This window comes from Silene latifolia, chromosome Y (assembly GCF_048544455.1).
Source record: "Silene latifolia isolate original U9 population chromosome Y, ASM4854445v1, whole genome shotgun sequence".
In the NCBI taxonomy this organism is placed as follows: Eukaryota; Viridiplantae; Streptophyta; class Magnoliopsida; order Caryophyllales; family Caryophyllaceae; genus Silene; species Silene latifolia.
Genome location: NC_133538.1, coordinates 197,384,482 through 197,456,570, shown reverse-complemented (window position 1 = coordinate 197,456,570; position 72,089 = coordinate 197,384,482). Strand labels below are relative to the sequence as shown.

The 72,089-nt window shown below is 38.8% G+C and overlaps 1 protein-coding gene, 4 non-coding genes and 1 pseudogene across 5 annotated transcripts; 3 read left to right on the top strand and 3 right to left on the bottom strand.

Annotated features, from left to right (window-relative positions):
• Positions 1–1,864: 1,864 nt before the first annotated feature.
• On the top strand, positions 1,865–1,971 carry LOC141635606 (small nucleolar RNA R71). The gene has a single exon (XR_012540282.1). It is a non-coding gene; the product is annotated as a small nucleolar RNA R71 (small nucleolar RNA).
• Positions 1,972–13,956: 11,985 nt separating this feature from the next.
• Positions 13,957–14,063, top strand: LOC141637062 (small nucleolar RNA R71). Its single transcript, XR_012541625.1, has one exon. It is a non-coding gene; the product is annotated as a small nucleolar RNA R71 (small nucleolar RNA).
• Positions 14,064–26,927: 12,864 nt separating this feature from the next.
• LOC141629776 (uncharacterized) lies at positions 26,928–30,434 on the top strand (annotated as a pseudogene).
• Positions 30,435–42,738: 12,304 nt separating this feature from the next.
• LOC141629775 (uncharacterized) lies at positions 42,739–47,953 on the bottom strand. Its single transcript, XM_074442726.1, has 3 exons — positions 46,648–47,953; positions 43,305–46,510; positions 42,739–43,080 (listed from the first exon to the last, which is right to left on the bottom strand). Exons 1-3 carry the CDS (start codon positions 47,951–47,953, stop codon positions 42,739–42,741), a joined length of 4,854 nt encoding a protein of 1,617 aa, XP_074298827.1.
• A 161-nt stretch (positions 47,954–48,114) lies between these two features.
• Positions 48,115–48,202, bottom strand: LOC141636861 (small nucleolar RNA snoR114). The gene has a single exon (XR_012541440.1). It is a non-coding gene; the product is annotated as a small nucleolar RNA snoR114 (small nucleolar RNA).
• A 6-nt stretch (positions 48,203–48,208) lies between these two features.
• Positions 48,209–48,279, bottom strand: TRNAG-GCC (transfer RNA glycine (anticodon GCC)). The gene has a single exon. It is a non-coding gene; the product is annotated as a tRNA-Gly (tRNA).
• Between the last annotated feature and the right edge of the window lie 23,810 nt (positions 48,280–72,089).

Here is a 72,089-nt window from a genome sequence, read left to right as displayed (position 1 = left end):
TATTGGAATCTTTCTCCATGTCAACAATAACAAAGTCCACCGGTATGAAAAACTTTCCGACTCTCACGGGTACATCTTCCCATACCCCTAGTGGTTTCTTTGTTGTCCGGTCTGCCATTTGTAAGGTCATGTTAGTGCACTTGAGTTCTCCCACCTCTAGTCTTTCACATACTAAATATGGCATGAGACTCACACTTGCACCCATAGGCGTTTTTGGCGTGGGTGCAGGGGGTTCATCTGCACCCCCTTCCCCGAACAATAACTACAATATTATTTAGTAAAGGAGCACATTAGTTATGTGGGTGTAGTGGTTTTTAAGACTATTTCTTAGTTAGAGGTCATGAGTTCTATCCTTGTATTGAACAATTTTTGTTTAATGTTATATATCATACATTTTATCCAACTAAACAGTATTTTTTTTCCATATAACTCGATATTTTCATTGTTAAAAAAATTTACGCACCCCCTTCCATCTAATCCTAGAACCGCCACTGCTTGCACCTAGATCACATAGTGCCTTGTTGATTGTGGTATCACCAATGGTACATGGAATGGAGAAGCTTTCTGGATCTTTGAGCTTAGGTGGGGAATTCCCTTGAAGAATTGCACTACTTACCTTTGTAAAGGCAATGGTTTCCAACTTCCTTATGGACTTCTTATTGGTAAGGATATCTTTCATGTATTTTGCATAGGCCGAAACATGGTTGATTAGCTCCGTGAATGGTATAGAAACCTCTAAGTTCTTCACAATCTCCATAAACTTTCCAAGCTGCTCATCAAGCTTGGGCTTGGCTTGGCGACTTGGGAATGGAAGTCTAATCACAATAGGCTCTTTTTTAACTTCTTTGGCCTTCTATTCACTTTTCTTCTGTGATGAGTCATTGGTAGTTGGCTCTACCACCTTAGGATTTCTCCTCAATGGTTCAATCACATCACTTTGCTTGACATTCTCCTCAACAATATTCTTTTCAATTAGCATCTTGGGTCCTTCATATCTTGCACCACTCCTCAAGTGGATGGCATTAATGGTCTTATGTGTTGTAGGAGGATTACCTTGAAGAGGTAATTGTCCTTTTTTCTTTGGGAACTTGAAGAGGACAATTGAGACAATTAAGTCTCCAACATCTTGGTGTGAGCAAGGATATTGTTGATGGTAGTGTCTTTGGCTTGGCTATCTCTTTGCATTTGAGCAAATAAATCTTGTTGGCACTTTTGCATTTGGAGGACCTCTTTTTTAACATCAAAAGCTTGGTCATTGGATTGATTATAAGAGGGTTGGTTTTGGTTGAAGTATTGTCTTTGAGTAAGGTTTCTCATTGGAGGTGGGGTGAATGTGGGTTGAGGGTTTTGGACATTTTGGCTTTTGTATGAGAGGTTTGGGTGGAATTTGGTGTTTTCATTGTAATAGTTGGAGTAAGGGGTGTCATTCTTGTATGTTTGGAAAGCATTCACTTGCTCATTTTTTCCCCTACATTCTTGTTGATCATGTCCCAAGATTCCACAACTCTCACACACTCCATTTGGGATTGAATATGTTGCCACCATAGCATTCACATGTTGTTTGGGTGATTGAGAAGCTTTATCAAGCTTGGCCATGGCTTTCTCAAATTTTAAGTTTATGGTGTCAATATGAGCACTTAATTGGGCATTTAATTGTATGATAGAGTCAAGTTCATGTCTCCCTCCCCTAGTAGCTTTTCTTGGCCTACTATATTGAGAGTTGTGAACCGCCATCTCTTCGATCTTAGCCCAAGTTTGGTTGTCATCAACCTCGGTGAATATTCCATTAGAACCCATGTTGAGCATATTCCTTGAGTCTTCATATAAGCTATTCCAAAATTGTTGGACAAGGAACCATTCGCTTAGTCCATGATGAGGACAAGAGTGACATGTATCTTTCAATCTCTCCCAAGCCTCATATAGAGACTCTCCATCTCTTTGCTTGAACCCGGTGATTTGGGCTCTCAACATGTTAGTATTCTCCGGAGGATAGAACTTCTTGTAGAAGGCAAGTGCTAACTTCCTCCATAAATCAATACCAAGAGTAGCCTTGTCTAGGCTCTTTAACCATTGCTTTGTGGCTCATATCAAGGAAAAAGGAAACAATACCCATCGAATTTGGTCTTGAGTCACCCTCGTTTGAGAGATTGCATCACAATAGTCACAAAAAGTTTCCATGTGTAGATGAGGATCTTCACTAGGCATCCCTCCAAATTGACTTCTCTCAACTAATTGTATGAATGCGGATTTGGCAATGAATTTACCGGTTAAGTGAGGTGGTGTTGGAGTACCATTTGGTAGTTTCTCCTCGGTTGGTATGGAATGAGATGAAAATTTAGGCATTATGGGTTGGTTTTGTGGTTGGTTTTCAATTGGGTTCTCCTCTCCTTCTCTTGCAAAAGGGTTGGTAAACTCAACACTATCCGATTGGACAATACCAATGTCCACAAGTTCTCCAATACCCAAACTTGTTGAAGGTCCTCTAACAGTTCTTCTAATGTTGGTCAAGGTTCTTTCAATCTCGGGATCAATAGGCAAAAGTATACCTTGTGATCTCCTAGACATGCAAAAATCAAACAACTAGAAAAAAATTAAAATTACCTTTAGTAGTTTGACTTCCCCAAGGTTATGAAAGACACAACTAAAAACAAGAATAACAATTCAATTGAACACCGTCCCCGGCAACGCCGCCATTTTTATTCCGGTTTAAAACTTTGTCGTCTAAGCTAACCAATCAAAAAAAAATTTATAAACTTAACTAACTACTCTTAGTAGAGTGGCAAGTAAAACTCGGATTCCAAAGGACGGGTATTGAATCAAGTTATCGGTTGTAGAGAGCTATGTCTTAGGGTGTCACAAATTGGGTTGAGTTTGAGGTTTGCAATCTAAACTACTTAACAATGAAATGTAAAGAAATGAAAGCAAAACAAAGCAAGTAAACAAATAGGGATTGTAAATGATTGATTAAGGCACTAGGGTGTCATGGGTATATAGGGGATTCATGGTGAAGATCATACAAACATGTTTTCATAGATGCAAGCAAATTATTGTTGTAGTGGAATCGAGTTAGTTCATGTCTTACAATTCCTAGGAAGATTTGGGTCTTGGGGCCGAGTCGGTCAAGACTGTACAACACCTACAAGTCGACTTAGTTTCTTCCTATTCAACTATATGCATGGTCTAACAAGCCTTGAGTTAGTTTATATCTTACAAGTCTTTTTGAATAGATAAGAGATTCATGCAAGGTTGTCAATTAAGCGATTCATCAAACATAACATGTGCATAAGTTGAAACTACAATAAGCAAGCAATCTTATGAAAGCCTATTAGATTAAGTATGGATCTACCCCCATGATTAATTCCCCTAATCCCCCATTAACCCTAGCTAGGAGACTACTCACTCATGGGCATGGTAAACATGTTAATAAGGGTGTCAATCATACTAACAAGGTTAAACATGGTGAATGAATAAAACAATAATTAATTAGGCAAAGGGTAAAAGAGATTATACCAACTTAAGGATGATCCAAATAATAAGCAAAGAATAGAAGAAAACTTGATGAATGATGAAGAGTTGTCAATTCTTCAATAAACCCCAAATAGTCTTCAAATTACCCAACTAAATCTAAGAACACTTGAATGATTAAAGATAGATTAAGATTTGATTAATATTGAATTGTGTAATTACAACTAATAAGCTATACTAAACTAGATTAGGAATTGGTAAATTAACTTGATTAAAACTTGATTCATACTTGGTTATTATTCCCCTAACACAAAGGGGTATTTATACTAAGTACAAGTATTAGGGTAACTAAGGGCTTAAATGACGATTAAGTCCCTAAGAAGAAGATTAACGCCTTGCAAGTCCCCAAGGAGCCTCACGACCTCCCTTCACTAGATGTTCATACTGCATAGGGAGCAACCCGGTTTGGGTGTGAGATGCTCGACCTGAGCTTCGAGACGCCCGGGTTGTTCTTGGGACGCCCGGTCTGAGTCTCGGGCTGCTTCTAGGACGCCCGAATTATTGATCAGCAAAGTTTCCTCTTCTTTGACTGCCTCAAGATCCGCGGGGATCATTGAGGGATCGTCGGGGTCCTCATCATTACCTATTCTTCTTGTTCTATCTACTTAGGCCTTTAGTATCGGTCCCCTCGTTGATGCTTGGTCGTTAGATGCCATCCATTTGGCTCCAAATTGCTCCATAAATACAAGGCTTGCATTCCTCTCCTACCAAGGTCACAAAACCTCAAAGAATATGCAAAGTGGGAGGCTAATGATTAGAAATGACCTTAATACATGCAAGAAAGCAAAGGAACGAGGCTAGTTCGGGGACTAAAAGTGTGCAAATATGAGTCACATCAGTCCTCCCGCCGCCGCTACATCCAACATCGCTACATCCACAGGCGTCACTACTTCCTCTATTACCCGAAGTATGTTTACTTAGTTTAATTATTAATCAAATCGTTTTAGGCCTATTTCGGAACTTCACTTTGGAATTGAATTACAGAATCGGCCCAATTACAATGTTTGGCGGCCCAAAAAATTTGGAATTGGAACCATCCAAATCCAACTTAATTCCACACAAGAGTAAATAATGGCCCATTGAAATCCCTACCCTAACCTAGTCATTTCATTTCCTACCTCACATCTCTCTCTACACAACCCATCGCCTCTCCTCTCTAAACCCGACACCCACAAATTTTTTCAAAACCCTATAATAGGCCGACTTAGGCCCATATTGATTAGGGTTTCGTTAGGGTTGTATCCCGAACAATTTGTATTTAACTATCGTCTTATGAATGCAAATGATAACACAAATTTACCAATTCAATATACTTCACTATTCTTAACATGGTATCAGGTTCACGGTTTCGATCCTAACCCTAATTTCCGCCCTCCATCCCTTCATCGTGCTCCTCTGCCTTCTTTCGCCATTTTCCTTTATCATGTCGAAAGATGGCTCGGACACCTCCGTCACTCCTCCACCAAAAATCGATGTCATGTCTCCCTATTATCTCAGCACCCATCTCTCAGCTCACCGGCTATAATCCTCGTCCTCGATGAAGGGTCCTGAATATGGCAATAGTTAGCATCAAAACTTACGACATAATTGGTAGCCTCGACTAACTGAGAAACGGAGAGCAAATTACAGGTGAGACTCGGTACATATAAAACATGAGATAAAAATAGCGAGTCAGATAACCAAACCGTCCCGGCTATTGTGACTGAGACACTCTGCCCATTAGGGAGGCGAATAGGACAATTCGGAATGGAATGAGAACTCGTGAGCCATGTGATATCACCGGTGACATGATGGGAAGCGCCGGTGTCAATAATCCAATCCAAATACATACCAGAAAGTCGATCATCAGACGAGGAGGAATGGTCAGAGAGCACGTCATTCACACGTGATCGGTCCGTTTCGTGTTCACAATTAAAGGTGTGGTCGTTGGGTCACGTCCGAATCAAAACACAATTTATAGCTTCACAAACAACTCTACAATTAGTAAAGAGGCAAGTAAAGGTCGGATCCCAAGGGACGGGTATTGAAATGAGATTTCTATTGAAACTAGTGGTGTCTTGGGGGTGTCACAAATTGGGTTGATGTAGAAGGTCACTAACTAAAATAGCAATGAAAATAAACTAGCAAGATGAATTAAAAGGGGTGTAAACAATTGATTAAAAAGCACTAGGGTGTCATGGGATCATAGGGGAATCATGGGAATTGATCATACAAAAATGTTCTCAAATTATAAGCAAGCGATTATTGTTGTGATGGATTGAGTTGGGTTATATCTTACAATCCTAGGAAAGTTTGGGTCCCGGAGCCGAATCGATTAGATTGTACAACACCTACAAGTCGACTTAATCTTCCCTACTCAACAACATGCATGGTCTAATGAGACTTGAGTTGGGTTATGTCTTACAAGTCTCATTGAAAAGATAGAAGATGGTAGTAAATGCAAGGATTCATAGGCTTAGCATTTCATCAAATATAACATGTGCATGAGTTGAGATCAAAACAAGCAAGCAAATAAAACATGAAAGCATATTAATTTAAGCATGAATCATTCCCCATGTTGGTTTCCCCTAATCACCCATTAACCCTAGCTAATAGACTACTCACTCATTATCATGTTGATCATGCTAGCAAGGTTGTCAATCATACCAACAAAATGAAACATGATGAGTAAATGAAAGTAATTAACAATAATTAAAAGGGATTAAGAGAATTATACCTACTAATGATTCCAATAATAAAGCAAAGATAAAAGAAGTACTTGAATGCTTGATTAAGAGGTTGTCAATCTCCCAATAATAACCCAAATAATCTTCAATTACCCAAAATAAAGGATGAACAAAAGAGAGATTAAGGAAATAAAACTTGTATTAGGACTTGATTAATTGTTGATTACAAAACTAAAGAGAGATTTGATTGGTATTAACTACTCTAATTGTTGATAAGAAGAACATGCTCCTCTAATTAGACTAATGGGGTATTTATAGTGGAAATTAGGGAGGATGCATTAGAGTTAACTAAGGGCTAAACTAGTAATTACACTTTTTAGATTGAGCGGGGAGGAGCCGGTATTTTCCGAAGGAAGGGCTTCTTTCTTCGTAGCTTGGAGAAGAGGAAATCGCGCTGTAGAGGAATCCGGCGGATTAAGGTCGGGACGGGCGGATTCTGGCGATGGAATCCGAGCGGATTCAAGAGAATCCGGGCGGATTGTGGAGGTGGGATCCGAGCGTCTTGCTGGAAAGCCGCACGGATTCTCGCAGTGGAGGACGGCTGCCGGATTGGGGACAATCCGCACGGATTGTGCCTCAAAGAAGGCTTCTTCTTCTTTTCTTCCCTTTTCTTCATAAATTCCTTGGGGATTTCCTTGGGGGCTCAAGGATCCTTTCTCAACATTGCTCATCTACTATCATATGTACAAAGGCCTTCTAATCTTGTCTCTCCTTGATGCTTGGTCATTAAATTCGATCAATTTAGTCTTGTTTTGCCATGAAAATGCAAGATTCTTACTCCTTTCCTACCAAGGGATCAAAATCTCAAAGAATATGCAAAACAAAGAACTAAAGATAAGAAATGACCCAAATATGCACTAAAAAGCTTGGGAACAAGGCTAATTCGGAGGCTAAATATGCGCTAATTATGGTCACATCAAATATCCCCAAACCGAACCTTTGCTCGTCCCAAGTAAAGAGGTGACAAAGACTAGGACCATTATTTAAACTAACCTAATAACATAGCCGATATGAGACAATTAGCGGGTCTCACTCCGCCCCTTCAACTCACAACAAGACAACCATGAGGTAGGATGCCTTCTTGCAAGGCAAGGTGGGTCTTGCCAAAATGGCGACACATCCAAACATTAAGCACACAAAATCACATAATGGATGCATCTACAAAAGGAATAGCCACTTCCTCATCAAGTGGCGGAGGCACTAAAGAGGAACAAATTTAAGAGCATGTAATCCTTCACAAATACTAGTTCAACAAATTATTAAGGCTAAGAGGATGGCACTAAATCACCTCCAAATGGTGTTAAACTAGACTACTTTCGTCCTCAATTTCCAAATGCTTTCGTCAAAAGCGATCGGATGGTGGTGGAATGATGATCCCTATGATGCTAGTAGCATATGACATGACAAGTCTCGAATTCTGTACAAAAGTAAAGGTCATGGATCGTCCCAAGCTCGACCAAGTGGCTTGACAAAAGGCTTTTTGGGAATGAAATGCTCAAATCTTTATTCACAACGGGTGGATATGACTAGTATTCAAAATTGTCCTCATTTCACTTTCACATTTCAAAAATTTAAGATGGGATTTGTCCCTTCCGGGCTAGTGTCCTTTGCTTTCGCCAATCGCTTATTAGGCAACCGGTTAACCTCTAGACAATAGCTTTTCGGGGTGATAGTCACTCTGTCTGTGGGCGGCCGAATTCACAACCGTGTGGTGGCCCAATTCAATGGATCCCGCACCAAAGCACATCGAAGTGGTACGCCTCCATCAAAACAACTTAAATCTCTCAACATTCAACAATTCATAACATTTGAGGTTTCCTTGGCATTAAATTACTTCCACGTGAAAAAATTCTTTGAAATGAGCACTTCAAGCTTATTGATAGAAAATATTTTTGGGTTGCCTTACCACAAGGTCAATCAAGGTCACCTAGACAAGTTAACCAAGTCCACATCGCATCACGGGGTTGGATAGGTGACTCACATGCAAACCCTTGACTAGGCCTTGGGTCATGGGTCAAAAGACACTAGTATGACACTATCTAGGGTGTTTTACAACCATTCTAGTAGGCAAAGTCTTAAGTTGAACAAGTATTTGTAATGGCTTAGTTGCTCTTGTCAAAGTTCCTAATTAGGCATTTTTCAAAACATTTCTAACATGCAACTACATGCCATGATGCAACTAATATAAACATCCTAATGCAAGTGATTCTATCAACTAATATGACATATAAACTAAATGTAAGTCCTAAATTTCCATTGTTATACCACATCAATCAAAATAAAGCCACGTAGTCATTAACATAAAGAGGAAAAAGGAGATTGGAAAGATCATACCATGCGGTCTTCATTATTCTCATGTCTCGGATGTGGCGTAGTCAATCAATGTGAACAAGGATAGAACAAACACAATATATACAAAACAATATATACACAAGACTACAAAGGGAAATAAACATGTTTTTGGGTTTTTCAATTTTCAAATTTTTATGATTTTCGAAATTTTTCAATTTTTTTGGATTTTTTGAATAAGAGTTAAATGTTAGAATTCCCATCCCCACACTAATATGGGCATTGTCCTCAATGGCCAAAGTGATGGAAATTATGCAAAGATGATGCATGATTTCTATACTAAATGCAATCTATACTAAGCTACACTACATGATGCATGGTTTTTGTTATGACGGAGAGGATAATTTAGATTACCTCCCGTTGTGTATGCATTAACTTCCCCAAACCAAGTTAGACACTATTGCTAATGTCCAAGGATGGGTGTAGTTCATGCACACACTATGCAATGCATGAAACTAATTTGTCATTTTGGATTTTGAAAATGGGAACAATAAAATGAGAACACCTCAATGGTACCAAGGTGTGAGTCCTCTATGGTGCTAGGACTACTCCAACAATGATCAAAATTATAATTAAAACAAAGAGAGAAATAGACAAACCATGAGAGGGTAGGAGCCTCCAAGGCTTGCTAATCTTCCATCATATCATCACCATTATCACTTTCCTCATTAGAAGTGGTCTCAATGCCACTTCCCTCTTCATTTGCCTCTTCATCTTTCTCATCATCCTTTTCTCCTTCTTCACTTGCTTCCTCATCAATGTTATCATCAACTTCTTCATTACCAACAACCTCATTGTCACCCGAAACGACCCTAGGTGTACCCGGAAATAGGACTTCTCTATCCGCCCAACTAGGCAAAGGACATGATGGGTCAAGTAGTCCTTGCCTAGCTAAGTGTAGGAGGGGTGGATATTGAGCCAAGTAAGCATTTTTCCGGTCCTCAAAAGCTTGCTTGTGCATTGCTTGCATGAGGAGAGTCAAATAATCATTTCTAGCTTCAACTCCTTACGGCTTGAACTCTTGATACTCAAAGGGGTAGGGTGGTATGACAATGGAAGAGGAGGGCATTTCAAGTTCACCCTTTTGTTGTTGAATAATATACTCGGCCTCTTTAGAAAGGGGAAGTAGATAATTGGTCCGGTGGACGCTTAGACGACAAATCTTTGAAGGCAAGGTGAACGATCTAGCTTCACTAGTGAGCCATCCATACTTGGTATCAAGAGGGTTATGAGCAACCCACTTGTACTTGTGTATCATAGTATGCAAATCAACAAGATGACCACCCTCCTTTGCTTTATACTTGTTATCCTTATTGAAGTTAGGATCAAAGTACTTAGCTAGGATAGTGACTAGGCCGCCATTGACAATAACGGTAGTGCCCTTCTTCCCACAATCAATGTTGAGCCATATATCTACCAAAAGCCTCAAAGAGTTGAAAGGCTTGGTGTGCACTCTTCCAATGTTCAAAGCCGATTCAAGAAGAATAAAATCAAGTTTGGTGAAATGGTTGGTATCTTTCCTTGCAATAATGGTGTTGCCTATGACCTTGTGCCATACTCTTATGCCCGGATGGTGGACTAAAAGAGCACGACTCGCATGAAAGTCCTCAAATTTCCTCCCGGAAATTGCCTCCCAAAGAGGGTCGGGGTCATACTTTCCATAGTTCTTAAAATAACTCGGTTCATCACTAAGACCCAAAATTTCACTCAATTCCCTAAAGGGAATGCGTCTACTAACATTAGCTAGACGAAACTCGAGATTCTCCCTACTCTCAACTTTGGTGACTTTCAAAGAACTCAAAAACTCCAAGGTAAGGGAGGGGTATGTCAATTCTTTTGATTCAAACAATTTCTCTAACCCCATGGCTTTGAAAAAGGCTCTAGTTTGCTCAAGGACACCCAACTTTCCCAAGGTGTCCTCACAAATAAATTTGGTGGATTGAATTGATTTCCTAGCAAACTTGGCAAAAGTATCTCTATGGGTTTTGGAAATAAAAGTTACCTCCGGATATTGCAAAAGTTGATCGATTTCCGGAGTAGAAGATGTTGTTGCTCCCATAGAAGGTTGTTGTTGTTGTTGCACTTCCAAGTTTGGTGTTGCTACCACCATAGCCAATGCTTTCTTTGCTTGAAGAGCCTTTTGCCTTTGCGAAAGTGTCTTTGGTGCCTTTGTTGCTCCCTTAGTCCTTGCCATTGATGAACTAACCAAGAAAATAATGAAAAATCTTCAATTTGTAGTGCACCCAAATCGATTTAAAGGTGAAAGGCTTTGCCTTTAGGAATTCAAAAATCGACTCACAGGTTGAAGATTTTGCTCTTGGTTTTGATTTTTATTGAAAAAGGAGTGATTGATTTGTTGTTAGAAGGATGATTGATTTGATTTTGGTGAATGTTGTTGAGGGATTTTGTTTTTATGATGGAGAGGATGAGGGTTTTGATGTTTTGAAGTAGTGTTATGAATGAATGAATGAATGAATGAAGGTGGGAGGGATTTTATAAAGACCGAAAAATTCGAATCATAGGGGCAATCCGTGCGGATTCTCGCCCAATACGGGCGGATTCTCGCACTTTCGGGTTTGATAAAACTCGCCTAAAGACGGGCGGATTCGAAGAAGACGCTCGGATTTGCTTGATACGGGACGGGCGGATTTGCCTGAAGACGGACGGATTTGAGTCCAGGAAATTTTCCTTGTTTTCCTCAGCAGAGAAGACGGGCGTCTTCTGTCCAAGACGGACGGATTATCAGAGACGGGCGTATTACAGTTCAGGACGCCCGGATTCTCATACAGTAAAAAAATCTTTCAAAATTTCAGCTTATAGGGACGTGCGTCTTCATCCCAGTACGCTCGGATTGCATGAAGACGGGCGTCTTCTCCTCAATCCGTTCGGATTCTTCCCCTTGTACCCGGATTCAGTTCCATCCGTGTACAGTGCATATCCCTTATCAACCTCCTATTCTTCTTCAAATCTTGTTTTCTTCATTGTGGGGGCACTACTAAGGCATGGATAGCCTAGGCAATTGCCATCCCCACACTAAGCGAAAGCACTACACATCAATTTGAGATTGTTAGTCCCTCCCTCACTTCTCTCAAACATGACAAATATCTTGATCAAAGCAAATAAAAATCCAAAGATGACAAAAATGCAATACAAGAATTGAAATGCGAGTTAGGGAGTTAGAAATATTTACAAATGGTGGTTTAGGGAGGACTCCACCAAACTCTCATTCTTGATGAGATATCAAGGGGGCATGTCCAAGGTGTTGTTGATGTTGCTTAACACCTTGAAAAAGTAATCGAAAGCTTGTTCATAATTATAGTAGAGGTCTTCAATAGACTTGGCCCTTGTTGTCGGTCTTGATCGATGGCATTACCAATGTAGGGATTAAAAATCCCTTCAAATTCGTCGTCCCAAAGACCACAAACTTCATTAAGTTGATCATTGAAAATCTATTGATTTGATGGAGACAACTCTCCCAAATTCTTCTCTTGGCCAATGAGGCCATCCTCTTCTTCTTTGGTTGATTTTGACGAGCTTTGCAAGCTCTCCTTGTCACAATTCACTTGCTCTTTGAATGGAGCATCTTCAATTTTTTCCTTCCATTGGAGTTCCGATTTCTTCCTTTCATCCTTTCGGCTATAATGATCAATCATAAAACATGGTTCATGCAAATGAGGAGCTCTCATAGTCTTGTCAAGATTAAAGGTTATGCATTCATCTCCCACTTCTAGAGTGAGCTCGCCATGTTTCACATCAATCACCGCACCATGTGTGTAGGAAAGGTCTTCCTAGAATGATTGGAATGTTGGAATCTTCCTCCATATCAACAATGACAAAGTCCACCGGGATGAAAAACTTCCCAATTCGTACGGGGACATCTTCCCATATCCCTAATGGTGTCTTTGTCGATCTATCGGCCATTTGGAGTGTGATGTTGGTGCATTTAAGCTCTCCCATCCCCAACCTTTTACTCACCGAGTACGGCATGACACTCACACTAGCCCCTAGATCACATAAGGCTTTGTTGATCGTTGTGTCGCCAATGGTACACGGTATTGAGAAGCTTCACGGATCCTTTAGCTTTGGAGGTGAACTCCCTTGAAGTATTGCACTACTCACCTTAGTGAAGGCGATAGTCTCAAGCTTCCGGATCGACTTCTTCTTTGTGAGGATATCTTTCATGTACTTCGCATAGGCCGGTACATGATTGATTAATTCCGTGAAAGGAATTGAGACTTCCAAATTCTTCACAATTTCCATGAACTTTCCAAGTTGATCATCAAATTTGGGCTTGGCTTGACGACTTGAAAAAGGAAGTCTAATCACAATGGGCTCCTTCTCCTTGACCTTGTCTTCATTTTTCTTTGAACTTTCTTCTTTTGATGATTCTCCATCTTTGGAGCTTTGCACAATTTCTTCCTTTTCACTAGCTTCCACAACTTCATCCTTAAATTGCTTCCTTGGTGCTTCATACCTTGTACCACTTCTCAAGTGAATGGCACTAACCGTTTCATGTCTAGGGGGATTACTTTGAGGTGGTAATTGCCCCTTTTGTCTTTGTGAGCTTGAAGATGCTAGTTGAGTCAATTGTGTTTCCAACATCTTGGTGTGAGCTAGGATGTTGTTGATGGTTGTTTCCTTTGCTTGGCTATCTTTTTGCATTTGAGTGAAAAATTCTTGTTGATTCTTTTGCATTTGGAGGACCGCTTTTTGGACATCAAAACCTTGGTCATTTTGGTGATTGTATGGATTTTGATTTTGGTAACCTTGGTTTTGATTGTGGAAGGGTCTTTGATTTTGGTTTCTCATGGGTGGTGGAGTGTATGTTGTTTGAGGGTTTTGAACATTTTGACTTTTGTATGAGAGATTTGGATGGAATTTGGTGTTTTCATTGTAATAGTTGGAATAAGGGATACCACTCTTGTATGCTTGGAAAGCATTCACTTGTTCATTTGTTCCCCTACATTCACCTTGGTCATGTCACAAAGTTCCACAATTCTCACATATCCCACTTGGGATTGATGAGGATGTCGTAATGGCATTAACATGATGCTTTGGTGATTTTGAGACTTCTTCAAGTCTAGCCATAGCTTTTTCAAACTTCAAATTGATTGTGTCGATATGAGCACTAAGTTGAGCACCCAATTGAGTAACGGAGTCCACTTCATGCTTTCCTCCTCTAGTGGCCTTGCGAGGTCTACTATATTGTGAGTTATGGACCGCCATTTCCTCAATATTGTTCCATGTTTGATTGTCATCAACTTCGGTGAACATTCCATTTGATCCCATGTTGAGAATGTTCCTTGAATCCTCATATAGAACATTCCAAAATTGTTGTACCAAAAACCATTCGCTAAGTCCATGATGAGGACATGAGCGACAAATTCTCTTGAACCGCTCCCAAGCTTCATACAAAGATTCTTCATCCCTTTGCTTAAAACCCGTAATTTGAGCTCTTAGCATGTTAGTCTTCTCCAGTGGATAGAATTTTTTGTAGAAAGCTAGAGCCAACTTCTTCCAAGAATCTATTCCGAGGGTGGCCTTGTCAAGGCCCTTCAACCATTGCTTCGCGGTGCCGATTAGAGAAAAAGGAAATAAGACCCATCTAATTTGGTCTTGAGTCACACCCGTTTGACAGATTGCATCACAATAATCGCAAAAGGTTTCCATATGAGAATGAGGGTCTTCACTAGGCATCCCCCCAAATTGGCCCCTTTCAACTAATTGGATGAAGGCGGATTTGGCAATAAAATTTCCGGTTAGATGTTGCGGTGTAGGAGTACCATTTGGTAGGTTCTCCTCGGTGGGTACGGAGTGTGACGAGAATTTAGGCATTGTAGGTTGATTTTGTGGGGTATTGTGTAATGGGTTCTCCTCTCCTTCTATTGCGAAAGGGTTGACGAACTCCATAGTTGGTTGAACAACTTCACTAATACCTCTTAAATTCCTCCTAACAAGTCTCCTATTGTTCGTCAAGGTTCTTTCGATTTCACGGTCGAAAGGTAACAAATCACCTTGTGACCTTCTAGACATGCAAAATATCAAACAACTTGAAAACAATTAAAACCTTGAGGAGTTTTACTTCCCCAAGGTGAAGAAAGACACAACTAATAACAATAAAAAGGAAATCTAAATCAAACTGTTGGGGCTGGTGTCCTTTACAGTTAGTGCAAGGACTTATAAATCTCTAAAAGGATCAAAGGGTATACTTTTGTATCATAATCAGTTATTCCACGTTTATCAATAACAGTTGGCTTGCTAGATAAGTTTGACGTTATTGTCATACAGATGGCGGTGATCAACTGGTCCCTAAAAGTCACACCTATAGGATACGTTTGAGAGATGTGACGGTATGAAAATACAGTCATGTAGATGCCAAATTTGACTAACCAGTTAGTCTGAGTTATTTGACTAATAATTAGTCAAAATGTGATGTTGAGATATTTTATTTAATACGGATTAAATAATAATGGCTAAGGCGGATTAAGCAGTTAATTCGTAAATTAAATATAAAGCGATTTATATTTGATTAATGTATATTGAATATAATTATACAATATCGTCTTTGTCGGACATGTATTAATATTTCAACTAATCCGTATTATTAGTTGATGCTTTAATAACCGATAACCGATGACGATTTATGATAAAACCGTGTCATATACATTTAGCGCATTTCGGGTCGTACCATGAGTTAAAAATAAGAGAAAGTGGAAAGCCCACTCTCCCCATCTAAAGCTCACGGCCGAACCAAGCTCAAAAGGAGTGCTTCCTCTCCTATTTGCCCTAATCATTCATTTTGAGGAAAGAATTAGGGTTTTGAGAAATATTATCTCTCAAAACTTTAGATCTCACATCTAAACAAAACTCACAAAATAATCCTCTCGATATTGCAAGGCAATTAGGGGATTCATTCTAGCACAAGGGCATTTCTCGGACGATCTTGGGTGCATCATTTAGGAAGAGATCTACTTTGATCTCTCATTGCCAATTTGCACTAGGACCGAAGGTTAATTCTTATCTTTATCGTTTCATTGTTGTTTTCGTTTATGACTATAAATCACGTATTAAATTTGCGTTATAATCCTTCAAATTATGGGTTTTATACGGATATTACCCCTCAAGTGGTATCAGAGCGAGGCCACGTAAATTTTTTTATGTGATTTTCATCAAACGAAATGGATCGATAATTTTTTTGTTACTTAAATCCACACGGCTGAAAATTTTTCACGGCTAAAAATTTTTTTTTGCACGGCTGATCTTTCTTGGAAACCGTGTCTAATTTTTTACACGGCTGTTTTCTTGTATTCCGTGCCTTTTGTTTTCGATTTTGATCTATGCATATTATTTTGTAATCGATATTCATTGTAATATGTTAAAGATCTATCAATTGCTATTTCATTTCTATACGGATTAAGTGATATAACAATTGGTTTTTATCAAACCGTGTGGCTTTTTGTGTCTCGGCCTGTTTTGCTTTGGGAACCGTGTCCAGTTTACACGGTTGCATTGTCGATCTTTTGTTTTGTTTTGTTTTCGATTTGTTCTTTGCGAATTGTTGTTTTAAACGATAATTACAACAATATGTGAAGATCATGTCAATTGTAATTTTGTTTTAATCCGGATTATGTTCAAATTGCAATTGAGTTTTGTCAAATCGATTCGGTATTGGATGTTTTTTTCTCTCGGTTAGAGCGGCTGAATTTTTTTTTTTCCTTTTTTTGCTCACGGCAATGAGCAATCTTAAAAAAAAAAAAAAAAAAAAAAAAAAAAAAAAAAAAAAAAAAAAAAAATTCTGGTACTGTTCACGTACAGCATTGAAAAAAAAAAATTTTGTTTTGTTTTTTTTTTCGGCCATTATTGCATAATACTGATTTATGCACTCGCTTGATAGTGAAACGGTTCACCCACGAACAATTTAGTTACTTTAAAACGATTTAAAGTAACGGATTATCATGAATTAAAATTAAGTTGATGAAGCGGTCTTGTCACATAATTTTAATTGTTAAAAGGTGGTTTGGATAATTTAACATAATTACGGAATTATGTCACGAATAAATTTAATTTAGTTGATGCATTTTATTTATCGTTCTTGTTTATTTTGAATGCTTTTAATTACGTATTTATTTATTTTTGCAAACGGTTGTAACTTTGTGTGGCCTTAGTAGAACGTGTTACCGTAATGATGGAACACGGTCTTGGTTGTATTTTGAGATCTCGTATCTCCCTTTATTTCTTTTAATTACGCTTTTTTATTTAGAATGTAAATAGGTTTATATTTTGTAAATTTTAATTGTAATTTTAAGAAGACCGAAGAAGGAGACCGGATGCTCACTCCCGCTACATGGACAAAGATGGAACATCAAGACAAGCTTTTCGGGTCCAACGGTGGATTCCAAAGTTGTATTATGTTCTTTTTACTAGGATAGGCCACACTAGGAATTTTATTTACGTATTGCATTCATTTATTTATTTTATCGTAACGATAGTATGCATCATATTCCGCCTAAAACCAAACCACCTAATAATTGCATGAAAACTGACTCATATAGAGGTCACGCGTTAGTTTTCTATGACATTCGTATGTCACACGTTTTAAGCCATCATCTAAATTAATTCATTCACGCAGTTGCTAGTTATTCGTTCACTTAAAATGAATTGAAACTTAGTTGATGGGATCTTCCTCGTATAAAAAAAAATTGAGAACGGTCTTTATAGGTCAAACTCCAATGAATCCCTTCTTCGTCGGTAGGCATAATATGACCCCTTCTACGTCGGGTAAGTTGGAACCGATTGACTTATTTTATCTCAACACTATGGTCACTCGTACGATCCTGTGATCATGGTGGACCATAGATAGGATTTACGGAAATCTATCGACCAAGAGTTTTTACGGAAGAACTAGCTAAACAGTTGGCTTATCAATTTACGGAAATTGAGTCTTGGGATCACTTGTATTATTCTTGAGGGAGATCAATTATACAAGTGCAATGAGTCTACACGATTAAAATGAATTTTAATAGACTTAAATCACCTCGATGAGTTGCTTATTTCGTTTTGTTTTTCTTTCCTTTTCAGTGTAGATCACGTTCACATAAACTGCTAATAACAATATGGCTGGTCATTTGAACGACCCAATGCCAAGTGCCACATTGGACCGTGAGTCCTGGCTTCGGATCTTCATGAAACAGATGAATCAGTCAACTCGACTGAAGAATGATGGATCAAACTTCGCGGATCGGGAGGCGGATTACGGAATGCTGCCGCTGCTGACGGGAAGCTCAAATTTCTGCTTGAGCTCATGCCGTCAAACCCAGGCCCCACGGCTGGAATTAACGAGATCGACAAGTATAACGATTTCGCCTTGGAAGCGGGTGCGATTAAAAACGTAATCATTTTTGCAATGGAACCCAATTTGCAGAAACGCTTCATAGTCCAAGGTGCAAACAAGATTTTCACCACGCTCACCAAGGAATTCTCGAAAGCACCGAGAATCGTGACCTATGAGCATACCACTCGCTTCTTTGATGCGAGACTCCAGAAAGGCCAACCGGTTAGCCCACACATTCTCAGCATGATTGAGAATGTCGAGAAACTGGAGACGCTTGATTGTAAAATCAGCGAGAACATCGTGATTGACCGCATGCTTCATTCACTCCACGATGGTTTTTCGCAATTTAGAGCGAATTACTATATGAATGATTTGAAGAAAAGTCCCCATGAATCGCACTCCTTCTCGTACAAACCGAGAAGGACATGAAGTTCAGTGGGAGCATGAAACAGGATGTTCTCGTCGTGTCAAACAAGGGCAAGGGTAAGGGCAAAGTTCAGCCAGGCCTAGCGAGGGCAAACCGAAGTTTAAGAAGTCGGGTTCAGGTAAGAGTGGGCCTGGTGAGTCGAGCACCTCATCGGGCGCGACAAAGAGCAAGAATGACAACATGGAATGCCATCATTGCCACAAGACAGGGCATTGGAGGCGTACATGTCCTGTTTATCATGAGGACTTAAAGGCAGGTCGTGTTAAACCTGTTGGTATGTCTTCTTCTTCTACTTTTATTCATATGATTGAGATTAACCACGCAAGTTACGGAACTTGGGTACTTGATACTTGGTTGTGGTTCTCATCTGTGTAATCATGTGCGGGGCTCCAAACATCGAACCCCTCGTAAAGGGTGAGGTGGACTGCGTGTTGGGAATGGAGCACGAGTGGTCGCCGTCTCAAGGGGAACATACGTGATCCACTTCCTAGCGGATTTGAGTTATTTTTATATAATCGCTATTATGTACCCATCTTTTCGAAAAACATTATTTCAGTTTCTGCACTTGACAAACTTGGTTTTTCATTTGTAATAGAGAATAATACGTGCATTTTCTCTTTACACGATATGATTTATGGCAAGGCGCCTCCATGAACGGAATTTATGTTTTAGATCATACCACCGAAATATTACACGTAATGAATAAAAAGTTAAAGGTTGGTGACAAAGATCAAACGTATCTATGGCAATGCCGTATGGGACACATTAATGAGAAACGCGTAAAACAGATCATAAAGAATGGAGCTATCTCGGCCTTTGATTTTCAATCATTTGGCACGTGTGAATCATGTCTCATCGGTAAGATGACTCGAATTTCCTTCAAAGGTGTTGGAATGCGCGCTGCCGACCTATTAGGACTCATACACACGGATGTATGTGGTCCTATGTCAATCACCGCACGAGAAGGCTATAGGTATTTCATCACTTTCACGGACGATTTATGTAGATATGGCTATGTCTACTTAATGAAGCACAAAAGTGAATCCTTTGAGAAATTCAAGGAATACCTGAATAGGGTACAGAACCTATTGGGTAGAAAGATTAAAACACTGCGTTCGGATCGTGGTGGCGAGTATCTTTCTCACGAGTTTGATCAACACCTTAAAGACTCGTGGGATTGCCCTACGCTTAACTCCACCTGAACACCTCAGCTGAATGGTGTGTCCGAACGGAGAAATCGAACATTACTTGATATGGTTCGATCCATGATGAGTCACACCGTGTTGCCCGACTCATTGTGGGGTTATGCTCTTCCTGTCACCGCTCTAATACTTAACCCAAGTCCGTCTAAAGCCGTTGACAAGACTCCATATGAACTATGGAAGGGAACGGTCCCTAACTTGTCCTTTATACGGGTTTGGGGCTGCGAGGCTTATGTCAAGTGGAGACACGAGGATAAGCTCGGCCCGCGATCGGTCAAGACATACTTTATAGGTTATCCTAAAGGAACACTTGGTCATTACTTCTATTCGCCAACCGAACAACGTGTTTTTGTTGCGGCTAGTGCGACATTCTTGGAGAAGGAATTTCACGAGAATGCAAAGAGTGATAGAACCTTCGACCCGTCGGAGATTCCAGAACCAAATACCGAGCAACCATTGGAGGAACCAATTCCTTCAATCCCTATTGCGAATATTCCCGAGGAACCTAGAAGGTCGGGAAGAGTCTCTATTCCTCCGCATGCGGATACATTGGTATGGTCGAGGAACATGACATAGATGACGTTCTACTCTTAACGAGTAGTGAACCCGCAACCTATAAAGGTGCCATGACTAGTTCCGACTCAAAGCTATGGCTTGAGGCCATGCAATCCGAGATGGACTCTATGTATGAGAACAACGTATGGGATCTCGTTGACTTACCTGCTAAGGTTCGTCCCCTTCAATGCAAATGGCTTTACAAGATAAAGCATTCTGTAGAAGGTCAACAAGATATCTATAAAGCACGACTAGTTGCTAAAGGTTTCACCCAAGTGCCAGGTTTGCACTACGATGAAATTTTCGCACCCGTAGTCATGCTGCGTTCCATTCGGATTATCTTAGCGATTGCCGCTTTTCATGACTATGAAATTTGGCAGATGGATGTGAAAACCGCCTTCTTAAACGGCTTTTTGGAGGAAGAGTTGTACATGGTACAACCCGAAGGTTTCATCGATCCACAACATCCTAAGAAAGTGTGCAAGCTTAAGCGTTCCATTTATGGACTTAAGCAAGCATCTCGGAGTTGGAATCATCGCTTCGACCAAGTGATTAAAGAAAATGGATTTACTCGATCGGTCGAGGAACCATGTCTTTATATCAAGTCGAGTGGGAGCAAGATTGTCTTCCTAATATTGTATGTTGACGACATACTCCTGATTGGGAATGACATACCTCTCTTAACTTCGGTGAAAGTATGGTTGAAAAACCATTTCCAGATGAAAGATCCGGGAGAGGCACAAAGAATTCTAGGCATCCGTATCTATCGAGATAGATCACGACGGATGTTATCTCTCGATCAGAGTCTTACATAGACAAAGTCCTAGAGAGATTCAGAATGACTAACTCCAAGAAGGGGTTTCTTCCTATGGCTCCAGGGGTGCATTTGAGCAAGTCTCGGTCACCGAGACACCGAAAGAGAAAGAGCGCATGACACGGGTTCCTTATGCCTCGGCTATAGGATCAATCATGTATGCCATGATATGCACACGTCCAGACGTGGCAAATGCATTGAGTATGACAAGTCGATTCCAACAAAGATCCAGGTGAATCACATTGGATGGTTGTCAAGAACATTCTTAAGTACCTACGGAGGACTAAAGATTGGGCATTGACTTATGGAGGCGAACAAAAGCTATGCGCAACCTAAGCATCGCAGACGCTAGCTTCCAAACGGATCGTGATGACTCGAAATCTCGCCTGATTCGTTTTTTACTCTTAATGGCGCCGCAATCACCGGAAGAGTTCCAAACAAATCTGTTACAAAGAGATTCTACGACGAGTCCGAGTACTATGCCGCGTCCGGCTTAAGCAAAGGAAGCGATATGGATGCGTCAATTCTTACATGGACTATCTGTAGTGCCTAGTTCGAATGACCCGATCACCATCTATTGCGACAATAGAGGTGCCATCTTCCAAGCTAAGGAGCCAAAGTCTAGCAACAAGTCTAGACATGTACAACGGAAAGCTCATCTAATCCGAGATTACGTGGAGCAAAAGGAAGTAGTGATAGAAAATATTGCTACAGATGATAACATAGCAGATCCTCTCACTAAACCATTACGACAAGATAAGCATGAAGGGCATGTTAATTCCATGGGAATTAAACGTGTTCCTAAGTTGTAGTACTCTTTTATGGATTAGATTCATTCTCTTTTGTACTCTATACGACATCATCGTTTTGACATTTATATATATTTTGTTTTTCATGTGGTTTTTGTACGACATTTTTGAACACCACAAAGTGAACTGAACAAACATTATATTTTATGGTCCTTAATTACCCACGTGAGCTGATAACTCAAGGTAATTATTTTGTGACGTTGGTTGATGGTGGGTTCAACGAGCCATAAGTCAACAGGTTGACTGACCAATCACAGAGGCGATTTATACGGATATCTCGTAGGACACAATTGTGACATCAACGTGGAGTCCTAAATGTTTTATAACATTCGGTGCCCGGTCGTAGATAGGACCTCCATGGTGATCCTAAGAGTCGATTCTTTTGACTATCGACTGTCTCTTGAGACTAAGGCAGATTTTGGGTGACTTTGGTTTCTTTCTCACGGTCATCCGTAACAGGGGCCAAGTAGATTGTTTCGGTCATTTCATGCGTGCTTAGATCGGAAGGAGTTCGAGTTGAAGGAAATATTCACCTTTATCGGTACTCGATATTTCTCGGGGCCACTCGAGGAGTCAGAATCGAAATGCATGGCCATGCTCGAATGCGGTTCGTTTTATCGCTTAAGTTACTCTCTAGTCGGGGAAACCACTCTAGATACAGATCGATTGTAAAATACGACCTTTGCGGATCCGGATCTGCAAATTGTTTTACATTGAGTGGGAGAAATTTTAAATGAATATGAGAATCGGTTATCGCACATACACTTGTACGGACAAGTGGGAGTATGTTGGAGGTGGTGTCCTCCAGTTAGTGCGGATAACGTCATTGCACATACACTTGTACGGACAAGTGGGAGCTTGTTGGGGCTGGTGTCCTTTACAGTTAGTGCAAGGACTTATAAATCTCTAAAAGGATCAAAGGGTATACTTTTGTATCATAATCAGTTGGTCCACGTTTATCAATAACAGTTGGCTTGCTAGATAAGTTTGACGTTATTGTCATACAGATGGCGGTGATCAACTGGTCCCTAAAAGTCACACTTATAGGATACGTTTGAGAGATGTGACGGTATGAAAATACAAATCATGTAGATGCCAAATTTGACTAACCATTAATCGAGTTATTTGACTAATAATTAGTCAAAATGTGATGTTGAGATATTTTATTTAATACAGATTAAATAATAATGGCTAAGGCGGATTAAGCAGTTAATTCGTAAATTAAATATAAAGCGATTTATATTTGATTAATGTATATTGAATATAATTATACAATATCGTCTTTGTCGGACATGTATTAATATTTCAACTAATCCGTATTATTAGTTGATGCTTTAATAACCGATAACCGATGACGATTTATGATAAAACCGTGTCATATACATTTAGCGCATTTCGGGTCGTACCATGAGTTAAAAATAAGAGAAAGTGGAAAGCCCACTCTCCCCATCTAAAGCTCACGGCCGAACCAAGCTCAAAAGGAGAGCTTCCTCTCCTATTTGCCCTAATCATTCATTTTGAGGAAAGAATTAGGGTTTTGAGAAATATTATCTCTCAAAACATTAGATCTCACATCTAAACAAAACTCACAAAATAATCCTCTCGATATTGCAAGGCAATTAGGGGATTCATTCTAGCACAAGGGCATTTCTCGGACAATCTTGGGTGCATCATTTAGGAGGAGATCTACTTTGATCTCTCATTGCCAATTTGCACTAGGACCGAAGGTTAATTCTTATCTTTATCGTTTCATTGTTGTTTTCGTTTATGACTATAAATCAGGTATTAAATTTGCGTTATAATCCTTCAAATTATGGGTTTTATACGGATATTACGCCTCACAAACAAACACCGTCCCCGGCAACGGCGCCATTTTTGATCGGTCCGTTTCGTGTTCACAATAAAAGGTGTGGTCGTTGGGTCACGTCCGAATCAAAACACAATTTATAGCTTCACAAACAACTCTACAATTAGTAAAGAGGCAAGTAAAGGTCGGATCCCAAGGGACGGGTATTGAAATGAGATTTCTATTGAAACTAGTGGTGTCTTGGGGGTGTCACAAATTGGGTTGATGTAGAAGGTCACTAACTAAAATAACAATGAAAATAAACTAGCAAGATGAATTAAAAGGGGTATAAACAATTGATTAAAAGCACTAGGGTGTCATGGGATCATAGGGGAATCATGGGAATTGATCATACAAACATGTTCTCAAATTATAAGCAAGCGATTATTGTTGTGATGGATTGAGTTTGGTTATATCTTACAATCCTAGGAAAGTTTGGGTCCCGGAGCCGAATCGATTAGATTGTACAACACCTACAAGTCGACTTAATCTTCCCTACTCAACAACATGCATGGTCTAATGAGACTCGAGTTGGGTTATGTCTTACAAGTCTCATTGAAAAGATAGAAGATGGTAGTAAATGCAAGGATTCATAGGCTTAGCATTTCATCAAATATAACATGTGCATGAGTTGAGATCAAAACAAGCAAGCAAATAAAACATGAAAGCATATTAATTTAAGCATGAATCATTCCCCATGTTGGTTTCCCCTAATCACCCATTAACCCTAGCTAATAGACTACTCACTCATTATCATGTTGATCATGCTAGCAAGGTTGTCAATCATACCAACAAAATGAAACATGATGAGTAAATGAAAGTAATTAACAATAATTAAAAGGGATTAAGAGAATTATACCTACTAATGATTCCAATAATAAAGCAAAGATAAAAGAAGTACTTGAATGCTTGATTAAGAGGTTGTCAATCTCCCAATAATAACCCAAATAATCTTCAATTACCCAAAATAAAGGATGAACAAAAGAGAGATTAAGGAAATAAAACTTGTATTAGGACTTGATTAATTGTTGATTACAAAACTAAAGAGAGATTTGATTGGTATTAACTACTCTAATTTTTTATAAGAAGAACATGCTCCTCTAATTAGACTAATGGAGTATTTATAGTGGAAATTAGGGAGGATGCATTAGGGTTAACTAAGGGCTAAACTAGTAATTACACTTTTTAGATTGAGCAGGGAGGAGCCGGTATTTTCCGAAGGAAGGGCTTCTTTCTTCGTAGCTTGGAGAAGAGGAAATCGCGCTGTAGAGGAATCCGGGCGGATTAAGGTCGGGACGGGCGGATTCTGGCGATGGAATCCGAGCGGATTCAAGAGAATCCGGGCGGATTGTGGAGATGGGATCCGAGCGTCTTGCTGGAAAGCCGCACGGATTCTGCAGCTGGAGGACGGCCGGATTGGGGACAATCCGCAGGGATTGTGCCTCAAAGAAGGCTTCTTCTTCTTTTCTTCCCTTTTCTTCATAAATTCCTTGGGGATTTCCTTGGGGACTCAAGGATCCTTTCTCAACATTGCTCATCTACTATCATATGTACAAAGGCCTTCTAATCTTGTCTCTCCTTGATGCTTGGTCATTGAATTCGATAATTTTAGTCTTGTTTTGCCATGAAAATGCAAGATTCTTACTCCTTTCCTACCAAGGGATCAAAATCTCAAAGAATATGCAAAACAAAGAACTAAAGATAAGAAATGACCCAAATATGCACTAAAAAGCATGAGAACAAGGCTAATTCGGGGGCTAAATATACGCTAATTATGGTCACATCAACACGGCCAGAATTCTGTGACGAGGTAGAAGCAGCTGCACCTGTACTAGCCCGTGAGCGAGCACGAACTTCATCAAGAGTGCGAGGGTGATGGCCCCACCACTCGGGGAATTTTTGTGACTTAATAAAGCATGAAGAAATATCGTGGCTAGGGGTGGAACAGTGAGCACAAGTAAGCTTCCTACGCCCTTGTCTCTCGAGTTCACGAAGGGCTCGCCAATCAATAGAGGCCGCAGCTTTAGAGGCATCACGGACAGCGAAGGCCATGACCTCGGAGGCTTCATCCTTCGAGATAGTGTCACCCACCCGCAATAGCTCCTCTTGCAAGACTAACTGAAAAGCTCGATTGAGAGTAGGCAAAGTATCGAGAGACAAAAGTTGAGAGCATAAATTACCATATATTGAACGATCCAACCCTCTGAGTCGTCGCTCTGTTTCCGGATGGATTGTGTTTCTGGGTGATTCTCCTAATTCTTGGAAAACCAAGAAACAGCAGACCTTTTCCCTCTCTTCCGCTGAAGCCGAATACCGGTCCATCGCTACTGTTTTATGTGAATTAAAGTGGCTGAAGGGCCTTCTTGCTAGTTTGGGTATTTCTTTGTCTCGCCCAATGTAGATTTATTGTGATAGTCAATCCGCTCTTCATCTCGCTCACAATCCTGTTTTCCATGAGCGCACTAAACACATTGAGGTGGACTGTCACTTTATTCGCGACGCCATTACTGATGGGATTGTTACTACTTCTCATGTCGATACTCAGTCTCAGCTTGCTGATATCTTTAACAAGGCATTAGGCTCAGTTTAGTTTGACTCTCTTCTCCGCAAACTGGGCGTTCTTGATCTCTACGCTCCAGTTTGAGGGGGGTAATAGGCCGACTTAGGCCCATATTGATTAGGGTTTCGTTAGGGTTATATCCCGAGCAATTTGTATTTAACTATCGTCTTATGAATGCAAATGATAACACAAATTTACCAATTCAATATACTTCACTATTCCTAACACCCTAATTTTTCGAAATTTGTTGCTGATTTCGCTGAGGTAATCACTCGATTTCTTCCTACTTTCTTCCGTACTGTTATTTTCATCTCAATTTGTTAACTATTGATGCAGTTTTTTGTATGATTGATAATTTTGTGCTCATCAAGTTGATAAGTAATCTTAGATTGTCGATTAATAACTTCCGAATTGATTTAATTTTATGAATAATCGCATATTTGTTGCTAGTATATGATTGATTGCTTGATCTTTACTACTGATGAATAAAGTAAGCACTATTTCGTACCTTACATCTTTGATTCCTACTAATGATAAGATTCGATCATCCTAATCATATTCTGTGACTATATTATATTGGCCTATTTTTTTGGTTTTTGGTTAAATGTAATGCAGTGCATAAAGTCAAGTATTGTGTGCTGTGTATTCAGCATCTAAATTTTATTTTATTTTTTTTGGTTCTGCCTGAATAATATACTGTTTTCTTCTCAAATGGTGTTGCATTTGTGTCGGATACTGACATAATCTAGTATTTTTAGGTTCTGAGCTCTTACACAAGCAAAAATGGTTGATGAGATTAATGTAGTTGGGTCGAGAAAGCGTGCTAGGGAGTATTTTGATGACGAAGTCGAGTTATTTGCAATCATTTTTGGCTTTCTCAAAATAATATTATGTTCATGGCATCACATGAATTACCGAGGGAAACAAATATCATGGGGTGAGCATGAGCGTGTTGAAAAAAGAAAATATTTGATGAATACATTAATGAATGCCCGCATATGTCGAGAACAATTGCATATGGATAGAAATTATTTTGTCAAGTTGTGTTGGATTTTGCAAGTCAAAGGGGGTTTAAAGACAACTAGAAATGTCACAGTTAAGGAAATTGTAGCCTATTTTCTTCATATACTTGGACATGATTTTAAAAATAGGACTATTGGTGTTGTGTATACTCGGTCGGGAGAAACTGTGAGTAGTCATTTTCATATGGTGCTTAAAGCTGTGATGAAAATAGGCCAATATTATATAAAACAAATGGATTCTAGTCTTAGTTTTGAAAGAGATGGTAATGGAAATGGTTTCAAGGGGTTGTTGGAGCGCTTGACGGGACTCATATTCTAACAGTTAATGTATTATACAACAAGTTGTATATACAACCTATTTAATGTAGTTGAGCTTTATTATAAAGTTTTCGAGTTTTATTAACAAAATTATCGAGTTATGGTACAAAGTTATTCAGCTTAACAGAATAATTATTAAGCTCAATAACTTCGTAAAGTAGCTCAGTAACATGTAAAATAGCTCAACAACTTTGTGTAAGAGCTCAACAACTTTGAGGCGGTTGTATAATGCTACTATACAATTGGTTCTAGGATAGTATTTGTGATATTCTAATGACTGTATAGGCCTAGATATAGAGACATGGGCGGTCATATTACAACCAATGTCTTAGCTACATGTGATAGTAACCTCCATTTTAGCTATGTTTTGCCGGGTTGGGAAGGTTCGGAATCCGACCAACGTGTACTCGGTGATGCACTTCGCAGACCTAATGGTTTAAAACTTGTAAGAGACAAGTATTACCTTGTGGACTTAGGATATACTACTGCTCCGGGTTTCTTAACTCCATACAAACGTACCCGTTATCATTTAAATTTGTGGAGAGGAAACACACCAACAAATGCTAAAGAACTTTTTAATTTGCATCATTCTTCGGCTCGATATACTATAAAAAGAGCATTTGGTTTATTGAAAAAGCGATGGGCTATACTTAGGAAAAGTAGCTTCTATGATAAAAAAAAAACACAAGTTAGGATTATCAATGCTTGCTTCATTCTTCATAATTTTATGAGGGGCGAAAATGTAAACGAGGAGTAATTGTTGGTGGAGGTGGATGAAGAAATAAGAAATACAATCCCAGTTGATAATGACGGTGAGGAAGAGTTGGGACTTGTTTTAACGGTACGCTCAACTGAGGAATGGAATAAGTTTAGAGATGACCTAGCCTTGAAAATGTTTGCCGAATACGAAGCCCGAAGATCATAAGGTAAAGATCTATAGACATACTTGATGGCTTTAAATGTGTTATTCTGGTTTACATCAAATCACTAGGCGCACTCCAAGCCTGCTTAGTCATTAATGGTAAAATAAAATCCAGTCTCTGAATAATGCATTGTAATAATACCTTATCTCTTGATATCTATTTTAATTTCCATGACACATGACCTGAGGGCAAATAGCTGTCTTGCTCTTGCTGACAGTCCAGACTGTCCAAATAACTATATTGTTCCCTTGCTCCTTGGACTGTCTGAAGGCATTGTAAGCTCAAGACTCCTGAAAAACTACATTGCTTGTAGTATTCTGGTTGAATGTGTTATACTTCTTATTGTCAGATGCTTGTACATGATGTGTGTTACTTGTTTTTCTACTCTGGTGAACCAAGTGCTATCCCCAACAGCCTTTAATTCCGTCTTTGTTTATTGTTTCCCAGATAGTCAAACATGAGTAGCAAAGGCAAAGCACCTATGTCATCAGCACAATCAAAAAAGAGGGGTTATCTGATTTGGAGTAAGCAAATGGATGAGACGTTAATAACAGTATTGTACAATCAGTTAAAAGAAGGTAACAAGGCCGAGGGTGAATGGAAGCCACAAGCTTATCAAGCCGAAGCAGATGAACTTAGGGCCACTTTAGGAACCTGCGTCACCTTAGATAATGTGAAGAATCGTATAAAGTCTTGGAAGAAACATTATGCCAACATAACTGATATTCGTACATTCTAAAAGTTCAAATGGGATGAAGAGAGGAAAATGATAGTCATAGGAGGAGAAGAATTGGACCAATGGTTTTCATTTGTTCAGGTAAAACTTTTACCTTTAATTACTGTACAATCAATTTGAACAAGATTTTGAGCCTGTGCAGTACTGCAAACCTGCAGTGCATTGGGCCTAGGTTAACTATTTCAGTAGGCATTTTTAATGTGTTTTTTACCCAGTGGTGTTACCTGAACGAATGTTGTACATTATCTGAACATGGACTGAATGAATGTTGTGGCTTTTCGTTTGGTATTGTCATTTGGGCAATCACTTTCTACATTGCTGTGAATGATGGCTCAGTCTCATAGAGTAAGGTAATGCTTAGTGACCGCACTGTCAATCTGTCATAATGCTTAGTGACATGCAGTACTTTATATATGTGGATATATCTAGCATTTCTGGTGAATGAAAGAGACTTGCATTATCTGTGTACTTACCCTGCATGCGTCTGAAAACTTTGAAGTTAACCAAGTTTAAAGACATGTTCAAATTTATTAGTACACGTTTGTTAAGTGATAATATGAAAGGCTCAAAGCTAAAATCCAGTGACAGTACACTTGCATTATCTCACATTTGCAGTCAGTCTCCTATACAGTACAATCCAGTGACAGATCCTGCATTTGCTGGCACAAGTTTATCTTGCATTGCACTTATGTCCCTCTATTTTATTGATGTTTATTTTAACTTTCTTGTTAGGAATACCCACTTGCAGCCCCTTACAAGAACAAGGCGATAGATTATTGGGATGATATATGTACTTTATGTGGCCCTGATAGAGCTTTAGGTGATGGTGTGGAGATGCATGATGAAGCGGCCATGGCTATGGATGAAGAAATTGAAAGTGAAGAAGGTAGCTCAAAAAAATTGATCTCTTCCTCGGGGTCTAAGAAGCAAAAACGTGATCGGTTGGCAGATGCCGTTACCAAGTTTACTGAGTGCTTTAGTGACTATGTTCAAAGCAAGCCGAAGGAGATTCCGAAACCTTCACCCGAAGAAGTACATGAAGTTGTGAAGAATGTTTATGGTATTGGGAGGCACCAAGTCATGAGGGCAGTGAAGAGGTTTTTTAATGGTCCGACCGAGGAGTTTGCCATGCTTAAAAAACTCCCGGATGACGAAAAATTAGATTGGCTCCTGCTTTGTTTAAATGATCCGTAGCTATGTAGATGAACAACAGTTATGTAGATGCTTAAAAATTGTGATTGTTGGTATTTTAACAGTGATGATGAAAACATTGGTATGTCGGAATGGTATGTCGGAGTCTAATTACAATGGAAAAAAAATATTATTTTTAAGCATTGCATTTGAATCTCTCATATTAGTTGTCAATTTGAAATTTTAAGCTTTGAAATCCAAGTGTCTCCCAAACATCATTGGAAAATTGAAAATTGTAGTTGATTTCGAAGGGTACTCCAAACAATAATATGGAATTGGAAATGGAATTGAATTTCAATAATTCTATATCTTGAATTAGATTATTGCAAATTGAAATAATTTCAGGTTCCCAAACACAACCTAGGGATAATAAAATAAGGTAAACAAGCACTTTTCAAAGAAATTATACACCAAAGTGAAAAACCCAAATATCGTCAAATTTCATAATGGTTGAACGAACGACACAAAACTAGTCGATGGGCTATGGAGACGGTATGAATGTCTCCGACTCATAGGGCTACAACCCGCATGAGTAATCATACGATCACCCTCCTCCATCTCAAATAACACTTTAACAAACGTATCAACATCACAAGGCAACACTAATGGACCATCATTATGAAACCCATACTCTAATTCAGCTTCTTCAAGTAGCATTTTGAACAAAGGATGGTTTGTGTACTCAATTTTGATCACAAACCTTTGTTTTTCAATACCTACATATATTGATAAATAGCCTTTTGGTGTTGAAAGCCCTACTTTATTCGGCTTATTGGATCCGCCGCCCATTTACCGGTCCGTGGGGTAGTTGGTGTTGAAGGGAAAAATGATGACCATGATTTGATCTTCACCATAAGATGACTAGTACTCCTATGTAATATTGCATGGGATGCACTACTTGGACTTGATTGAAGACCTTGGTTTTTTTTTTTTTTTTTTTTTACAACAAGCGATGAATAACTTACATTATTACGAACAATACAAAGCAAGCTATTCGACTAAGTGGCCCCAGACTCCTAACCATCGAATCTAGTGCTACCAAGCCATTCCTAAAAATTACATAAACATTAAGAAAGATAACAAACGCCATTAGAACATCAAGGGCATGATGGTGAAAGCAAGCGAAAGAGCCACGGGCCATATAACGAGCTTCATAAACACGGGAGACCTCCAGATACCGTCGATACTTACAAGCCTGATGTGACCATTATTTGCGCACATTTAGTCCCCTAATTGAGCCTATTTTGCATACTATTATAACATTCTATGGCCATTTTATCCGTCAAAACCTTCCTATTTGCTTTTCTATCGCATTTCATATGTTTTGTAGAAAAGGAGATAATAAGGCGGAAATTCCCGTCTTTCGTGCATATTTGGAACCTTATTGATGATATTAGATGGACTAGTATGAAGAGGAGGCAAGAATGATGACCAATGATGTAGGAATAAAGAGTATATAGAAGGGTCATAAGGTTTAAAGCAAGGAGGAAAAGCAAGGAAGCCATTCATGAAGAAAATTGCTCGGAACGCAAACCAAGAGTTGCTCCTTTGGCTCTGAAAATATGCTAGATGGAACGGCGTCGAAAAAACAAGCGATCTAGGCTTTTGAATCACTCCAATAGGAGTCCGGATGAGAAAATGACGTCCGTTTTACAATCCGAGCTCAAACAAAGAAGCTGTACAGGAATCTGCGCGTCCCGCGCTGAAGACGCTCGGATTGTCCCAAATCCGCTCGGATTGCTCCTAATCCGCTCGGATTCCTTCCCTTGCTACAATCCGAGCGTCTTGCTCCAAATCCGCTCGGATTCCCTTGCTACAATCCGCCCGTCCCGACACCAATCCGCCCGGATTCCAGTCCAGCGCAAATTCGTTCTTCAAGCTTTCAAGAAAGACGCCCTTCCTTCGAAAAATACCGGCTCCTCCCTGCTCTAAATCTCAAAAGTGTAATTACTAGTTTAGCCCTTAGTTAACCCTAATGCATCCACCTAATTTCCACTATAAATACCCTATTTGTAATAATCAAACCATCAAGTTTTCATTAGATTAGAACCAAGTTTTATTAGATTAAATCAAACTTTCTTAGATTAGATTAGGAGTAGATTAGAATAGATTAATCTCAATCTTTCCACACAAATTACACATTAATCTCTCCTTAATTATTGTTCAAGTTTATTATTCAAGTTTATTATTGGGTAATTGAAGATTATTGAGTTATTATTGGGAGATTGACAACCTTCCATCAATCAATCAAGTTTCTTCTATTATTCTTGCTTTATTATTTGGATCATCTTAAGTTGGTATAATTCCTTTACTCTTTAATCTTTATTGTTCATTTCTTCATTCTATTATCATGTTTATACTTGTTGTGATGATTGACACCATTAATGACATGTTTCCCATGATAATGAGTGAGTAGTCTCTTGCTAGGATTAGTGGGTAATTAGGGGAAACCAACATGGGATTGATTCATGCTTAAATTAATATGCTTTCATGGTTTATTTGCTTGCTTGTTATGATCTCAACTCATGCACATGTTATGTTTGATGAAATGCTAAGCCTATGAATCCTTGCATTTACTACCATCTCTTATCTTTTCAATGAGACTTGTAAGACATAAACCAACTCGAGTCTCATTAGACCATGCATGTTGTTGAGTAGGGAAGATTAAGTCGACTTGTAGATGTTGTACAATCTAATCGATTCGCTCCGGGACCCAAACTTTCCTAGGATTGTAAGATATAACCCAACTCAATCCATCACAACAATAATTGCTTGCTTATAATTTGAGAACATGTTTGTATGATCAATTCCCATGAATCCCCTATGACCCCATGATATCCTAGCATTTTTAATCAATTGTTTACATCTTTCCTTTTATTGCTTGTTTATTGCATCTATTAGATTAGAATCATCAACCCATTATAATTGTGACAACCCCAAGCACAACCATTATTAGATTGAATAATTTGAGTAACCACCGTCCCATGGATCGACCTCGACTTACCACTAACTAGTTGTATGTTGAGTATTATAAATGTGTTTGATTGGATGAGTGACGACATCATCCGGATCAAAATGGCGCCGTTGCCGGGGACGGTGTTGTTTATTTGAATTGTTCTTTTGTCTAGTTTTAGTTGTGCTTCTTTTTCTTGAGTTTTATTGTACTTGTTCTATTTCACATGCTCAAACATGTCTACATTCACTTTTTGGCAATATAAAAATGAATCATTTGATAAATATGTTGCAAGATTTGAAGATTATATGACTCATGCTTGGCATCATGGTTTTACTCTTTCAAATTATGAAGCATGTTGTGTTGTTTATGATGGCATGAACCTTGAAACCCGCAACTTGGCATTTCACTTGAGTGGTGGTAGGATATGTGAGATGAGTTGTGAGGAATTTTGGAAATTTGTTGAGTTCATGACCATTCATTGTCTTAAGCAAACTATACATGACATATTTGAGAGTGCCAAGGAAGGTATAGAAGCGATAAAAATCACATTTCAAAAATTCATTGAGGAAAACTATGATGAAAAACAGATTTGTGAGGATGAGAAACCTTCCTATAACCTTGAGCCAACCTACTATGCCCACAAAATTACCCCACCTTGGGAAGATGGAGTGCTTGATGAGGAGAGTGATGATGAGGAGGATTACATTCTTGATTGTGAAACTAATGCTTGGATGCCGTCATTCTACTCTTCTTGTGTTTCAATGAACTCAATCTCCATGGAATTTGATGTTAATGGAAAAAGTGAGAATGATATGGATGTGAGCTTGAGTGAAAACTCACCCTTTGAGGATGATATATTTGAGGGAGACAATTGTGTTGAACTTGGTGAGCCTTGTTACGACAACCCCTTTGATAATGGACCTTGTTGGGATGAGGAATATGATGAGGACATTTGGGAACCCCAAATAGACACCCTTAAAATCACCTTGGATGATAATGAGAGTACTTGCATTGAATGTGGTGATTTTGACTATTTGGAGGATGAGTTGAGAGAATTGCCAACCAACTACCCATTTCATGTTCCTTCCATCCATCATTTCTCTTATGATTTTTGTTATAATGATCTTGATATGCTTGTTCGGTCTTTTACTTGGGCATTATTTCATTGCATAATCTTGTGTTGCTATGCATGCCTATTCATGTCCCACTCCCAAGAATTTGACCGACTTCTACGTGCTTTGAGTGCTAGTGATGATTTTCCATGAAATTGTTTATTAATAATCTTTGGTTTAATGGAGTTCCTCAATAAACCATTAATTTGTATATATGCATTTAGTGTAGTTTGCATTGTATTATATCTCACATGATTCATGTAGTTAGTTGCATATAGACTAGAATTCATGCATAATCACTAATGGCCAAACCTATTCATTTCTACACTAGAAATAGTGTTTAAATCGGTTTGGGGAGGTTTGATCATAGGTGACCATAGTTTACTAGAAAGCATGCATCATATAATATAGTTTAGATTGCATTCATTTGTTATATATGTCATATAAAATTGCATTTAGCTAGAGCATGCATGCATTCATATCATATCATTGCATTTGTACTTTATTTCAAAAAATCAAAAAAATCCAAAAACATGTTTTCCTTTTTATTCCTACTCCTACATGTACATTGAGGACAATGTCCAAAATAAAGTGGGGGATGGGAATTTATATTCCAAAAATGCATAAAAATTGAAAAATTTCGAAAAATCCCAAAAATATGTTCTTTTAATTTCATAAAAACAAAAACCATAAAAAATTGAAAAATCCAAAAACATGTTCATTTCCTTTGTAGTGTAGTCTTGTATATATTGTTTTGTATATATTGTGTTTGTTTTATCCTTGTTCACATTGATCGACTACGCCACATCCGAGACATGAGGATACTGAAGACCGCATGGTATGATCTTTCCAATCTCCTTTTTCCTCTTTATGTTAATGACTATGTGGCTTTATTTTGATTGATGCGGTATAACAATGTGAACTTAGGACTTGCATTTAGTTTATATGGCATATTAGTTGGTAGAATCATTTGCATTAGGATGTTTATATGCTAGTTGCATCATGGCATGTAGTTGCATGTTAGAGAAATTTTGCGAAACCGTCTACTTGGGAAGCTTGACAAGTGTATATAGGTCCTAGTAGATGCCTTTTGTTCTTAAGACTTTGCTTGTTAGAATACTTGTAAAACACCCTAGGATGTGTCATGCTAGTATCCTTTGACCCATGGTTTAAGGCCTAGTCAAGAGTACCTTGTGGTGTGATAACTCCTTGGCTACCGTTTATTCCAAGGTGACCCTTGAAACCATGCATCCATCATTCATTCCATGTTCTACCATACATTTTGTCATCAAAGGGAATGGGCACAAAAAGAAATCAATTTGAGTTCAATGAAATGAAAAATGAAAGAAAGTTTGCAAAATGCATCAAAAGAAAAGAGGAGCAAAAATAAAACTCCTATGCTTCAAATATAAGGCACCCTCACTACATATGGGGTGACTTTGAAAATGTTCAAAAGAAATGCACAGAAAGTTGTCAAATGTTGAAATGCCAAAAATCAAAAGAAATGGCAAGAAAGTGTTCTCAAATATTATATGCCACATGAAATTGGGGGGAAAAATAAAAACAAAAGCAAACTCCCAAATGAAACTCAAATTCTATCGATCCCTTTATCCATCGTATCCATTTTTGTGCATGGTAGAGAGGGGACGACCCTTCTTCTTGTCTAGGGAAGAGGGGGAATTCCGCGATCCTCCAGTGTTTCTAACGCCATAGGGAGTCTACTCTTGACAAAAGCATTTAACAATTGAGGACAAAGGTACCCTAGCTTGACACAACTTGGAGGTGATTTATTGGTATCCTTCTAGGCTTAGTAGTTTGAACAAATTGCATCTATGAAGGATTGTGTACCCTTGAATTGCTTCCCTTGTAGATAATTTCCGCCACTTGATGAGGGAGTGGCTATTCTTTTTGTAGATGCATCCATTATGTGTTTTTGTGTGCTTAATGTTTGGATGTGTCGCCATTTTGGCAAGCCCCACCTTGCCTTGCAAGAAGGCATCCTACCTCATGGTTGTCTTGTTGTGAGTTGAAGGGGCGGAGTGAGACCCGCTAATTGTCTCATATCGGCTATATTATTAGGTTAGTTTAAATAAAGGTCTAGTTTTAGTCACCTCTTTACTCGGGACGAGTAAAGGTTCGGTTTGGGGATATTTGATGTGACCATTATTTGCGCACATTTAGTCCCCTAATTGAGCCTATTTTGCATACTATTATAACATTCTATGGCCATTTTATCCGTCAAAACCTTCCTATTTGCTTTTCTATCGCATTTCATATGTTTTGTAGAAAAGGAGATAATAAGGCGGAAATTCCCGTCTTTCGTGCATATTTGGAACCTTATTGATGATATTAGATGGACTAGTATGAAGAGGAGGCAAGAATGATGACCAATGATGTAGGAATAAAGAGTATATAGAAGGGTCATAAGGTTTAAAGCAAGGAGGAAAAGCAAGGAAGCCATTCATGAAGAAAATTGCTCGGAACGCAAACCAAGAGTTGCTCCTTTGGCTCTGAAAATATGCTAGATGGAACGGCGTCGAAAAAACAAGCGATCTAGGCTTTTGAATCACTCCAATAGGAGTCCGGATGAGAAAATGACGTCCGTTTTACAATCCGAGCTCAAACAAAGAAGTCTGTACAGAATCCGCGCGTCCCGCGCTGAAGACGCTCGGATTGTCCCAAATCCGCTCGGATTGCTCCAAATCCGCTCGGATTCCTCCCTTGCTACAATCCGAGCGTCTTGCTCCAAATCCGCTCGGATTCCCTTGCTAAAATCCGCCCGTCCCGACACCAATCCGCCCGGATTCCAGTCCAGTAAATTGTTCTTCAAGCTTTCAAGAAAGACGCCCTTCCTTCGAAAAATACCGGCTCCTCCTCCCTCGCTCTAAATCTCAAAAGTGTAATTACTAGTTTAGCCCTTAGTTAACCCTAATGCATCCACCTAATTTCCACTATAAATACCCCATTTGTAATAATCAAACCATCAAGTTTTCATTAGATTAGAACCAAGTTTTATTAGATTAAATCAAACTTTCTTAGATTAGATTAGGAGTAGATTAGAATAGATTAATCTCAATCTTTCCACACAAATTACACATTAATCTCTCCTTAATTATTGTTCAAGTTTATTATTCAAGTTTATTATTGGGTAATTGAAGATTATTGGGTTATTATTGGGAGATTGACAACCTTCCATCAATCAATCAAGTTTCTTCTATTATTCTTGCTTTATTATTTGGATCATCTTAAGTTGGTATAATTCCTTTACTCTTTAATCTTTATTGTTCATTTCTTCATTCTATTATCATGTTTATACTTGTTGTGATGATTGACACCATTAATGACATGTTTCCCATGATAATGAGTGAGTAGTCTCTTGCTAGGATTAGTGGGTAATTAGGGGAAACCAACATGGGATTGATTCATGCTTAAATTAATATGCTTTCATGGTTTATTTGCTTGCTTGTTATGATCTCAACTCATGCACATGTTATGTTTGATGAAATGCTAAGCCTATGAATCCTTGCATTTACTACCATCTCTTATCTTTTCAATGAGACTTGTAAGACATAAACCAACTCGAGTCTCATTAGACCATGCATGTTGTTGAGTAGGGAAGATTAAGTCGACTTGTAGATGTTGTACAATCTAATCGATTCGGCTCCGGGACCCAAACTTTCCTAGGATTGTAAGATATAACCCAACTCAATCCATCACAACAATAATTGCTTGCTTATAATTTGAGAACATGTTTGTATGATCAATTCCCATGAATCCCCTATGACCCCATGATATCCTAGCATTTTTAATCAATTGTTTACATCTTTCCTTTTATTGCTTGTTTATTGCATCTATTAGATTAGAATCATCAACCCATTATAATTGTGACAACCCCAAGCACAACCATTATTAGATTGAATAATTTGAGTAACCACCGTCCCATGGATCGACCTCGACTTACCACTAACTAGTTGTATGTTGAGTATTATAAATGTGTTTGATTGGATGAGTGACGACATCATCCGGATCAAAGCCGCAGAGTGACGATAGCAAGGTGTACTTACGTTCTTGCGAAAAGAGCGTAGAAAGACAAATTGGTAAGCAAGACGAAGAAGTCTGCTACCGACGGAGATAAAACTCCTACACCTTAGAGATCGAGCGCTTTGATCGTAGAACCAACAGACCAAGAAATTCGACGTGCTATGTTCATCACGAACACGAACCCAATGGGACAGGACACCCATGCTCAAAGTCGGGTGTGAAATTATCATAACCCTAGTTAGGAAGAGACACACGACACTACTAGCCACCCCAAAGATTAAGAGACAGGACACCCATAACCCACAGGAGGTTTTTATTATTAACAGAAACATAGAAAAGAGCAACAGCATGAAAAAAGGAACTAAGACCACCGAAGCCAGCCAACCCAACGCCTCATCCAACCCACCTTAGACCAGCCCGAACTCACCTCCAAACAACACCAACTCCAACACTAACCCACTTCAGTTAAGACCACAGCAAATTCATCACAACACCCAGGGTAGACAAAAGAGCAACCCGCCAACACCAAGGAAACCCAAACACCAACGATGACCACAAGCTAACCCAGACGAAAACCCGAAACCAGCCCCAAATAAGACTTACATGCAACCACACTAAGGTACACAGACCTAGACAGAGACCTAAAAAACTCAAAAAGGGTCAATGACACTACAACGAAACCCGTTACACCAAAAGACACCTCCCAGGACCACCGTCATACAAGCAAACAGACCAGAACCAACACCGACGGATACAAGAGGAAAGTGAAAACGGACCAAAAGGTGGGGGGAATGGGGAGATCATCTTAACAGACCCAAAAAGACACCCTCAAAAAGCAACATAAAAAAACAGACGGATGAGCTATACTCATCGACACTTACGGAAAAAACGGGACCAGAGAACCACCCCAGAGGTGGGGGGAATGGGGGGATCACCCTGGGATGGAACCAAAAACGATGGTGACAGGACAAGGGGACTGAAGGGCGGGAACGAAAGTGAGCCTTGACCCAAATCCGATGGGGGAAACCCATCCCAAAGACAAACAACAAAAAGACACAGGAAAACATCATACAGAAAGAGGGGGAAAACCCCAGGGGCCGGGGAACACACTCGGAGACGCATGCAAGTCTGAACGAAGCAAAGAAAAGAGATCGTAGGGGAAAAGGAAGGTCACCGAGGAAACCACCACAGACAACACCCAACCGATGAACGACCGACAAAATCGAAACAAAAGGGATCAATGGATGGAGGATGCACGGAGGACGGTGAGAAGAACGTTTGCCGGAGATAGGTTATGGGATGACCACATCTCCGGCGAAAGGGCAGTAGCAGGTGGGAGGAAAGAGTGTGGATGGAGGCGGCGGTGGCACAAGATTAATTAGGGTTTGTTTTTGGGGTTTTTTGAGAGATAAAAGGGAGAGTTTGAATTTAGAGAGAGAGTCGTTTATCTTAATAGCTTCGAGCGTTATTGAGACCTTGGTTGAATGATTTACATCTTTCCCATGTTTTCCTCATTATTCCCCCTCCTAATTTCTTCTTTTCCTTCAACTCCATTTTCTCCATGCCTAACTAACAACTTTTCAAAAATATTAACTTATATGAAAAAGATTACAAAATTAACTTATGACGTGAAAGACACAAGGGCAATATTGATGCTGGTATTCTTTTCGGAGTAATAAGAGCCTAACAACTTAAGTTGAGGCACAAGACCAGGGGCGGAGGTAGGATTTGAAGTTATGTCGGGCTAAAATTTTGAAATTGTAGAAACAAAAAAATTTAGGTTCGAAATTGGGTGGAACCTATATTTATAACTTATGAGCCGAAAATGATAATATGTTGAATTTGTATGTGAGTAAAATTTTAAATAAAGTACCTTTCAATTTCACGAGAATGTTTTGTTTTACGAGAAATAAAGTACTATCCATAAATGCTAGGAGTACAAAAAGTTGAGAATAAGACGGAGTAATTTTGAAAAAGAAACACACATATCCAATTTTTTTTGTTTTAACGAATTTAGTAATTTAATTTTATAAATTATCGACTATTATATTACGGAGTATATTTTTATAAAAATAAAAGTCAATGATTCACCTCGGTAAAACGAAAACTCATATATGAAATAACGGGGAGAGAGTAATTTAATTATCAGCAACTCTCCTATACCAACTAATAATTTTTTTTTTTTTGGTTACACACCGATTAATAAGTTACAGAGTATATTTTTATAGATTATGAAAGTCAAAGATTATCCTCGGTAAAAAGAAAAACTAAGAGAGTATCATTAACTTTTAACTTCATTTATTGGAACTCTTTAAAAAGAGGTGTTGGGAATGGGGTTTGAACCCCTGCCATTTATCCATTGAATTGTTCTTATAGCAAGTATTCCAACCACATGTGCTACCCTAATGCCATGCACAATTTGAAAGCAAAATTTATTTAACCCAAATTCATATAGGGCTATAGCCCATATAGCCCAAAGGCTAGATCCGCCCCTGGGCACAACTAGACTTTATTTTGAGGAAATAAAGAGTTGTTATATATAGAAGGGAGCTTTGGGTTATAATCTTATCATTTACCCTTATTTTTTTAGGGTTATTTCATAACAATAATCCATCCTATAATTGGTGATCTGCAATAATCACTCCATCGTATCAATAATCCCAATTAAATCCAACCTAAGCACCATATCTTCTAATAACGAACCGGCTGATATGTTTTTAAGTTTATGTTGGAATATTTGATATTTTTTTGGACAACCTAGCTGGTATATGTGATGTTTATGTGTAATATTTTCAAGTGATGAATAAAGTACTTGGTTTATTTGATACACAAACATAAAAAAATATCAGCTGGTTCGTTATTAGAAGGTATTGTACTTAGGTTGAATTTAATTGAGAGTATTAATAGGATAGAGTGATTATTGAATACCACCAATAGGATGAATTATTATTATGAAATAAATCTTTTTTATATCAAATGGAACACCTCTTTAAACAATTTCTTGTTTTTGATTGGATTAGTTAACTAGATTTGTAACCCCTTAAACTTAATTTTGAATAAAAAAAGTGGAATAGATACACCAAGTAGGTAAAGCAAGAGGAAGTTATAGGAAAGTTTCAAAGAAAAATATGAAACTAGGAGGGGTGTTTTGTATAGAAATGAAAAGACAAAAGGATATAGAATTTAAACAAGAGGATGGAGAGAAATGGTATAAGAAGGTGTTGAAGAAATATAATTGGCCCCTATCTTAATTGTGTAGAAATATAATTGGCCCCTATCTTAATTGTGTAGGAAATTAGGGCAGTTCTTAGCATTGTTTAACTAACTCTCGATAGTTTTTAAAGGCCAACCAAAAGTGACAAATATGTAAGTCAATTGATAATTCTTTACAAAGGAAATTGTCAACATTACACCCCAAATGTCAAAGAAAAATAATCATATTATTATGTTCTTGTAATTTTTTTTTTTTTTTTTTTTTTTGAAGCAGTAAAGAGAGGTATCCTATACTATACAAACCCGACTCTCGGAGTCGGATTTCATTATTACATCATTAGCATAAGAAACTAAACTAGAGATAGGGGTGATAAGCAAAGTAGGCTTCTTGAGGGGACGATCGGAGTTGGCCATGTGCAAACGTTTCGTTCCTTTTCCTTATTAGCTACGCATCAAAGAAGTACCTGCAACAAGACACACTTACGCCACGATGACATAGAAATTTCTGCGAGGGGTATCTACTTGTAGAGCAAGTAGATAAATTGTGCCTTGGAGATTCATCTCCTTTGCTATAATCCTTCTTCGGAGTGATAATTCTCCTTTTCTTTTTCTCTTTTACTTGATGAACCAGAGGGCACCTGCGAAACAAAGGCGTACTAGGGCCGCACTAAAAACCTTCAACCGAAAAAGAGAACTTACACGTCACGGGAGAAGTCGAAGATACGGAAGGCTGATGGTCCTCAGTAGAAGTTGAAACAACGGAAGGTTGATGCTCATTAGAACCAAAATGAGGTTTAGGGCAAATAAAGGTGGTATTATCAGTCAAGGAAGAGAAAGCCAAATTAGAATCCTTAGTAGAGTTACTGAAGGAGGCATGACTGATATGAGTATCCAGAGGGGTGAAGTTGTCGCCTAAGGAGGATACACTCAAACTTGGAGCAAGGGGTTTAACGTTGGTGATGTCTAGAGAAGGCGCATCTTCTATCACGGTCTTGGAAATCCCCCTTCTAGAACTCCTCCTTCTTTTCTTTGTCTTTTTACAGATTTCTTTTGTAGTGACTCCCTTGTTAGTAGTCTCGACATTAAGGACCCGAATCGTTATGACCGACAAATTCCTTTTCTGATAAAAACTCCAACTCTTTTCTTTCGAGGAGCTTTTGGTAAGATTGTCTAGGCATCCTTAAACGTGAGTTTCCTCCACCCTTTTTAGAGAACTCTACAATTGGCTTAATAGAAACCTGCTCTTTCTTTAAACCGGTGCCTAAATCCGCGCCACAGACACTAACATCATCTGGTACCTCCATATTCACCCTTTCTGTAGTACCAGAAACCACACCACAATTGCTACAATCATTTGCCACTTCTATGCTCACACTCTCGAAAATCTTAGCATCCATACAAGAATCAGAAACTTGAACATGGTTCTTATTGAGCGTATCCACATCAACCACATTAACACACTCCAAAACTCTTTTACCATTCTCCTTTATGAGAAGGTGACCTTTTTTTTTTTTTTTGGTGTAATGTGAGTATATATTATATCAAAAGAATAAACAATAGAATTCTGGGGTTACAAGAGGTTACGGGATCAAGTCCCATAACAAACATAATCAAATCACTATTCTTGCGTTCAGGGTTCGAATCCAACCGCATTTCCATATTTTCTCTTAACTCTCTTCCTTACATCCTCCTCTATTCGTGTAGCAACAATTTCAGGTCGTATCACGCAATCATTGATTCTTGCATTGTTCCTTTGAAACCAGATTGAGTATGTAAATGCATTGAACATAGCCACCTTTACCTTCCATTGAGCACTATCTCTCTTGGTTGCAATTAGGCCATTCACCGTAGGAAAGCATCCATCAAACCAATGAACTAAGCAGTTTTGAATTCTGACAGTATACACACAGGTAGTGAACAAGTGCTCTACTGTTTCAGGAAGTAACTGACAGAGCAGGCATAGGTCATCAGCACAGCATCCGAACCTCACAAGTTTGCTCTTCACACTCATGCCCTCATGCATTCTAAGCCAGGTAGTCATAGAATGTTTGGGCACATTCCAATTGTTCCATACAATTGCAGGCCAGTCAAGGAGGATATGATCAGGTGAAAGCCAATCATACCCATTTCTGATAGAATATCCTTTAGGATTCACAGTCCAGCTGCCATTCTCATAGCCAGTTTTTAATTTTTCTTTAACTTTGCATATGGACTTCCATACCCAGGTAGCATCAGCAGGTGGAGTATAGCAGTGCCAGTCTTGATCTTTAATATAAACATCATTCACCCATTTGATCCATAGTCGATCTGCTTTACAATAAATCCAGTCCACGAGTTTGCCCACTGTGGCTATGTTCCAGGTATCTGCTCTCCTAATTCCCAAGCCACCTTCATTTTTTGGCAGTGTGACCTTATCCCAGGCGACCAAAGGAACTCTATTGTAAACTGTTGACCCATCCCATAAGAAGTTTCTGCAGATTGCCATAATGCGATTTATAATGCATTTGGGAATTACGAATATCTGTGCCCAATAATTCTGAAGGGTGTTCAGAACAGCGTTGATAAGAGTCACCCTACCAGCATAGGACAACTTTTTTGCTCCCAGACTTCGTATTCTAGCAACCATTTTTTCTGTAAGGGCGCTGCATTCATGCTTAGTAAGTCTTCCTGCTTTAATTGGCACTCCCAGATATTTGAAGGGCATTGTGCCTTCTCTGAAACCAGTGACCATTTTAATCCCTTCCTTAATGTTTTCATCAACTCCATTAAAAAAGATTTCTGATTTAGCATTATTCAATACTAGACCAGAGGCTTTAGAGAACGAGGAGAAAGATCTCATGAGCAACCAAATTGACTGAGGATTTCCTTTACAAAACAGAAGTAGGTCGTCTGCAAACATGAGGTGGGTGAGTTTTAACTTCTTGCAAAGGGGGTGGTAATGAAATGGCCATCTGCTGGTGGCAAGATTAATCAACCTGGTTAGGTACTCCATACAAATAGTGAAGAGAAGGGGGGAGATAGGATCCCCCTGCCTCAGACCTCTATATCCTTTGAAGTACCCAAAATTGCTCCCATTTAAAGATAGAGTGTAGGTGGGAGTGCTGACACATTGCATTACCAGCTGAGTAAATTGAGGTGGAAAGTTTAGCCCATGTAGCATTTGTTCAACAAATTCCCACTCAATTGTATCATAAGCTTTTTGCAAATCTATTTTGAATAGGCATCTTGGAGTCACTGCTTTCCTTGTATAGAGATGGACAATATCTTGGCATATAAGAACATTCTCAATGATAGACCTGCCTTTAATGAAAGCACCTTGATTCTCATGGATGATGTCAGGGAGGACCAAGGCTAATCTATTGCACAACAGTTTAGAGATCACCTTATATCCCATATTACAACAAGCTATGGGTCTAAAATGGCTCACATTTGTTGGTCTGTCATTTTTTGGAATGAGGGTAATATTTGTAGCATTAACTTGAGTAAGCATTCTTCCAGAATTGAAGAATTCCATAATGGCACTACAGAAATCCTCTCCCACTATATCCCAGGAATCTCTAAAAAATCCACTAGTGTACCCATCTGGCCCTGGAGCTTTGTCTTTAGGGATATTAAACACCACCCCTTTGATTTCTTCTTTAGTTACAGGGGCTAGTAATGTATTAGTGTGATCTGCATTGCATATAGGACCTGTTTGCAGGACCACAGTTCTCACTTGCTCAGTCCTCTTTTGGCTTCCAAGCAGTCCTTGATAAAAGCTCAGGAATGCTCTCTGAATACTGCTTGTATCAGTACAGAGATTACCCTTTTGGTCCTCAATTTGGACAATTTTATTCCTCGGACAACGTGATTTAATGGCAGAGTGAAAGTAAGCAGTGTTGCTGTCACCTTCATTAAGCCACTTGACTTTAGCTTTCTGCTGTAGGAAGCTATCTCTAGCTTTTGTCCAAAAATTTACCTCCTTCAAGGCCTGTAATTCTAGAGTAATGAGTTCAGAGCTATCATAGTTATCTTCAATTTGCAGTTGTATATCCTCCAGATTGTTGATGGCTTGACTGGCTCTTAATTCAACATCAGAAAAACAGTTGCTGTTCATATCTCTGAGGTCTCCCTTTAAGGCTTTCAATTTCTTCACCAAACCAAACATTTTGGATCCTTGGATTTGCTGGTTCCAATTGAGTTTGACAGTCTCAAGGAATTTAGGGGATTGACTCCACATATTAAGATACTTGAAACTAGTATTCCTTCTTCCATCCAGTTTTGTATTCCTGACAATACAAGGTGTGTGATCCATGATTCCTTCAGGGTGGAAGTGAGCATTCATATCAGGGAAAATATCTAGCCATTCATTATTGATCAGGAATCTATCAATCTTGCTGTATTTCCTATGGTTAGGATCTTGTTTGTTGTTCCATGTGAAGTAAGCTCCAGTAGCATGTATATCAGTCATGCCACAGTCAGATAGGCAGTCCACAAAAGTTTCCATATCCTCTGGTTTGGTGGCAGCACCTAGCCTCTCATCAGGTGAAGTGACTGTGTTAAAATCACCTGCTAAAGCCCAAGGAGTACTTGGTGTAGCAAATTTTCGAAGGTTATCCCACAGAGCCAATCTTTCAGAGCCTTCATTAAAGGCATAAACAAAAGTAAGCAAGAAGCTTTGTTGGGAAGCTTTCACAGTTACTTTGGAATGGATGAATTGGGGGTCATATTGTATAATTTGAACCTCAAAAATTGTTGGTCTCCAAAGGAGCCAAACCCTTCCTCCTTTATGTAAACTACAATTTGTGGTGACACTCCACCCCTCCAGCATATTATGAGCTATATTACCTACATTACCACCATTAATTTTTGTTTCTAAAAGACCAAACAAACACGCTTCATGATTCTGAATAAAGCTTCTAATAATTTTTTGCTTATTAACACTATTCATACCCCTAACATTCCAAAAACCTATATTATTCATTATGGGGGGGGGTTTGGTTTGGGGTCACCATTATCCTCTACTTGAATTTCCACAATATCAACTTCTGCCTTATTTGTATCCTCCAGCACCTGAGTAGAATTATCACTATCATTACTAGTAGCATCAGGTTCAGGGTCTGGAATCCCAGCATCTGTTTCTGGAACAGTTGCTGAGTTAGACGTACCTGGAGTATCTGTTGACTCAGGTACTGGTTCATTCACCTGAGATGTCTCTGTTATTGTTGGTGATTTGGGTATGTCTGCAGAGGCTTCTTTTGTAACAGTTGGTTCTTTCCCCTGGGGTGGAGTCCCAGTCAAAGCAGGAAACTCTTTAGCAGAGAGCTTAGGGGCATTTCCAGTGTTAGGGAGTTTCCGCCAAACATTAATTGTTTTGGCATGAGGTTTCCTATGCTGATTTTTCCTGCAATTCTTACCTTCATGCCCTAGACCCTTACATTTCTCACACACAATTGGTTTCCATTCGTATTCTACCTTCAGCTGAACAATTTGCCCTTTGTCATCTCTAAATTTAACTGTTGATGGTATAGCTTGCCCTATCTTCAGCTCCACCATTGTTCTTGCAAATCCTAGCCTCGTTTTCTCCTTTGTGGCAGCATCAGATTTCACATAAGGGCCAACTAGTCCAGCAATGGATGGAAGACATGATCCCCAGAATTTGAGAGGCAGTCCATGTATACGAATCCATGCTGGTACCACTTTCACATCTTCCTTTAAGAGGTTAATCTGCTCCTGCCAGGGTTTCACTATCAGAGGTTTGTTATCAAACATATGATAACCCGCATTCAGAACTTCCTCTTTATTTTTCATTTCCTTAAACCTTACCAAAAAAATTCCATTAGGTAAGAAGGAAATCTTGTCAATACCATGTTTACCCCATATTCTATTCACATATCCCTGCACCACCTCCCATGGTGGGTTAGCTCCTAACACGAAACAAAACACTGCCTGACTCCAATAGGAGATTTCTTCACTGACATCTTCAGTTGTGAATTGTAGGAGGTCATCCTTTTCAGAGTTGTTGTTCTCATCTGTTTTGTCTGCTGTTTCAGCAGCTTCAGATTTGTTTCCATTCTTCTTATTTCGTTTGGTCACCCATTTTATGTTGGCATCTGGGTTCTCCTCATCTTCAAAGGAGAGTCCAGGGATCCCGTTAACTTCATGCATGGATTTTGTACGTAGCACATCTTCCACCTCAGGTCCCTTCTGCTTTGTTTCTGTCCTTCCATCACGTTCTTTAGCTACTTCAGATTTACTAGAGCTAGCAAAGCTAGTCCTATGCTTTACCGGGGACTTGGATGATGAAGATCGGGCCATTAAAGTTGAATTGATGATGAATTGTTGCTGTAAAGTGGCTGGCAAAAGCTGCAGGCGGCTGAAAAAGATTAGGACTCTAATCTTTTTCCTTAATCTCCTCTAAATCGCACTATCTCTCTCTATCACTAACCCATTTTTCTAGGACATAATGTTAAAAAAGAAAGCTCAGCTGCGCAACTCTCATCCAGAAATTCAGAGAATGGTGGCGGACCCAAATCAGCCACAAATGCGCTGAAATCATCCCTGCTTTCAGAATGCACCAGCCGGGAATCGAACCCGGGTCTGTACCGTGGCAGGGTACTATTCTACCACTAGACCACTGGTGCTTATTAAGAAGGTGACCTTTTACCACATCTAATTCCCTTAAAACATTCTTGTTTCTTGGTTCAACCACCAAAGCCTCAAGCAGATCTAATTGAGCTTCAGAAAATATTTTCAACTTCATAAAAGCAATTGCCCTACGAAAAAGAGCCTTAACATTTCGGGGGGGAAGAATCCAAAATCATGGAGCACAAGTCTACTGCAGCTTGGTACTCCTCAAGTTTCAGTGCACAAGCAGCAAGATTAGAATTAAGAGAAGTAGCAAGGTCAGAAACAGATTGGACATCACCACCCTCAATAACTCCGATACTCAAACCAAGAAGCCTGCAAGCTTCATCGTAACAAGCTGCAGCCCTATTAAAAAGATTTTGCCTAAAGAGAGTATTCCCCTTGTCTTTAAGCTCCTTTACCTCGAATAAAGGTGACTCCTGAAGATTCATAATACGGCGTAACATCCGTTCCCCATCACCCTCCATAAACCCATCATTCACATGGACACAAGCAAACTTTTCCAAAAAATTATTAAGACCAGTTGAGAAAGACATTGCTTCAAAACTGAAGAGGAGTTAACAAAGTACCCAGCAACTCCAAAAACTTAAAAAACTAATAAAACCACTAATAAACAAGAACCCCTATTCACAGACGATAAACCAGCTAGAATTATTCAAAGAGAAACCAACACCCACAACAAAAAAACCTCAACAAGATGATCGGCGAAAGAAAAGACAAGAATGACCCAACCACAGCCCACAAGAAACCGAAACAACAACATGCAAAAGGAAGGATCAAACCTGGACGAGAACGAAATCCGATCAAAATCGATTAAAAATCGATTAAAATCGACGCAAATGCTGACTGTCGAGCAAAGGTAGAGTGAGATGTAGAAATTAAGGGGGCAGGAAAGCCTCGCCGGCAACCTAAAAAGGCGACCGAAGAAGTCGCCGGCGAGAAAGGAAATAAAGGGTTATTTTAGGGGTTTATTTTGGGGTTTCTCTCTCCTCGATTGTTCTTGTAATTTTGAATTCTACATTTTAGAGATAATCAAAGCAACACCATCCCACTTTTCGATTTACCAACTTTAGAGATGACGAAAGTTTTTCATTTTAGAGTTTCACCTTTAGTAAGCCTGACACGTAATCCCTTAAATCTACTCCAAAATGAATTTTAATTTTGTGTGGACACACTTTAAATACTTTGACAATTAATAAGTTAATACTTTCTCCATTCCGATCATTTATTTTTCTTTACGGTTGATACAACAATCACGAAGGCAGGAGGAGACCATTGTAGGTCTAGTTATTGGATGACGTGTAGACCAAAATGTAGATGGTGATCAAATTACCCATAAAGATAAAATAGAGAGGTAATCAAATGACTAACACTAAAATGAAATAGGTATACAAATGATCGGAATGGAGGGATTATATGTAAAATATTGAACTAAAATATTTAGCTTACAACTTTACATGAAATGTCTTTCAAAAAGTTATATTTTCAACAAATACAAATACAAATAATATATATAATTGGAGAAAATATTTTAAAACTTTTGTTTAAATAAAAATATAGAATTAAATGAGTATTACTGACGAATATTGATCAAGATTATGAAAAACAACTATTTCTATGACATCTCACATTCACTTTTCTTTTTTAACATTATTTTTACCGCTGATCAGAATGTGCTTGGCTTTAAAGCTTTTGTTGCATCACAAATATTATTTGTGTATGGAGTAATATGTAAAGTACTTTCTTTATCATTTGATTCACTACATGAATTTTTGGGATGAATCTTTTTACTATTTAGCTACTATGGAGTAATTCACTAGATTTTTATTTTGAGTCATTTAAATAAATTCGGTGCATTCCATTTTTGGTTAAATTTTAACCGTAAAAAGATAAATATATTTCATGTAAGGTATGTGGATACCACTATTCGTCCACCTCAAATATTTATTTACGTTCTTTGGCCATTTTATGATGAGTAAGTCTTTCTTAGAAAGGCATTATCCGTTTTAAGATAAAAACGGATTAAATATGCTTTCTACTTGCATATATATGAAAAATATTTTCTTAGTCCCTAGACACTCATCGTTTCATTTCATCTACCATAATTGACCCGTTTTAAGTTTAATAAGATATTGTCATCTTAAACAAGAATGTGTGCTTGATGACATATGTATAATGGTGTTGATAAGTGTATTTATATGCGATTCATATCCCTAAACAATGCATTTATGCTTTTTTTTATCTAAATGCGATGTATTTATTGAAATATCGCTATTCCTGTCTTGCTTTCCTATTTTGCAGCTTTTTTTTTTTTTGAAAAAGATGAACGATATATTAATAAAACAAGAACGCGAAAACGCGATAAATAGTTCAGTACATACTAGGGGGAGGGTCAGGAGAAAATGGAGTACAAGCATGGGCAATATCCGAGTTATACAAGGCTAAAACAAAAGGGGGTACATAATCCCAATTATAAAAACCATCATTGGAGCTCGAGTCTGTCAAAGCGTACTTGGAAATTACATCCGCAATATGGTTTGTATACCGCTTCTCATAGATGATGATCGTTGAAGTTGAAACTTTTAATCGATCCCTGCACTCCAAAATGATATTATCATAAGGCCCGCAAGGAGCCGAGTTACTCAAAATTGCATTAACCGCAAGAGTACAATCGGAACTTATAATAAATTTCTCATGACTGGAAGCCGTAAAACCAAGACTATCCGTTATCGCAAGAAACTCATAAATGAACGGGTTATGGGCAAGGATTCTAGGGGACCAACCAGTAATCCACACACCCAAAGGAGAACGGGAAACACATGCAATACCATCAAGAGAAGAGCTAAGAGAAAAGGCCGCGTCAACGTTAATCTTAGACCAACTAGGCGGTGGAGGGGCCCAACGGTTTGGGTATAAAGGGGTAGCCTATGGGAGGGGGTTATGGTTGTGAGACGGGTGGGAAGTGGTGTGCTGGTAGTGGGTTTACGGGCATGGGTGGTGCGAGTTTAGGTCATGACCAGGGAAGTTGGGAGCGAGGTCAGAGGGGCAGGTACCATGATTATGGGCAGCGCTCCATTGGGAGGCAAGAAAGGTGGAGTGGCTAACCCATTTGGAGTTAATAGGAGAGCTATTACGAGAGAAGATGAGGTCATTTCGCCAAAGCCAGAGGCGCCACACTAAAAAGGAGAAAAGAGGCACCCAAAATTTATTAGGAGAAGTGCAGTTATTTTTTATCCAAGGTTGAAGGGGAAAGGAGTAGAAGTTCGGGGGGAGGGCGTAGTTTTCCCACACATAGAGAGCATGGGTACATTCAGAGAGGATATGCAGCGTTGATTCATCAATAGAGAGGTTAAAGCAGGCTGTACACTGAGGGGAAAGGAATGATTGATTTTTTGTAAAGGGATGAAAAGTTTGATGCGAGGTTGAGAAGGAATGTCCCAAAGCCAGCACATGTTAATCGAGGGCACGATATGGTTTGAGTCGCCTAAGATGTGGCCATAAGATGCTCCGATAGAGAATTTATTCTTCAAGGCAAGGGAAGAATAAATGAGGTCAGGTAGAGGAGTGGAAGGGAGGGGAGTAGAAAGGATGGCTTTAGTGATGGGGGGGGGGGGGGGTGGGAGGTTATACTCTAGAGAGTCAAGGTCCCATTTTCAGTCTTTTATAATTTTACAGAGCATGTCAGTGTTAGAAGAAGGGGAGAGGGGGCCATGTAGGTTGTTTCTTAAGGGCTCAAGGGGGGACCAGTTGTTATTCCAAAGGCGAATGTCAGAGCCATTCCCAATAGATCAAGTGAGGGAGGGCTGGAGGAACGACCATCCAGTACCTATGCCTTTCCAAATGTGTGAACCACGCCTAAAGGAGGGTTGGGAAGGGGGTTGTGTAAATATTTACTGTGAATGGCAATGGAAACAAGGTTACTTTTGAGGCAGACGATCTTCCAAGCAAGCTTAGTAGAATATGCGTCGTATAAGTGTCGGGCTTTTCTTATGCCGAGACCACCTTGGCTTGGGATCTCGTCACAATATCCCAATTAGTGAGATGGAGTTTACGAGAGGAGAGGCTGGCCCAAAGGAAAGACCTATTGGTTTTGTCAATTAGGGAGGAAGTAGAAGAGGTAAAAGGTGGAGGCAATTCATGAGATGGGACGGGATGGCGTTGAGAGTGGATTTGATGAGGTAGAGTCTAGCCGGACGGGAGAGGAAATGGGTCGTCAGGTTGGCTAGTTTTGCAAGAATCTTGTCAATTATTGGTTGGAGATCGGATTTGTTAAGTTTTCGAGGGATGAGGGGGAACCCAAGGTAAGTTCCAAGGTTGGGGCTTTCTTAATGCCGAGGGCGTCTTTGAAGAGAGCGATATTGTGTGTGGGGGGTTTGGGGGGGAGGGTAGTCTTTTTTGAGAAGAAAAGTTTGCTCTTAGAAGTGTTGATTTTTTGTCCCGAAGACAAGCAAAATTGGAGGAGGATATCCTCTAAGGCACAAAGATTTTTCTCCGAAGCCTTTCCAAAAAGGTGAATGTCGTCAGCAAAGAGCAGTTGGAAAAAGGCGGTTCCTCTTTTTCCAAGAGGGAAAGGAGTCCAATTGAAGCCAGCGCAAAATGAGTGAATGGAGTTAAAGAGGGCTTCTATGTAAAGAATAAAAAGATAGGGGAGAGGGGATGATATACATGCATATGAGATGTACTTCGTCATATCAAGTTGTCTTTAATTATGTTAAACCCGTTTTGTGGGTTTATAATTTGCAATGCTTAAATACTCTAAGCATCGTATTAGGTTAAGGACGTTTTTCTTTTATGCCTAAGTATACTCTCTAGTTTTTTATTCTTCATATTTTGCAACTTGAATTTCCGTGAATCTTTCACTAATCGGTAATCAATTTCCTTTTCGTTATTCATTTTTGTTCTCTAATTATGTCTTTCTTTATTACGTTCATCGTTCTTTCAATCATTTTTGCGAGGGTTGAAGGGGGATCGATGAATACTGATTAGTGGTTAATAAATTGATTAATTGCTTAGGCCGGCTTTAGCTTGTTTGTTACTTCATTTATCAATCAAATTGATTACTTACTTGTCTGGATTAATTGATTAGTTTAGCGAACTAGGATTAGTGCCGACCGGATAAAGACTAAGAAACACTTAACATATAATTGGGTTGACCGACTTAGTTATAAGACCGAAATTGATTAGTCTAGCGAATTATGATTATCGTCAACCGGATAAAGACTAAGAAAGACTTACAATAATTGGGTAGACCGACTTTTTTATAGCAACTGCATGCTAAGTTGCTATTCTAGAACCTATATCCTTAGGTAGTCCAGTTATGTTAATTGATCGGCCCTAACCACCACACACACCCCCAATTGATATATTTGAACCTGTCTTATTTACATTATCTTTAGTTACAGCTAAACTCAGTTATCGTGACCCAATAATCTAGCATCCATCTATAGATAATAAGCAGTTTAATTACGTTCATTATGATTCGTTTCTTACTCCACTATTTGCATTAGTTAGTGAGCATAAAGTTACTTAAATAGTTGGGATATTCTCATATGTACCTGTTTTGTGTGGATTTTACACAAGGCGAAATCAGGTCAGGGTAAAACTGTGTAGGGTTAACTAGCTCTAGGTAGTCTGTTAGTCAGATTGTCAGGGTACAATAATAAGTCGTAAATGAAATAACAACAACAACAAGACAAACAATTTTGTACGTGGAAAATCCTTGAATGGGAAAAAACCACGGGCACCAAGCCAGGAGAGAATTTCTGTAACACCCCCATACACCAAGTGCCTTACCAGGACCACTCAGGTATAAGGATGCTACCATCTCGGTTACCCGAGGCATGATAATCATATGACAATGAAGAAACATACTTTATTAAATAAGTTTAAGTGATTACATTACAAAACTAACTGTAAGCAAAATACAACTGTTCTCAAACTATAAACCAACTGAAAGGAACTGTTCTAATAAACACAATGGAAGACTAAAGACTACGATATGTGATGACTCCATCCCCACTAGATCCCACGCGTATCCAAGATATACCGCTAAGCAACCGCTCACCACCCCCGAATGGATCACCACGTTTTAAAACATTTAAACGGGTCAAGATTAAATCACACAACTTATATATATATATATATATATATCAATAATAAGACAAACAGACAAATTTGAATCACACACACACACACACACCACCAACCAATCCCCATCATCTCAATACTCGATCGTCCACCGGACCACCCGCCATGGGGACCGCAGCGTTCCCACCTAAGCCCCGCTCATCGTACGAGCGATAACCCCGTCCATTAATGTGCACATCCCCTTTCGTGGCGGGTTCCACGAAGGGCGAAACTAGGGCGTGAGATCACTCCCGCAAGTGACCCCACTCAGCCGAGAACGCATCTCGAGAACCATCAACAAACACAACCACAATCACAATCACAATCATCATATCAAACACCTAACTACAAAGACATCACCAATATCCCATTATGGGACTAATACCGAGTAGGAAATCCTACCCGGAAAGCACAACAAGCAGATTTGATCTACAAAATGTATCAAACGCCTCTTCTACGAATCCTCCTCCTAACACATAACACATAAAGACTACCAATCACTTACTACTCATAAAACCCCCCAATCTCTAAATTAGGGTTTAATCAATCCCAACAAAACGTTATGAAAATTATGTTAAAAGCTTACCCTCGACGCAAGGAATCCAACGACACGAAAAACGACAAGAACCGACCGTCCAACTCCGGAATTGCTAAGAATGCGATTAGGAAGATGAACTGGTTGCTTTCTCTCTTAAACAGGGTTTTAGGTTTTGTAAAAGTGAATTAAAACAATGACGAATATGTTTAAATACCTTAATCGCATAATTAACAAAACCCGAGAAAACTCCCCGTAAAACCGGACACTCGATCGAGTACCCAAGGTACTCGATCGAGTACCCCAGCTACTCGATCGAGTACCCAACACGTCAGAAACTATCTTATTTTGCAAAACTCCCTTACTCGACAGAGTAAGGCCTACTCGATAGAGTACCCCAAGACTCATAAATACGGAGTATTACAGTCTTCCCTCCTTAAAAAGAACTTCGTCCCCGAAGTTCAACCCATACATAAAAACAACCATACTAACTCGACCAAGACACAACAACATAACTAAGAACTCAAGAACTCGACCAAACATAAAACATGAACTTTTAACACCCACTCCACCAACTATGTTTACTTCCCTAACATGACTCACGATATCGTATCCACCACATATATATCTCTCACGACACCAACTCCATACATAACCAACTACATAAACATCAAACGGAATGTTACATTCTACCACCCTTAAAAGGAACTTCGTCCTCGAAGTTTACTTACACTCATAATCTCATCATCCAACTCACAACACTATCAAGTATTCTCGCATTCCTAACATCAAACTACTACAAGCACGTCCGTGACCTTTTAACACTATCAACCACAACATATACCAATCCATATCTTATGCTACACCAACACTCTACTTCCAAATATACTACCATATGAACAACCATCAAAATCTCTTTTATCGCATCCTACTCCTCTTAAGATAAATGTTACGTCCTCGTAACCCACTAATACTAAATCCTTAATTAAATCATCTCATCATCCTCATCACCACCACATGTCAAAGATAACCGCCTATAACCTCATTTCTATAACCGTTCCTATTTCCAAGGTTTTCTTACTTAAACAGTTCTCATACTTCAATTCACTCGTCACACCACCTAACCTATACCTCAAAATCTTTATCTTAACCCAAAACTTCAACTTTTCCACATTACCGCAACATGACATACCTCTCTATATAAACTATATGAAACTCCCATCATCAAAAGCAATACTCACGATCCACACTTGTTACGTGCACTCATTCCGCATCCTCAAGTTCTTTCCTTCATTACCGCAAAACTCATACATAACTTAATATGACACTAATTCCCCCAACACCCTACACTCACCGTCCCAACAAAAGATTATGAACTACTCCGCCGCTTTTAGGTCATTACAACACATGTTCCACGAATCATTTTCCATTACCATGTCTACTAAAGCCTTATCTAGAACAAGATCAAAATTACTGTAACAACCTCTCACAACCGTATCCCATCAATAGAACATCACTATACCATGACAACAACGAAAACATATTTAACTCTATTTCATATCATACTCTACCTCATTCTTAACTTAACCTCGGTAAAGAAAACATCAATAAGCAAGACAACCGTCTACATGTTCAACCAAAACTCACAAAGAACAACGAAAACAAAACAACAATCTATGTATAAATGGTATGCACTTTCGAAAACTCGTATCATAATCATCCCGCCTACTCCACCACAACCGGTGACGGCATCACAACACCGCCACCAACAACCACACCGTAGTGCGAAAATACCCGCATCACAACACTAAATATCGAGCCCGGATCACCACCCGAGGCACCCCAACCACATCGATAGACATCACAACTACATACAATTCCATAAATACCGACTTAAATAACCTTTCTGACAAGAAAACTTACTCAAATCCACTTTACTCAATCACAACGCAACATATTATATGAATAAACAGATAAGCATCTCATGAACATCATCTCTACCATTTCACGGAATACACATGTGTTATTAATACACATAAAATTATAACTAGCCATGTCAAATTAATCAAATTATTACCTTTTTGGATATCATTCAATTAAACTACCGTGTCCAACATATATATTACTGTAACATTCATAAAACAACTTTATAATTATCACACCATACCACTTCTTGTGAGGTCAGAACCTCACACAAACATTTACACATATCATAGACCCGTAATAACAACCAACTAGTCAATCCTGACCACGTAAGTTACCACCTGATAAAAGTTACCTCTCACCCGAGCTTAACTCGTATACTCCTCATAACATATTCTCCCATTCGCATATCCATCATCCCCTGCCAAATGTAACCATACCATTAATACTCAACTACTAACAACCGCCTTATATAACTACATCTTATGCTCTCTCACAACCATACATATCAATCTGGTCTCTACAAAATCAACCTCTTTAGAATTCTTGTTTTTCTAATGTACCGTCAAATTTTAACCACTAGTCACGAACCATAACACTACCACTGTTCGGGCATAAAACCTCTTACACTCATCTCTAAACATCACGATTTCTTTCCTATCCGTGGTTAGCATCCCAAATAACGAACATCAAATCCATCAACAACACTACCTCAACATTCCTCCCAATACTATCCTTAATTGTGTCATTATCTAATTCTCCACCAAAATCTCATATCATGCGGATATTCTACCAACTTCTTACTTTCCTTAATTCCTCAAAACTCAAGACTAATCATGTTGTCCCGAAACTCCTATATAACCATTAACTAACATCCTCATGATTGGTATCACACATCTCGACGACTCCTTACCTCTATATCATTACTCCCAATCAACATTTTCCTAGTTTTACTCCCCTCTTTCTTTTCTTTTACACTCGACAAAAACAACTAACTATTCAACTCCTTTTCACTTATACCCAACTCTTTAGTGTTCCTAACTTTCTCATTGCTCCCAAAACTCACATCTCATTATTTCATATCTATATCATCTCACTCTTTCTTACCATGGGTCCCCTCTCATCACTCCACTCACTCACACTTGTCACTAATTTGTCCATAAAAAAAATCAACGTTTAATGTTCAAACAATTACATCTCCCTTTTTACATCTCTAGAAATCAAAATTCCTTTTATACCGTTAATTGCCCAAGGAAGTCACACATTAGTTTCGTCTCTCGATAACACAAGTTTCCAAACTCAGTCACTATCTGCAAATCCACGTCGCGACATATCTCCATTAAGTTCACTATATACCACTCTTCTCAATTCCTCTAAAACGACCTTTCATTACATATATCCTTACTCAACACTATTTCTAACCATCTCCCTCCATAATTTGTTATACATCTCAAAGTTGCTACTATCCACATCATTTCTTTCAATCTTTTCGTTCTCACGTTCCTTAAACTTACATCATCCCTTGCCCACATTCACTTACATTTCATTACTCAACATACAACCATGTCACTCATCTCGTCTCGCACAACATGCTATATGCCTCAATTAAGCCTTACCAATCTTCCTTTTCTTTTTCCTCTACCTATCACAACACATATAAATCATGTTCTCCCCACCGAACTCATACTCATCATAGGTGCCACTCTTTACATCATAAGATTGGGTAACTTACGATCGGGATTAACATACATGTAAAACAATGCATAAAGAAGTAAAATAACATCTTTGAATTAAACATAATATGCAACGAAGTCAAAAGATAAGCATATGACCCAAAATAGGGGTCACTAGATCGAGTACAGGCCACTCGATCGAGTAAGGGACTTACTCGATCGAGTAGGTGAAGATCAGAAGCACGTAAAACAAATTACCAGGGCTACTCGATCGAGTAGCTAAGGTACTCGATCGAGTGCCCCCTTACTCGATCGAGTACCAAGGATACTCGATCGAGTACCCCAATTCTCAAAGACTGTCCGAGTTTTAGAAAACAGTCATAACTCACTCATTTCTTGGTCGTTTTGGACGTGTGACCTATCGTTAGAATCGTAAAAGGACAAGCTATCACCTCCAATTGGAATCACATTAAAATCATTTACGCATCTCAAGTTATAACAGTTTAAAGACAACTTTGCTGTAATCAGACGACATAATTATTTGATTTTTACTTCCAAACAACAACCAAGTTAAACGAAAACAACCCAAAACTCATAAAACCAGTATTCATAATCATATGTTACTATTTTCAAAAGCCAAACAACAACATTCATCATGCACATAATTTATCTAACTTGCCAATTATGACTTACCCACATGTTTTTATTCTATCACTTTTCGTAAACAAAATCACAAATACATGACATCAAGTCCCCTATTCAAATGTTACTACCACGATGATTCATCTTTTCCACTGATTCATCCATCATACCCCATATTTATCCACCATATACGTTCAACATATTCACCCAGCACATGTTCAATTCATACTCCTAACCTTCTGTACTTTTACTCAACACGACAACAACAACATGTATACTTACACATCGCTTTATATATATATATAGACAAAACACTTTTCCTTGCGTAATTATAACATGTCAAATTACATGTATCAATAATTATACTTTCATGCTTTACAATCAACCAACATACAATTCACGTTATTATCATCTTTCATCCATCAATTCATACAACATACTACTACATAAATACACACAACACACAATAAGCACATAACGATCCCGACACATATCCCATGGTGACCGGTTCAAAATTGTAGGGCGAGTTCGCGACTTTAGGACGTCTCCCAAGTCTTTGCATTAGCTCCTACAACCTTTACCCCGGGTTCATTTTAATTGACTCCCTAGATTCATTAGATTCATTGGTTACAGGTTTCAGGATCGTCTCTCGATACCATTTGTAACACCCCATACACCAAGTGCCTTACCAGGACCACTCAGGTATAAGGATGCTACCATCTCGGTTACCCGAGGCATGATAATCATATGACAATGAAGAAACATACTTTATTAAATAAGTTTAAGTGATTACATTACAAAACTAACTGTAAGCAAAATACAACTGTTCTCAAACTATAAACCAACTGAAAGGAACTGTTCTAATAAACACAAATGGAAGACTAAAGACTACGATATGTGATGACTCCATCCCCGACTAGATCCCACGCGTATCCAAGATATACCGCTAAGCAAAAAGCCACTCACCACCCCGAATGGATCACCACAGTTTTAAAACATTTAAACGGGGTCGAGATAATCACACAACTTATATATATATATATATCAATAATAAGACAAACAGATAAATTGAATCACACACACACACACACACACCAACCAATCCCCATCATCTCGATCGATCGTCCACCTGGACCCGACCACACGCCCGGTGGGGGACCGCAGCCGTTCCCACCTAAGCCCCGCTCATCGTACGAGCGATAACCCTGTCCATTAATGTGCACATCCCCTTTCGTGGCGGGTTCCACGAAGGGCGAAACTAGGGCGTGAGATCACTCCCGCAAGTGACCCCACTCAGCCGAGAACGCATCTCGAGAACCATCAACAAACACAACCACAATCACAATCACAATCATCATATCAAACACCTAACTACAAAGACATCACCAATATCCCATTATGGGACTAATACGAGTAGGAAATCCTACCGAAAGCACAACAAGCAGACGGTATCTACAAATTGTATCAAAACGCCTCTTCTACGAATCCTCCTCCTAACACATAACACATAAAGACTACCAATCACTTACTACTCATAAAACCCCCAATCTCTAAATTAGGGTTTAATCAATCCCAACAAAACGTTATGAAAATTATGTTAAAAGCTTACCCTCGACGCAAGGAATCCAACGACACGAAAAACGACAAGAACCGACCGTCTGAACTCCGGGAATTGCTAAGAATGCGATTAGGAAGATAAAGTGGTTGCTTTCTCTCTTAAACAGGGTTTTAGGTTTTGTAAAAGTGAATTAAAACAATGACGAATATGTTTAAATACCTTAATCGCATAATTAACAAAACCCGAGAAAACTCCCCGTAAAACCGGACACTCGATCGAGTACCCAAGGTACTCGATCGAGTACCCCCTTACTCGATCGAGTACCCCAGCTACTCGATCGAGTACCCAACAGGTCAGAAACTCTCTTATTTCGCAAAACTCCCTTACTCGACAGAGTAAGGCCTACTCGATAGAGTACCCCAAGACTCATAAATACGGAGTATTACAATTTCACTATGTAATTTGGGAGAATAATTATGTGATAATAACAATCTTTGTATTTCTCTAAGTGTTGTGTATGCTTCTTCTTGCATATGAATGAAATGCTTCCTATATCTTCAAAGTGTTCCTTATATAGTCTTCCATCTTGAACGGCCACTTGATCTGGTCATTAAAGGCAGAATATTCTCCATAATTGCCAGTAGTAATTGCTAATTATTCCTCCCTTAATTACTGCTTTTAATGCGTAATCTTCACATTTAATGCCGCGTATATAATTCCTTTATTATACGCGTATATGGTCTAATATCGTCCTGATATTTTGTCCGTTGTCCTCTCCATGGCCTGGCGCCTATCTTCAAAAGCCTATCAACCGTTGTCCTCTCCATGGCCTGGCGCCTATCTTCAAAAGCCCTAATAGCCTGACACCCTGACAGCCTGGTAGTCAGGTTCAGGTGAGATACTGACCAGGAAGGTTTGCGGATTTCCAGGCCTAACAATTGCCCCTTATCTCCTCATTTGCAGTGTGCCAGGACGAAAAAACGAGGAGATAACTTTATTATTGGTAAGATTACCCAACGGTTAAGTTTTTCCTGATTAGTTTCTCAGAACGGCTCTTTTCTGCAATTCTTTGACGCGTGCTTATTTACTGCAACTTGCCTTAATGATTTTGCGGCTTAAACCCTAATCTTTTTCACTATAAATACTTGTGTGAATCATTAATTTGAACTCATCAACGCAATTTCTTCTTATCATCTTTTAACAATCTTTTTCTTCGGTTTTCTTAATTTCCAACTCCCTCAATCTTTAATCAATCTTCCATAATCTTTTAAATAATGGCTGCAAAGAAAAAGTCTACCAGGGCAGCGGTTCCTGCAACTCCTCCTCCTCAGAATCCTGAGGAAATTTCTTCTGAAACCTTATCTGCTTCTTTTGCTGCTCCATCTCCCACAGTAGATAAGCCGAGTGATCCTCCACTGGAGATGATCTCAATATCTCATGGTGCTTTTCAATTCAAGCCTACGAAGGCTTTAAATGAGGATCAGTCTCATGGAAATCGTTTGAAGCCTGAGTTCGATAAGATTTTGAAGGATAAGGGGATCATCCCTGCTTATGCTGAAGTCTGGATCCCTGAGGATTCTCCTATCAGGGCTGACTGGGCTTGTCCTGGTTGGTTCTGCATCCATGACTGGGCCTTCAGGGCAGGTTGTAAGCTTCCTTTTTCTCCTCTTATGGTTGAGGTTATTAAAGAAATCGGTGTTCCATCTTATCAATTAATGCCAATGGTGTGGAAGGTTGTATGTTCTATTTAGAACCTCTGTAAAAAACACAATATTTCTTTTTCTCTTGACGATTTGAAGACCTGTTATGCTGTTAAAACAAACAGTCCTGGTCGTATAAGTTTTAAGGTCAGGGCGTCTACTACTCCTCTTCTGAGTAACTTGGACAGTGGCCATGATAAGGGTCAATGCATTAGCTACATGTTTGTCGGACCAATTAGGGGTCCGACCGCGTATTTAAATCATGAGGCTGCGTGGTGGTGAGTCTTTTGGTTTATTTCTTTGCCCTGCATGTTTTATCTGTTAGTGAAAATTAAATGAAATTTATAATAAATCATACCTCCTATGTGTGCGATTGATGACTGGAGTTCAAACCGAGTATCCCACTCCTAATGTTTCTGCTTTCCTTGCTATTCCTCCTTTGGAGAGGTCCTGGCCTCTCTGTTGTGAGGTTGGTCACCTTCCACGCTGTTTGAAGGCTTACGATGCTCCCGCAGCGGCTAAAGCTTCAGGGGGCTGATAGTGCCACTACTTGAGCGATAAAGTCCATCTTGATCTTTCCTTTATTTTTCTGGGCTTCCCGATAATGTTTGGTTTGTATTGCGATCTGATTTCGTGTTGCGACCACCAGGTCGTCTATTCGCCTTGCCGGGTTTGGTATGATGACCTCTCGGCCAGGATGGCTAAGATTAAGGAGGAAGGTCCCCGGGAAGCGGGAAATCAACTGTTATTGACTTGACCGAGCGGTCCGATCTTTGCCCAAGGTCACTACTACGACGGTCCGCCCGTCTTTGAAACAAGTTCGATGAGCACAAAAAGGAGAATTGAAGATGTTGATGTTTCTCGCCGGTCGGGAAGTGAGAGCCAGGTTGGATAATATGGAGGTCGCTAGGGTGAAGATCGGGGACTATGCGACCTCTAAATCGGATGTCATGCTTACCCTTGACCTGTTGAGACCGCTACTCGTGCGATTACTTGATGGATCATTCATCACCTCTTGGTCGGTGCCCCGGCTCTTGTGAGGGAGGTATGTTGGCATGGTTTCTAAATGTGTTTTGTTTTGGTAGTTTTCTATTGTTGGTATAAATTACTCATATTTTTCTCTGTTTTGGTCGTGTCTTTGCAACTGTCTCCCTAATGCCTATCGGCTACTTCTTTGGTAGCAATTGATCGATGAGATCAGATTATGATATGCTAAAATCTGAAATGGATTTTGCACGAGCTAACCTGGCCGCTAAAGTGCCGACTTTACCAGTGGTGCAGAGAGAGGGATCTTTCTAAGACGAGGCGGTTTCAAGCAAACGGTACATTGCGGAGGCCTTGGATAGGAATGAGGAGCTCAGGCAAGAGAGGGATGACTTGGAGTTCAAGCTGGATAATGCTTCCCTCTATTTCTATATCAAAGGGAGGGCGGCTGCTATGTCAGAGCCTGTCGAGGCCATGGCTAAATGGGACCCTGCAGCTGAGATGGCTTTTGCTGCCTCAAAGTATCCTGACCTGCATAATTTGGAGAATGAACAGGAGGTCGACTCCCCGGGGGAGCAGGGCGTTGAAGCTGAGCCGGTTAAGAGTGGGGAGCAGGTTGTTGATGCTGCTGCTTCTAAAGAGAAGCAGTAATATATTTTATTTCTCAGTTGGTATTTTGGCCCATCCAGGGGAGATGTCCCTGGGCAAACATTTATTTTTATTTTCCTGTTTTGGGTCAGAGGGACTCTCCCTGGCCTTTATGAATATTTTGGCACCTTTGCCCCAGGGGGTAAAGGTTTTTATTAATATATGCATGATGGCCTCTTTTTTGCTGGTTTCACTTTTGACTTTGCTTGATTTGTGAGTTTCATCCTGTTGGGCATGTCAAGTATTTCGTTTGCATGATCTGCACATTATTCTTCTTGAATAACCTGCACATTATTTTCGTTTTAATTTGTCATGAAAATTTCAACCAAGTATAGTTTTCTTTGCTATAATGGTTGAAGGGGTGGGAAATCCGGCCTGTCATGAGGGCTTATGTCTCCTGCCTAGCTGGAGGGCTTGGTATTCGGCCTGTCAGGAGGGCATTTAGACTGATGGTCGAGATAAAACACCCTTGCACCTGTCTCGCTGCGTCCAGCCAGTTGTAATCCGTGGCAGTAAACCTAGTCAGGTCAGGCAATTATTTCATGCCTGATTGGTCCTGACTCTTTACTGTATCTGGTGGTGGTTACCAACTCGTTAGGCGCGGTTAAGTGCAGAATTTTTGTTTCAGGAATGTACAGTAGAGTAGCCCTCAATCCTGAATATTTATGCATATAATCTTTTATTATGTATAATTGTTCAGGATTCAAAAAGTAAATATATGGGTTAGTTGAACAATATAAAATACAGATAAGGCATGTAAAACATGTAGTTCATCACATAGCATGTTGGGTTGAGTAGTGATTGAATTTATACCTGATTGTAGCCTGATCTTTACATATGTAATAGTTTTAAATGAGTTACATTCCAGGATCTTGGGATCATTTCCCCTTCTAGTGTTTGGAGCCTGTATGCTTCTTGTCCAACAATTGAATCTATTAAGTAAGGGCCTTCCCATGTGGGAGCCAGTTTGCCTGCTGATTTTTCTTTTTTATTTGGAAATACTTTGGGTAGCACAAGGTCTCCTTCTTTAAAGACCCTGATCCTGACGTTTTTATTGTAAGTCCTGGCGACTGCTTGTTGATATGATGCCATCCTGATTTTGGCAGCGTCTCTTAATTCTTCTGCCAGGACCAAGTTGTCTTGCATCGGGTCTTTGTTTGCTTCAACGTTGTTCAGCCGCATCCGGATGTTGGTACTCGTCATATTAGGAATGACAGCTTCACAGCCATACACCAAGGAATAAGGTGTTTGGCCTGTTGCAGTTTTTGGAGTTGTCCTGTCTACCCATAGAACTAATGGAAGTTCTTCAACCCATCTGCCTCGTCTTCTTTTCAGCTTCTTTTTTAGGCAGCTTATGACTACCTTGTTGCTTGATTCCGCCTGGCCATTAGCTTTTGGATATCCAGGGGTTGATGTTACCAGGTTGATATTCCATTCTTGACAAAATGCTTGGGTTCTTTTTCCAACGAACTGACTTCCGTTGTCATATACTATTTCTGATGGGATCCCATATCTGCAAATAATGTTTGTCCTGATGAAGGATATTACTTCTTTTTCAGTTACTTGCCTGAAAGAGTCAGCCTCAATCCATTTGGAGAAGTAATCAGTCATGGCTAACATGAAGACTTTTTGCCCTAGAGCTACAGGCAATTTTCCCACAATATCCATGCCCCACTTTATAAATGGCCATGGTGCGGAAATTGAATGAAGGAGTTCAGATGGCTGATGTATGATTGGTGCATGAATTTGGCAGGCTTTGCATTTTGAAGATTATTCTAGGCAATCATTCCTCAGTGTGGGCGCCAATTGTTTTGTGTGGATTTTGCACAAGGCGAAATCAGGTCAGGGTAAAACTGTGTAGGGTTAACTAGCTCTAGGTAGTCTGTTAGTCTGGTTGTCAGGGTACAATAATAAGTCGTAAATGAAATAACAACAACAACAACAAGACAAACAATTTGTACGTGGAAAACCCTTGAATGGAAAAAAACCACGGGCACCAAGCCAGGAGAGGATTTCACTATGTAATTTGGGAGAATTATTATGTGATAATAACAATCTTTGTATTTCTCTAAGTGTTGTGTATGCTTCTTCTTGCGTATGAATGAGATGCTTCCTATATCTTCAAAGTGTTCCTTATATAGTCTTCCATCTTGAACGGCTGCTTGATCTGGTCATTAAAGGAAGAATATTCTCCATAATTGCCAGTAGTAATTGCTAATTATTCATCCCTTATAATTACTGCTTTTACTGCGTAATCTTCACATTTAATGCCGCGTATATAATTCCTTTATTATACGCGTATATGGTCTAATATCGTCCTGATATTTTGACCGTTGTCCTCTACATGGCCTGGCGCCTATCTTCAAAAGCCCTGATAGCCTGACAGCCTGGTAGTCAGGTTCAGGTGAGATACTGACCAGGAAGGTCTGTGGATATCCAGGCCTAACAGTACCCTTCTGTTTTTACGTTTCCTCACATATACCCCTGCTTTTCTTTTATCCCCACTTATACCCTTGTGTTTTCTGACGTGTTGTAACACCCCGTCCCAAACCGGATCGGGAGCGGTTACTTATGATAGCTCACTAAGCTGTGTACATGGCCCACAGATCAACACGGGTCTTTTACAGCGCATTTTGTCCTCACTCATGTGCATCCCAGAAACCTTCCCAGGAGGTCACCCATCCTAAGACTACTCCCAGTCAAGCATGCTTAACTTTGGAGTTCTTTCGCATGGATGACCATAAAAGAAAGTGCACTTTGTTGATATGAGTAGTACTTCCAATCCCTTTAAGCACTAGTCATTTAAGCCTATCACTGGACCTCTTCAATTACCATGGGGTGTTACAGTCACCCCCACTTGAAGAACGCAACGTCCTCGTTGCGCCTGGGAGCATAACCGCTAACCCAGAATCCTCCCCCGCTAGGTGTGTGATCACAATGGAGCATATAACCACTGCCTCTAGGAGCGTATAACAACTGCCTCCGATCACCACACGGTCGCAGGGTTGCTCTGATACCACTTGTAACACCCCGTCCCAAACCGGGTCGGGAGAGGTTACTTATGATAGCTCACCAGGCTGTGTACATGGCCCACAGATCAACACGGGTCTTTTACAGCGCATTTTGTCCTCACTCATGCGCATCCCGGAAACCTTCCCAGGAGGTCACCCATCCTAAGACTACTCCCAGTCAAGCACGCTTAACTTTGGAGTTCTTTCGCATGGATGACCATAAAAGAAAGTGCACTTTGTTGATATGAGTAGTACTTCCAATCCCTTTAAGCACTAGTCATTTAAGCCTATCACTGGACCTCTTCAATTACCGTGGGGTGTTACACGTGTCCCAAAGGTGACCTTACAATTATTTTCCGTCACATATACCGTTAGTTTTTAACGTCGCCATAACACCAAACCACCTTCATCTCTTACCACCCTCCCCAAATTTTTCGATCAAAAAAAAATCACCCTCCCCAATAATTCATCTCCTTTCTTCAACCATTAAATCATTTCCTATATCAATCACTTAAATCAACCCCAATTCCTAAACTCTGGCACCAACATATTGTTCTATTTCCACCATTAAACCACCCCCACTTAATATAGCAATCTCTTCATCATCACCATTTTTGACATAATTTTAAACCTTCAAACACCACAAGCTAGCTACAACCAAATTTGTTCAGCCGTGCTAGCTCCTTCTACAGCAGCTTAATTTGACTTGATGATATCGACAATCCATTATTAAAGAGGATTTTACACTGTGGTCGGCTACGAATGTGGTGGAATCTGTGCTTGATTTTCGACATCATCTCTGGTGGTTATTGTGGTTTCAACTTGGAGTTTTATTATGATGGTGTATGAAATGGCAGGGGGTAAGGGGGTACTAGGTTTTAAATGGTTATAGTAGGAAGTACTTGGGTTGTTTGAGGGTCGAGTTTGTGGGTTGTTTTCGTCTGGTTTAGGTTGTTGATGATGTCGGAGCTATCGATGTTGTGTTTTCTTTAATGCCGAAATTGGTTGAAGGTGGAGTGATAAGTGGCTATGGTTGATTAAACGGTTGGTGTTGTACTGTTGTGCCATGGTGAAGCGTAAGACAGAGAGCTTAAAGAAGGTAATTTGGGTTGTTTATGGATAATCATGGTGGTGAGATTTAACTAACGGTGTATGTGACGGAAAATAATTGTAAGGTTACCTTTGGGACAAGTGAGAAAGGACAGAGGTATAAGTGAGAATAAAAGAAAAGCAAGGGTATATGTGAGAAAACCTAAAACCAGAAGGATACACATGAGAAAATCCCTAAATAGTTTTAACTTGACCAGTTGTTTAAGAGATACAAGTTTGGTATTCGGTCCTATCTCGGTTACATAAATTTAACTATTAAATCTTATTTGTAAGAACAAAAATGTGTTGACATTATACATTTATCATTTATAATAGGATTTTTTGTCAAACACAACCTTTAAAAAAAATTTTCTTCCAAACACCACCTTTAAAAAAAAAGTTTGTAAAACACAACCTTTAATAAATTTTTTGTTGTCAAACATAACTTTTTGCCCGAAGGACTTAACATTTTGCAATGGGGTAACTTTCAGTCGATGTTTGAGATAGCAAACGATGTCGGTTTGAGGCATTTTTGGACTCGTTGAAAATGTGGAAATACAAACTTTCCAGGGGTTATAAATACAATGGTCAAAAGTGGTCTTATGTGGGGTCTATTGATGTGTAAAGTAAGGCTGGTCGGAGAGATTAACGGGTGTTCGAGGATTTTTAGTGGGTCTTTTAAAGAGGTTATGGTACTTTGTTTGGTCTGAAATTTGGTATGTAGGTAGCGGGGAGTGTAAGGTAGGCAGTAGTTGTGTTGTTTTTGTGGTTTTTTTTTTGTTGTAAGTGGTGGTTTGAGGTGAGTGAATTGACCCATAAAAAAAAAATCCTACTTTGACTTTCTTTTGAATATTTTTTACCTTCAAATTAACTTCCCTCAAACCACCACTTGTAACCAACAACCACCACAAACAACACAACTAAGACCTACCTTGCACTCCCCGCTACCTACATACCAAATTTCAGAACAAACAAAGCATCATAACCTCTTTAAAAGACCCACTAAAAATCCCCGGCGACTCGCTAATCTCTCTGACCAGCCTTACTTTACACAATAATAGACCCCACATAAGACTACCTTTGACCATCGTGTTGATAACCCACGGAAAGCTTGTATTTCCACCTTTCCAAAGAGTCCAAGAACACCTCAAACAGACATCGTTTGCTATCTCAAACATCGATTGAAAGTTACCCCATTGCAAAATGTTAAGTCCTTCAGCCAAAAAGTCGTGTTTGACAACAAAAATTTTATTAAAGGTTGTGTTTTACAAACTTTTTTTAAAAATGTGGTGTTTGGAAGAATTTTTTTTTTTAAAGGTTGTGTTTGACAAAAAAAAACCCTTTATAATATATTTTGTATGATATCTCTCTTTAATTAAAAGTTAGGGTAGAGGGGAGTTTAAATATTAAACCACATTTGACCAAGACTAATAGGATTAGGAAAAAAAAATAAGAAAGCTTAGGGGGCGTTTGGTTCGCGTAAAAGTATCGGTATGAAATCAATCAATCAATATAAATATAAATATATATTTGAGACTTTTTTCGAGCGACGTGGTAGTCTCCAACTTTTTTAAAACACTTAATTAAATTTTAAAATTACGTACTTACAATTTTTCTATTAGAATTAGGAAATAATTAATTATTTACAATTTTTCAATTAGAATTAAAAAATTATTTTTTAATATTTGTGCACTTATTATTTTAAAATTACTTTTTTCAAGTTTTCTATTAGAATTAGAAGATTATTTCTTAATATTCGTGTTTATTTATATATATGAAAAATTCTATATACTATAGAAAAAAAAACTTAGATATATTCATAATCACCAATTTTATACACATTATTCAATATGATAATTCACAACATAAAATGTCTGTAAGCTCAATTTTTTTCAAGCAATTAAAATAAAATTAAAAAATAACATAAAAAATAATATAGAAATAATGTTTAATAAAAATTAACTTATATAAAAAATAATATAGAAATAGAGTTTAATACTGTAATTATCTAAACATCATATTTTAAATATTATATCAATAACTTAATAATACTTTCAAGTCTTTATAATTAATCCAAGTAAATTAATATTGTTTATTACTAGCTACTCCCGAGAATGCAAATGAATTCCATTGAAATTCTATCATTCTAAAAAAAATTGTTAAATGACCTGATTGCTTCCTATGACAAGCTGAAATTGATCATTATATGATGCATTCATTGTGTATTTTATGATTATGAGAGCAAGCATGCCCATTTTATTTCATCATAATAATTTCTCGACCCTTGCTGAAATTTTGCTATAATTGCGTATTTGCCTATATTATTCTAACATCTAGATTTGCACAAATTTCTTGGATGTCCAACCTCTACTACACACGTAGTAATATACTCTGTATTAAACAACAGTTTTTCTAAGGAAGTTTGCTTCAAATGTACACGATAAGTTAGCTTAGGAAAAAAAGATTGACATTCTTCACGTCCCATCATTATTTATCCTTTTAATTTCTATGAGGAATATATTAATCAAATGTAAAAAAATAACTGGGACAGAGATATACCTGACAAACGAGCCAATTGGGTTAGGTTCGGGTCAAGATAATTCAGGTTTTCAAGAATTTGGTTCGAAATGGGTCGGGTTGGGTAAGTGGTTGAGTTAGAGGGGCTAACAGGGGCGAGGGTGGTCGGAAATTTCATTGTTTTAGTTAAAATTTTCCAACTTTTTTCGAGTTTACTTAAACCATTACCCACTCACCGCCTACTGAGATTTTTCGCCCCCGTTGGGGTTAATATCTGGCTCCGCCACTGGGTCGGGTTGTTTCAGGTTCAATTTATTTTTGGATATGTTATTATCACACTATTTAGGGATAACATTCAGTTCTAACAATAAACATTATAACCCCCGTTTTCTCCTCATATTCATTAGTCACCGTGCTTATATTGATCTAATAATAAAAATTAAGTTATTTTATTAAATATTTTATTACTAAAAGAATAATATGTAGATACAAAAATATTTGAAAGAAGGAGTGCACGCACATAAAAAGAATATTTGGCGAAAGATCGGTGTCACTAATGGAAATAGAATGATTTTCAACTCTAAAATCAAATTTACACAAAGATAACATAGCGATACGTAATATATATATATAAAAAGAAAACATAATCAATCAAAAAAATAAGGTCATAATCTCCAATTTTATACATATTATTCAATATGATAATTCACAACATAAAATATTTGTAAGCTCCTTTTTTTTAAGCACTTAAAATAAAATTAAAAATTAACATAAAGAATAATATAGAAATAATGTTTAATAAAAATTAACTTATATATAAAATAATATAGAAATAGAGTTTAATACTGTAATTATCTAAACATCATATTTTAAATATTATATCAATAACTTAATAATAGTTTCAAGTCTTTGTAATTAATCCAAGTGACTTAATATTGTTTATTACAAACTACTCTCGAGAATGCAAATGAATTCCATAGAAATTCTATCATTCTAAAAAATTTGTTAAGTGGCCTGATTGTCTCCTATGACAAGCTGAAATTGATCATTATATGATGCATTCATTGTGTATTTTATGATTATGAGAGAAAGCATGCCCATTTTATATCATCATAATAATTTCTTGACCCTCGCTGAAATTTTGCTATGATTGCGTATTTGCCTATATAATTCTAACATCTAGATTTGCACAAATTTCTTGGATGTCCAATCTCTATTACACACGTAGTAATATACTCTGTATTGAACAACAGTTTTTCTAAGGAAGTTTGCTTCAAATGTACACGATAAGTTAGCTTAGAAAAAAAAAGTTTGACATTCCTCACATCCCATCATTATTTATCCTTTTAATTTCTATGAGGAATATATTAATCAAATGTAAAAAAATGACTGGGACGGAG

What these genes read in the sequence shown, in the direction of transcription:
- LOC141629775 (XM_074442726.1), bottom strand. Translation starts at nt 47,953, where the DNA reads ATGGCCCGATCTTCATCATCCAAGTCCCCGGTAAAGCATAGGACTAGC. An exon ending in AATTCAAGTAGAGGATAATG is followed by an intron (nt 46,511 to 46,647) that starts GTGACCCCAAAC and finishes TTGGTCTTTTAG; the next exon opens with AAACAAAAATTAATGGTGGT. An exon ending in AGAGAAAATATGGAAATGCG is followed by an intron (nt 43,081 to 43,304) that starts GTTGGATTCGAA and finishes ACGCTCAATAAG; the next exon opens with AACCATGTTCAAGTTTCTGA.